The 72,089-nt window shown below is 42.1% G+C and overlaps 1 protein-coding gene across 2 annotated transcripts; it reads left to right on the top strand.

Moving 5' to 3' along the window:
* The first annotated feature begins 21,583 nt into the window (after positions 1-21,583).
* Positions 21,584-39,043, top strand: HAS2 (hyaluronan synthase 2). Of its 2 annotated transcripts, XM_064703604.1 has the most exons (5): positions 21,584-21,689; positions 22,096-22,169; positions 30,760-31,386; positions 35,850-35,951; positions 37,955-39,043. In XM_064703604.1, exons 3-5 carry the CDS (start codon positions 30,760-30,762, stop codon positions 38,885-38,887), a joined length of 1,662 nt encoding a protein of 553 aa, XP_064559674.1. In that variant the 5' UTR covers positions 21,584-21,689; positions 22,096-22,169; the 3' UTR covers positions 38,888-39,043. The 2 variants fall into 2 exon arrangements, with proteins under 2 accessions (XP_064559674.1, XP_064559675.1); XM_064703605.1 differs by lacking the exon at positions 21,584-21,689 and having other exon boundaries at positions 22,036-22,169.
* The last annotated feature ends 33,046 nt before the right edge of the window (positions 39,044-72,089 follow it).

Raw genomic sequence — 72,089 nt, 5'->3', positions numbered from 1 at the left:
TCATTTAACCCTGCTCTCTCTAAGTTTGAAATAATTGCCCCTTGTCCTGCCATTGAATTCCCACAAAAAAAAAAAAAAAAAAAAAAAAAAAAAAAAAAAAAAAAAAAGGAAAACCAAACCTCTCCCTTCTTTTCTTATTTTTCTAAGCCCCTTTTAGGTCCTGCAATGAGGTGTCCCCCAAAGCCTTCTTCTCTTCAGGCTGAAAAATCCCAGCCCCCTCAGCCCATCTCTGTAGGAGAGGAGCTCCATCCCTCCCATACTGAGCTCCTAGGAAGTGCTGGTGTTGCTTTGGGAAGAGTTTCTAAGGAGTTTGATGCAATACAAAGCCAGAAAGGTGTAAATATTGATGTAGACATTTTCCTGTGCAACATTCAATATTTAATTCGATTTAATTTCAATATTTGGCTTGAATTTTAAATATTTAAATGAAGCAATTAAATAGTCACTCTAGATTTCAAGTATTGCAGCCTTGACTTAGTGACTTTTATGGGAAAAATCAGCATGAAAATGATTTACAGCTTTTTACAAAGTTACAGAAAGAAAGAGTGATAGAGACAATATTAGAAACTTTGTTATGTACAATCCCAAAAGATTTTGACTGAAAATCTGGGCAGTGCAGATCATAGTTCCTGCCAATAAAATTATTTGCCTTTTCTCCCCAGGATATGATAACATTCTTAAAACCAAATAAGAAACTGCATAATGGAGCAGGAGTTAATTGTGTTCCTATACAAATTTAGAAAATAAATATATTGTCTCCTTATACCATTTTGGGAGGGAGGGGCATTTGTTGTTTGTTTCGGTTTCTTTTCCTCAGGGCTCTTCAGTTACTGGATGTCTTCTGCTCAGTTCCCATTTCTGTCTTGGGAATTCCCAGAAAGGCCAAAAGAGATACTGGTATATTCAGGAAGACCACAGCCATTGCAGGTGAGCAGTAAGTGCAGGAAGCTGAGGTGTCTTTTCCAAGGGCAAAACAGAATTCAGCTCTTGTCTGTTGTATGGTTGTGATCACCAAAGATACTTTACCCATCAAGCAAAAATGAGATGTACTGGACAGATAGTGGTGGATCACTGATATTATCCATTAAAATGGAAGGTCTATGGATAATATAGTATAAATCAAATAAATTCCTTACAACATATAGGAACATAAACAAAGTTTCCTTACAGCCAACTATTTTTTCCTTCCCGGATATGATGCTGATGCTGCTATTATGAACAATTAATATAAGAGATTTGAAAAACAAAGATTTATTAAAATGTGGTAGGATTGGGAAACCTAAAAGCCCTTATAGTGCATGTGATTTGATGTCTGAGTAGTGAGTATGTATTTCTAGTCCTAGAGGATTATCGAGGGAAAATAGCCTGGCTTGTTAACACCTGATCAGAGGGATTCACATCAGACTGATAAAATAAAAAAGGGGGATCTTGTTAAAGTGCTGGAAGTTGAGGGAGTGTTTTGTTACTGATAGTCTCATTCTCAGCAATTCTAACAGTGTTTGTGCATCCAATTATAGGGGAAATTGGATACAAAATGTTATCATATCTTTAATGGGGGGACTCAGGATGAGTTAGTGGAAGTTTAAGCAGGCAGGGCAGGAAAATGTTGATTAGTAGCACACATGACTTGGAAGGTTTGAGTCCTTACATTCAGGAAATAAAAGCTTTAAAAATAGTTTTACAAATGTATTGGGCTCACTGGAGCTGTTATTGCTCCCTTTTCTTACAGAAAGTACTTAGAGGAGCACTGAGCAAGAGTGGGCAGAGGAAGAGGAGTGAGCAGACCCAGGGAGCAGCCCAAAGCACTGCCAGCTCTGCTTCCCACCCAGCCCTTGGGAAGACACCGTGCTTGCCTTGCTCTTGAAGCCTCACTGGGACCCAGGAACCATCCTGGAGGTCAGAGCTGGGAAGCTCAGTGGTGACAATGATCACTCCCATAGTGAACACCCAGCTAAAGAGCAGCGCCCACAGAAACCCAGACACTTGGGGATACCTCAGCCACCTGGGCAGCTCAAGGTTTTAGGTGATACTTCACTCAGAGGAAGGGAAAACCAGACAAAAAACCTGCTCAAACTCCAAGTGGTACTTGCCTTATTTATAGCACTGTGTCCTTTCTGGGAGCTTCTGTGTCCCATCCAGCTGGAGCGCAATGAACACCTGCACAGTGCATGCTGGTTGAGCTGTGGGAGCTGGGAGAAGGATGGAGTGCCATATTGATGCCAGGGGGAGTGAGCCCTCCGTGCAGGGAGAGCTGCCTGCATGGAGCCCAGCCCTGACCTGGTCACAAACTTCAGAGATTTCCCACAGTCAAGCAGAGCAGTCCTTGTAATCTGGGACAGTAGAAATCTGGGAGCTGTGAGGAAGAACAGAAGATCCAGCACTGGGCTGGGAAGGTAACTTTGGGGGCTCCACATCCTCCTAGAAAATGTTGTCTCTGCACCAGAGAGGGGCAGGTCTGTCTCCTCTTGTCTCTGGTGGCATGGTTCATGAATTCCACTCAGCTGGACCCATCTCATGAGCTCCATGCAGCCAGGGGAAGCCTTTCAATGTTCCAGTGCAGCAGACTTCTAGGTCAGGCCAGTCTGCTTGACATCTGGATCCATGGCAATGGACTCTGCAGGTTTCACTGGGCAAACTCTCCTCTGGGAGTGTTTAATCAGCTCCTCAGTCATCCTGCAGCAGTGATGATAATGTTATTGTTGACTCACCACAGGAACTGTAATTGCTCTGTCAATCTAACACTTTGTAGATAAGATCAAGATAAGATCAAGATAAGATATTAAAATCACTCGAGGTTGTGTAAGGATATAGATATATATCTATATATCTATATCCTTCCATAAATATACATATATTTATACGTATATATACATATATATATATAGAGAGAGAGAGAGAGGGATGTATGTTGATTTCAAAGACAATCTAAATTAGTGAGGAGTTTCCTATTTATCACCATTAGTTTTAGCTTAAACCCTGTGGGACTGACATTTAAGGGAGCAAGCAACTGGGCAGGGACTCCAGACACCCATTGACCAGTTTGCACAACAGTTTTTCCATTTGCTTCTTAATGACCTCAGACACCTCTCCCTATGACTCAGTTTCCCCATCTGCAAAGGGGGTAAACCTGACTTTCCTGGGAGAAGAATGAAAATCTACAAGGAGAAAAGGCGACATGAGCTGGGTATTCTCATTTTGCACATAATAATAAGAGAAGGAATTAAAAGATGAGAAACTTAATCCATTTAAATAAATGTGTTTCCTTTTGGTGAGGAAGCTGACCAGAAAATTTTTCAGCAGCAGCTGCAGAGATTAGTAATCTGCAGCTACCCAGAACTCAAATCTATACTGTCCGTATTCAGTGTGCCACTATCAAATTCCTGTGAATCACACAGTTAGTACAATGGTGGTAGCTAAGGCTGATTCCCAGCCTCAGACCCTGCCCTTGGTGAACATAAAAAGCAAAACTCTCCTCGCCACTCCTTCAGGAAACAGATTGAGACAGGGCTCAGCTAGAAATCAAGCTGGAAAAAGAAGTCTGGGCTCTAATCTAATCAATGGAAACTCTCCTCACCTCTACAAAGCCAGGGTTTAGCCCTGTATCCAAAAATAAATATCAAGGATTTTCCAGTGGATATCTGTGACTTTTTAGGAAGGAGCCTGGACGGGCTCTCTCCAAGCAGCCTCAGCAGCAGCGGCGTTTCTGAGCCTTGCAGGAAATGTGCTCACCCAGGCCTGCAGCAATTGCACTCCCCCGTCCTAAGAGTATTTTAGAACATTGTTCAGCTATGGCCAAGCTAAGGGTTGCTTGGCTGGAGGGTGTTTTGGAAGATAGTGCAGCCACATGCTTTGAATAACTGAATTAACTGAATCTCACATGTTCAATTATATTTCCATTGCTTTCTGCAGCTACTGGGACAGAGCAGGGGAGGACATGAACTCCAGTCACATAGCTGGAAATGCAGAGGAGGACACAGGATTCAATAATACCTCAGCTCTGCACTGTCCAGTTACAGGAGCCCTTTGGCACATGAATCTTCCATTAAGCACATTTTTGGAATCAGGCTGATGGTTAGGGAGGGGTTTGTGTTTGCTTGACAGATTTACAATAGGATCTCATTGGCCTTCTGCTCTGTGTTTATCTGGCTCTTGCCTCTAGTTAAGCATTCAAGGCAATACCCCTGGGCTTTGACTGCATGAGAACCAAACCTGCTAAAGTCAAGTGGGTAAAATTTGAACATCTTCCCTAGGAGCCTATGAATCCTTGGAGATAAGGAATTCTTGTCACTGAGATAACATGGACACTCAGGCTGGCCAAAGCATTAAAGTGAGTCTCCGTGTGCTGCCACTAAATGCTGGAATTCGGGGTGATTTTTTTCTGTTGAAAGAGATGCAAAACACAGCTGTTTGTGTAAATCAGGACACACCTTAAATTCCCACAGCCCTCTGTTACCAGCAGAGACAAGGTCCACTGAAGGACACCTGTCACTAAAGGTCAGTGGGCAGAAAAATGCAAATGGAAATTAAAAGCATCAGAAGGAAGGTGACAGCAGGGTTCAGGGAATTTCAGAGGAAGGGTGGGCATCCACAGGGCAAGTCACCAAGGCTGACCTCAGTCCATGAAAGGAAAGATCATCACAGATGCCAGTAATGAAAGCAGATGGGGATGTGACATAACACTGGCCTCCCAATACATCATAGACTAATTAAATGACCAATACCATAAAGATGATTTTTACCACAAAAATCTACAAGAGTCTAAAGACTTCAAAGGCAGTAAACTCATTTTGTAGATGACAAATATTAATGAATAACTCAATTAAGAGCCCCATAAGCCTCCACTCAAATTTAAAGCTGCTTGCACCAAGTTACACAATGAATTGCCATGGTGTGTTGTGAAACTTTCTCCTTATTTCAATCAGGAGATATTTTCTTCTCCAGTTTCAGTAGTAATAATCATGGCTTTGCTCTCTTTATGGCAGTGTAATCACAAACAGTGGAGCACAAAGGAAACATACCCAACATATGTCAGCAAAAATAATGGTAAGATCCAGCCATCTTGTATTTGTTCTTGAAACAAATAAACACAGTTGTAAAGATAAGTGGTTTGGGGTCTTTTTTTTTTTTGTTTGAGGCTGTTACATTGCTTTTTATCTTAAAAAAAAAAAGCAATGACTATTAAATTAGTCTTTCCTGCCTTCTAGCCACAGATATAAACCACATTACACATTGCAAAATTGTCTAATGTTGATGCAATTGCTGATCATAGCTGTGTTGGTCATTTTAAGGAACCAGACTCATAACTTTGATTAGGAGTCACTGATTCTGTCAATTCTAAACACAAATTCAGCCTTTGTCATGTTATGCTGGAAGTGTGTCTCAGGAAGCCACATCAATAACCTGGCATATTCATTCACTTGACTTTTATGAAAGGAAACCAGAATTCTGGGGTAGGGGTTATAGTGGGGTGGTTTGGTTGTGGTTTGGTTTTATTCTAAACAGAATACTTCTTTCTCTGCTGTGGATATTGATGTGATTTTATATAGCCTGAGTTCATTTGGATTAGGTCAGGGCATCCTGAATTTTCTGTAAGCTGATCAATAGAAAATTACAGAGATAATCAAGAATTACACTTCGGTATCCTTCTATGTGTATTTTGTGCTGATAAACATCACCTAAGAGAAGGAACCAGCTTCCACAGAATTGCAATATCTGTTACTAAATGCAGAATTTGTGATTCTAACAGCCTGGCTTAATTTACAGAAAATTATTAATTTCCATGTTATTGTTCAGTTATTTATTTTCCCGTTGTCAAACATTTTATTTTTTTATTGTTGACATCTGAAATTGAACCCACATCTGTTTAGCAAAAGACAGCTTCTTTCTTTCAACTGTCTGTTTATGAGACTTTCACCCCATTGTGCAAGTTATGGTGTATTTCACACAAAAAGACAAGCTTTATCCACTTGCCAGAAAAAAGAGCTATTCAGCTATATGAAGGGGCTTATCTGAAAAATACAAATACTAATCCCTAACTAGACTGCTGCAAAATCTGCTCTCCTTCATATTATCTTCTTGTTTATTTGAATACACATTTGCACAGAGGGAGGCATCTCTCAGGTGATCTTCTCTTCCCTCTTTGCTGCTCTGATTCAAAACCAGCCAGTGTTCAGCCTGGCCATTTTCACAGGGGAAGCAGGAAACAAGGCAGAGTTCTATCAGCTGTGCCCCACTGGCATTTGGGAATATCAGACAGTTTATGCAATAATTATGCAGCATTTTAGCTAAACATCAGTTCTTAATGAAGCAGATTTGGTTGCTGTGAAAGCCAATGCTGAGGGTATGAAGGATAAGCTTCTTCTCATTTAGCTGCTTAAGAATTAGGCACTTTAAAAGTTATCACTCCAGATTCCTCATGAAATAGTTATCCAAGCAACCTCAGGAAAGGATGAACAGCCATTGTCAGTGCCTATGTTTCTCTGTCCAAAAGTGAGAGAACCTAAGTGACCACCTTGAGCTCAATATCTAGTACTTAGATACACAAAGTTAGCAGAGATGAACTCAAACACAAGAAGTATGTGCAAAAACTACTTAGCCACCTTTAAAATTACAATTATATAAGCAGCACAAAAGAGATTTGACCAGATATAGATTGAAAGAAATTATCACTCTTCTTTAAATCTGTATATAAAAATTGTTAGAACCAAAAATATAAGACAAGATGTTAAAAATAAGTGTGACAGGCGTATATTTAGATATCTAAAGAAAGGGTAAGGATTTTTCAAGTGTGTCTGCTGAGCAGAGCCATATGGGCTTAAGGGGACCTACTAGCATTTGGTGTTTTTGAAATGACACCATGCGTTGAAAGCCTTAAATTCACAAGGAAATCTACTTTATGTCATTACTTTTCTTGTTATTGATTTTTTTCTGAAGTTTTTTATTATCCACAACAAAAGTGCCCTTTTTATTTTTTAAAACATTTTTATAATAGAATTAAAGGTCAGTGTTCAGATGTCCTGACATCGCGTCTCAGACAAGACACACAGGGCAGGTGTTCACACTTACAATTGGACAGGCAATTCCTCAGCATCACTACACTGCCAAGGAGCCAAAATTCACCATGCAAGCACTTGCATGTGCTCAGCAACACCCCAGCCTGCAATGACCACAACTTATTTCTGCCTTTATTTATCTGCAGACTGAACTTTGCAAGAATCTGCAGGAGCACCTTGAACAAGTATGTGTGCCCTGAACAGACCTAATAAATTCTGACAGCAAGGGTGGAGGAACATTACTGGTGTTCAGGGAGTAGGCCCTATCTCACCAACCCCTTGAGTAATACTGGACATTTCACTTGAAAATCTCAGAAACCATAATGGATGATCTTTATCTCCTTCAAGTGGCTAATGCAGAAGAGCCCTCACAAGGGAGAACACAAAACATGTTAAATGTGTGTATCAAAGAATCATATAATGAATAACCTTGAAAAGGAAAAGACTGCTGAGATCATTGTGTCCTACTTTCTATGTGTGGGCACATACCTGTGTCAGTGGTCTGTGTGGAAATGGAGTGATGTTTAGAGATGTTTTGCTGGGCTTCTTTAGAGCAAAGAGGGCAAGAAGAGGATGAAGAAACACAGTCAGTGCTCTTTATCTGCCAAGAGATTAAAAATGGTAGATCTGTCCCAGTGGATGGTAGATGCCTGTCCCAAGAAGCAGCACTCATACCAGAGCTGCTTCTGAAAGCATGAATCTGGAAATCCCTTGGAAGATGGAGGCTCTTGGGGAACCTTTTGGTCTTATCCTGCATACAGAGAATTGTCTGCAATTACAGAGAGGAAAATGTGTCTGTTCTTGATACTGCTAAAGGCTTAGATCTCTTAAACCACAGTCAGTGACAGAAACCAGCCTAACTTGGGTGATAAAACTCTGCACTACAAGAAAAGCACCAAAACAGCAAGAACCACCTTCTTAAAACGAAAAATTAAAAATAAAATATAAAAGAGTAGACAGGGAGAGATATTTGCCACCTCCTAAGAAGATTTTTAAATCAAAGGGGGACACCGTGATTAGATTATGGCCCCAGAATGACAACAACTCAACTTTCTCTTTGAACTCAGAGAGGCTCCCAGGATGAAGTGGTGTTCAAAGACAATTCCTTTGCATGAATAATATGGGGGAGGGTTTAATTACCACCTCCTCTCATTCTTCATCTTCTCTAGCCAGAAAGCTCAGGTTTCAGCAGTTTTGTTTCTCACTGACACTGTGGCAGACTGGGGGAAGGGAGAGGAGGGTGGAAATACTACAAGGCTGGGAAAAAAGGGAAGCAGCCAGTGAGCTGTAGCAAAAAGAACAGAAAATAAAAGAAAAGGGCACTGCCTCATTCATATATAAATCAGTTTAAAAAAAGAAAGAAAAAAAAGTAAAAGAAAAGAAAGGAACACCATCCCACTGATATTATAAATCTCTGGAAAGGGTAGTGTCAGAAATTACAACTCTGGTGCAAAAAAAATCCTGTATCTCAAAACTCATCTCACTCAAAACTGTTACATTAAAGCTGTAAGGCAACCATGGTGCACTGAAACCTGGTTTCACTCTGGCTGTCAGCTTAAGCAGGCTACAACAAATGCAGACCAAGAATGAGTAAATCCTAATAATCCTAATGTTTGCCTGTGTAAATAAAGACTGAATTCATGTTGTTCTTGCCTTTATGTTGTCACTTATCCCCTTTTTAAAGGATACAATATTAAGCACTAATAATGTTATTGGCCAGTAGCACCAGACAAAGAGACAAGTGTGAGTCTGTTTTTAACAGATTTCAAATATTCTTAAATACAGTTGATTTGAGCTGATATAATATTCACAGCTTAGATCAAAAGCAAGAAACGCTCTTAGTTAATATTAGTAATAGTTTACAATCAGCCATGCTATCACTTGCGTCTGCAGATCTCTAAAAATACCTGCACTCAGAGTGCCCTCTCTGGCCAGAGGAGCGAGCCCTCCACACACACACAGAGCTCACAGAGAAAGGGATCTGCCGTGTTTCCCTCTCAGAACAGTGGTTTCTGTCTGTGTTTCTCACTCGAGCAGGATCCCCTCTCACGGATCTCTGCCCAGCTCCTTTGCCATCTCTGATGTCGTGTCCCCGACGAGGAGCCGCACGCCCTTCCTGACGTGCGCTTTCCTCACCAGCTCTGCTCTGAGTCACTTGGAAGCAATTCCTGAGTTGTGCAAAGCTCACGTTGGGCAATAGCAGCTGTGTGAGGAGCAGATTCCTCCCAGGCTGCTCCGTTTCCAGTGGTTTCTGACTAACTATCCCTGGCCATGCCAGGTGTGGATGGGACACCCCACCACAGGGAACGGCTTCTCTTGCTCCCCTCCAGCCTGTCTTGGGTGGAGGTGAAAGGGAGCAGAGCAGGCTGTGAAGAGTGCACTTGGCTGGGTGCACCCAACACAAGGGCACCCAAGGACACCTGGGACCAGGAGGAAAGGATCATCCCATGCCTGATGTCTGAATTACCAAATAGATTCAGCCCAGAGTGTGAAAACCACTCTCAGAACCTTGGTCTGAGCTCAGGTTTTCACATTCCTTCTTCTCCTGTGCTGAAAAGCAATGGGCTTTCCTAGAAAAGAGCTCCAGCAGCTTGGCCTGCTGAGCAGAGAAGACTCATATGACCTGAGCCTATGGACAGCCTATGGAAATAGAAAGTTTTGGCCAGGCATAAGTGCTGGAGCCCCTCCAGCCCCTCCTGGAGGTCTGGGGGAAGTGCTCCCCCAGACCTCCAGGATTTACCTGGAAACCTACATGGGCCAAGTCAGAGGCAGCCCCACAGGTGCTCATATGGTCAAGAAACACGAGCAGAAAGAGAACTGACACTTAAGCATGGCCTCAGGGCTATTTATACCCTGTAGAGATGCCTGCCACATCCCTTCTGTGGCATGTACAGTGAGAAAAGCTTAACCCTGCACCACACAAGGGGCTGCTTGGGTGATTATCCCCCATCAAGAAGGTGGGAGGGAAATGGGGAAATAAATATCAGTGGGGCTCCTGGCTTCTGTAGGAACAGAGGAAGACAGAAAGTAAGAAGAAGAAGAATTTAAAAAACCTTTTAGATTTTGCTTCAATGAGCTGCTCCTCTCTGTTTCTGAGAAAGAGCTAAAGATGAGCAAGTGTAACATGTCACCACGAACGAGCTCTGCGTACCTCCACACCTTGGGGAATTTGGTTCCTGACTTAATTTACCGAAACAATGCCCAGCTGGGGAGGGGTTTGATCAGCCACCCAGAAGATGACGAAACAAATGACACCAGATGAGATGGGGGTTCCCTGCAGCAGACACATGATAAAGATTCAGAACACTGAGCAGCCCTGCCTTCCCTGCTGCAGCCAGCTCAAGCAGCCCACACAACTGCTGAGCTGCTTTGGGGAAGACCAGCTCCTGGAAGAGAGAAGATAAAGAAAGAGATGTGGACAGATCATCCAAGATTAATGATGGAAAAAAGTGAAAATACTTGTAAGAGGAAGCTTTCACTATGCCAGAATCATTATTAATCGCCTGCAACTCCCTGTGACTAAGAGTTGTTAAACTTCATTGGCATTTAAAAATGTAGATATTCCATTACACAGGCAAAAACCAGCTAAGATATTGGAATATGAAAGGGGGATTAACTGCAATGGGCACTTCTAATTAATTTTTTAAGAGTATTTTTTCTTAAGTGTTTTTTAGCTTGTCTGTTTAACTTCTGGCAAGTTGTTTTCACCTCCTCTATTTTAACTTTTCCTTCTGATTTGTCAGTGTTTTTTAACTCCCATGCCAGTTTCTATGAAATTAATAAGAGTGATAGAGAAATTTCCAAAATATTAAGGTATTTCAAGCACTGGCTGAAATGGTGTCCAAAAGATGACTGAGCTTCCTAACTGAGATCAACAGAGCCACAACCCTTAGTAGACAACACAGAAGCAAAATTTGACAGGAAGCAAGTCTAGATGGTCAGAGCATCATTTGCTTTGATACAAAATTGTTTTTATAGAATTATCTTTTTCAATTTCTGTGATCTTTTCTCTTCAGGGTCTTCTTCACAAGTAAATCTAATGTAGCACCTTTGTCTTTCATTGCTTTGCACAGAACACCATCTTTTGAATGAGACTGAAATATTTGTGAAAAGAAAGTCTGGCATTCAAGTTTCCCACCTGTTCAGATATAAATGGAGACCATGGAGACAAGTCTTTTGCCTAGGAGGGATGATATCACAATAGGCACTCCCAGACTGCTAACACATCCCATATTCAAAACTCAGGTATTCCAACAGATCTCTGCTGGAGGACCACTCTGCTTTTGAGGGCAGAACTGGCACTGGAGCTGTACAGGGCTGACAAGGCACCAGCACACGGAAAACCATTTGCAACCCTTTGTTGGGCTGGCAATGGACAAAAAGGTGAGAGGGGAAAAGGGCTGGAAGCTCCCTCTGAGGCCACAAACACCCACACAGGAGTCACCATCACTCTGAGCCTCCTCAGTTGTCATGTGCACCTGTAAACTCCCTGTGAACATGCAGCTGGGGGTTTCTGATGTCTTTGGTAGCTCCAATAGGGAACATGTGATTCTGCCTCCTGAATCTTCAAGCTCGCCTTAGCAAGCACTGTTGGTCTGAAGTTGAGTAAAGGGGCATAAATTCACCTCTTGCAAGGCAAACAGTGACAGTTCATTGAAACACATGGCCTTGTACTTCCTCTGGAAGAGAAAGGCTGGAGCAGCTCAGCAAATTCAAAGGCAGGATGCAAGATAAAGGCAGCTTTGAGAAGGAGTTGAGGTTTTGGTTTTCCATTGCTCCATTCTAAAAATAACAACCAAACCTCAGGAAGGGGTGAGGTGGTGGGTACCCTGTTTTTACAGACTGTGAGTGTTGGTGCACAGATGCTATGGAAGTATCCCTAGCTGAGGCCTGGACTTGAGCTTGAATCCCATGGAAATGGCTTTGTAGTTCAGAGGAAGCAGTAAAAATGTTACAGGTCTCTTCAATGACTGGATTTCACCTGCCTTCACAAACCACCTCAATACTTTCTACATTTATTGAATAGAAGAAACTATTAATATCCTCATCTTTTCCTTTGTTATGAGGAATTGTAGCTAAAGCATAGATACAAATTCCTGCTGTGCTAGGTACCGGGAGAGAGAAAGCCTTGGTACATCCATCAGCATCAGCTGGGGACACCAGAGGGTGAATCTAGGGGAAAGCCACTGATCTAGGGGAAAGCTGATCTAGGGGAAAGCTGCTGATCCAGAGCACTATGAGGAGGCAGACTGTAGGTTCAAAGGACCCAGCAGATGTGTCTAGAAGGGAAGTGGGGAAAGAAGTGTCTGTTAGCTGCCACCACCGTTGGACCAGAATGCAAAGGGCATTGGCAAAATTTTATCTTGTTCTTTAGAGGACAGAGATTTATGAGAAGGTGTTCCCTAATTTAGTTCTGCTTTCCCCAAGACTTCTCTGTCTCCACCCTGGATGGGTCTCCTTCCAGCAAGGAGTACAACTTACAACAATGAAGAAAACCACTGATCTTCAAAGGGCTGCAGCACATTGCCATAATGCTGTCATAGCAAGGACATAGCCCCATCTATACAGGCAAGATCAAACAGCATCCTGCAGAGTCAGGATGCTATTGCATTACAACATGATTCTTCCCCATGACAGATTTGGCCAAAAGCCAGGCAATGAATTGGGTCTGCTAGAGTGAATGGACTTGGGGTCTCAGACAGCAGTTGGAGATTTATGCTGCTGCTGGTGCAGAAATCAAATCAAGGCGCTGCTCCCCAGCAGTACAGGCTCACCCACCATCTGCAGACCAATGGTGTGAGAACTGTGCCTTGTGCCATTGCTGTAGCCAAACATCTCGTGCTTTTCTTTCAAAAAGTGTGTTCATTGAGTTCATCGTTAATAATCATTGATATCAGTTGATACTAACCTTCAGAAAATGTGGGAAGGAAAATCCTTTGAGAATATCCCTAGGTGAGCCCATCAAGGGATCATGCTGTGCTCTCATTTTCCAATGTAACTGCCCATTCAATGATAGCTTGATAGGAAGTGGCATAGTTCTTTTAAGTGGCACTTTGCTGCCAGGGTGTTTTAATGAAAGACAATCAGGACATAGCAACCTGAAGAACTGAGCAATCTACAAAATCCAGAGATTTTTGTGAAAAGATTTTATCTGTCTTTCTTCATACATCTATACCTTTGATTTTAGTCTTGAAGTTCATGGATATACTTAAATATTTCTTGCAATATGCAGAACAAATCCATCAGTACTGTGGATTAGAGAGCAGAGAGTGAGAGAAATGAGCCTGTTAAGGCTTGGTGACTTGCAGGACTAGCAGAGGGACTGAGACCTTACTGCATCTACATTAAAGGGGCTCGTGTCTGCTGTATCTGTTTGCTTCAAGCATGTAGGATTGTGCATGCTGGAATTTATGGTGCATACTCATCTGAGTCACAGAATATGATAAGCTCAAACCCATTGCAAAAAAAAAACCAAAAAAAAACACACACCAAAATTGCTAAGGCATTTGCACAAAAATAGATTAGCATGGCCTGAATAAATGTGTTTGATAGGGTCAAGTGATAAGTTGCAAGATCTTAAGCTGCTGTAACATAATTCCCAGCAATCATATGCCTAATATGTTATCATGTCTGTGTTTATTCTAGTAAATGAAATTAATTAGAGTCTATCCACTGGTTCTGAAGGGTCATGTTAAGGTTTGTGTTCTCATGACCAGACTAGAGCCTTAAGCTCATCCTCCCTGGCTTGGGACAGTCTGACCTGCTGTCAGATGAGCATATTAAAAGAAGAAAAACAAAACAAACAAAACAAAACAACAAAACAATGACAACAAAAATCTTTCTTGACCTCAGAAAGCTAAAACCCCTGCAGGTGACATTAAATGTTATGGGAGGACATGGGCCTCTCCAGAAGGTACTTTCACACAAGAGACTTTTTAAGTATCAAGTCCAGAAGGACCCAGAGTTTCAGACAGATAGCTGAAAGACAATGGCATCTTTTACCACTGGTCACAGAATATGAGGGTTTGCAAAATCACTGTTTAAATAATGATTTAATGGTGGACTTGGCAGTGCTGGGTTAACAGTTGGGCTTAGAGATCTTTTCCAACCTAAATGATTCTATTTCTTTATTATGCTAAATTGTGTGTTTTCTGGCACAATCCATTACTACAAAATCAGTAGTGTAAGCTGTGTTTAACATCTAGAAAGAGGCACATGACAGAAGCACCAGAGTCACTTGAATAGCCAGATCACTGTGTGTCCTCAAGCCACAGTGAGGAAAATCCACTCACAGGAAGATGTAATGGGAGGACGTCTCTTCAGCCTCTCAACTCCTTTAAGAGTCATTCCACATCATAACACAACAGCTCTCAATTACTTGAGGAAGGTGCAGACTTTCTAGAAAGATCTTGGAAAAACCATTCAGTCCTTACACCACTCTCCTCCTGCCGGGGGGCTGTTCCCTGCCTGGGGTCAGAGGCACAGTGGCTGCCTGCAGGCTGCACTGGGGACAGTGGGTAGCAAGGGTCACAGCTCTCCCTGGCAGATGCAGATGGAAGTTCATGTCTTCTCATGGCATTGCTTCCACCCTGGTATCCACCTGGACAATTCCCACTTCCCAGCAGCAGAAAGACTTCACCCCACAAAGGCCAGAGAGCTGATGTCACTTCAGAGCACAGCAAGCAGCAGCAGGAAAAGCTGAACTCTACATCAGGGCACATTAATACTCCCAGATAGGTCTCTGTCACTGGTAGCTCTGATGTGTCACCTAGTCCTGTGGCTTTGGTCAGGGAAAGACCTCATCATCAAGGCTTCAGTCTGACAACAGGCATAAGGCTGTGTCTTTGAAATCTGCCCTCATAATCAGAAGAGAAAAACATTTTCAGCGAAAGATCAGAAGAGCCAGGAATCAGCAGGGTCTGCAGACTGTCACTACTCACACGTTTGCTTTGTTATCAGCACATACATTCAAAAGTAGCTTTGTCAAAGGGCTGTTGCCTGTGCAAATCAAATTGTAGTGGAAAGCAAGAAAAGTGTTTGCCTGTGACGAGATCTCACCTGCTTTGTGTGCAAGCTGCTGGAGATCATTAGTACTCTCTGATACTTGTTATTTGTAAGCAGCCCTGCTCTTTTCAGGTTCATTTCCTGCTCCACAAAGCAGCACTGCCAGGCATTTTCACACATTCTGGATGCTTTGGGTAACATGGAGCAAAAATCTTCAGCTACTGACTGCCTGACCATCTAATAACCCAAACAGCTCAGCTGTTGTATGCTGCAAGCCAATATTCAACCCAGACCACATGCCAAGAAAATCCATGAAGGACAGAGAACTCTACAAAATAGCACCTGCACCCTTCCTAAAGCCCAAGTGTATATGCCAGGCAAGAAAGAATTTGGACTGGAAAAAAATCCGGATTCCTGGGGCAGGAATTGATTGCTAGTGTCATAAAATTGCTGGGTCCCATCTTGAGATCCTTGCTAAACTGTACGTCACAGCCAAATTTCCACACAGCCATGCTGCTCAGCCAGCTTGGAGGTGCACAGCACCAAACAAGTGTTGGTTTCACTCTTGATTTTTAGCTAATTTTGAAGAAAAATGTGTCATTAGCTGAGAGTTGATGCTCTGATGTGGGATTTCCAGAAAAAGGAATAAGAGATACATATGTCCTCTAATTTCTGGTGAATTGTCATACAACATGGAAAAAATTGAAATCCTCACTTGTGTGAGTGCAGCTGCATTCCTTGAGGTCTCCTGGGGCAGTTGTACTCAGATGCCTGCAGGATGTGACCCATCTCTATTGGAGCTGGTGATGGTAGGGTGGGCCTATCAATTTAGTCATATTCACCTTCCTAACACTGATCTGCAATATGTGTTTGTGGGAAGTAACCAAGAGACCATGTAATTATTTAGGTTAAGTGGCAACTTTGATTGAACTGTTTGGTAAGCACCAGCAACAGATAAAAGAGCATCCTAAAAATGAACAAAAGGGGTGTCCTACCAACATGCCTAAATCTCACACACTCTAGGAAAGCCTCACTCACTCTTTTTTTATTTGAGTTAATGAAAATTTCTTTCCAAAGGAAATTTAAAGTCAATTAACATTTGTATTTAATGTCAGTTATATTAAATTTTATTATTGTTGTTGTTGTTGTCATTATAAAAACCACGCCCTTTAGAGGTCCCTGTGTCTTTGTTCCCATGTGAAGGCTGGGAATTGCACTGTCTCTATTGGCATCACTCCTGGGAGTACAACTGCACCCACCAGGGTGTCAGAGACCAGGGCAAAGCTGCCAGCAGGCTGTGACTGGCTGCACCACGCCAGTGCTCTGCCCAGGAAGAAGGGAGATTCATAAAGGCAGCTACATCCAACCAGTCGTGGAAGCTTCTAAACACTACTATGCTGGCATGTGTAAACTCATTCCAGTTTCTCCATCTGAAGGTGTCTGGGAATGCAGAGGAATATTTCCCCATCCTGTGAGAAGCTCGCTGGAGATGAGAGCCCAGCCATTCTTCCAGGGGGGACCTGGTCCCCTTCAGGGATAGTCAGAGTCTCCAGACTGGTCAGGGTCAGCCCTGCCAGGAGCTTGGCAGCAGTGAAATTGTGTGGATGAACATGTGCCAAGCTAGAGCTGCCTGGCTCTGGTCAGTCCAATTCACCAGCAGAGCCATTGTGTATAGATCTGCCTTTATCTGCATGTGCCCTTTGTTTCATGTGGTGTTATCTGTGCATCCTGCAGAATATAATGTTTCTACTTTAACATTGAGACACTCTAAATTGGACTCTCACTACTGTCATGTTAGACTATAGGCATGTGATTAAGTCATTTCTCTTAAATTAGACTTCACAAAAGAAACCTCTAACTGACCTGCTTTTCCTTCTGCTCCATGCTGGTTGCACATTAAAACCCATTACTTCAAACCATCCTGACAGGCATTTTTGCTAACAGTCACAGTGCATTCTAGCAAAGAGTTCTGGACACATCCAAATGTGCATGACTTGTTTCTAGTCTGAACCTGCCTGCTATTAACTTCTAACTTGCTTCAAGTCATGGTTTTCCCTGTTATATTAAAAAGAAATTGTTGGAAAGTTTCAATTTTCTGAGAGCTATTTCATTTTAAAGACTAATGGTTTTTGCTGGACCCTGTAAATCTTTGCATATAAATAACCCTGGATTTAAATTCCCAGAACACTGAAAGCCTCTAAAATGGCTCTATATATGGTGAAAACAACCACAGAATGTTTGGTCTGTCTACACCCAGTCTTCATACGCCTTAAAGTGCCCATGATATTTATATTAAAATCTGCAAGTGGACTCTCAGTTACCATAAAATGATAATTCAGGGCATGATTCTGCTTTCACTTACACCCATGTGGGAGGTGGCTTTCTATAACTCTCTCACTTCCAGCAGAATTTGCTACATGTGAAAAGAGATGTGGAACACACCTGATGTGTCAGACTGGTTGTTGATAGCTGCATGGAGTTTAGAGGTGGAAGGAACTGCTAGATCACTTTGTCTGAGCCGCCTGTTATGGAAATCCATTCAGTTATTCTTGTACTGGGCCCAATAATTTTCACTGAACTAAAATGTAGCTTCCAAAAAAGCATCCAGAGGATTTTAAAACACAGGAATCCACCACTCCCCTTCATCGTTCAGATAACTTTAAAGAAAGATTGCTGTAAAATGTGCCTTCTGTCTAGCATGAATACATCTACCTTCCAGTTTTAGCTTTTCACTGTTACATGACAAAGATCCTTATTTTCTCTAATTTTCTTACTTGAAGACAACTATGCATTGCAAAGAGTCTGCTTCTTGCTTCTCTTTTGATAAGCCCTACACAATAGCTGATCTGCAGTAAAAGGGTGTGTGTAAATCCTTACCTTAGAGACAATGCAAGATAAGAGCCTTCAGCCCAGTGGGCTCAGCCCTCAGCAGCCACTGCTGGGGGACCACACCTGTCCTGTGTTCCTGGCAGCTCCTGAAGAGGCTGCTGAGGGCAGTCCTGCTGGCTGCCAGCACTGCCTGCTCGTTCCCACTGCAGAGCAGCCCCGTTCTCTCCGTGGCCAGCTCACACAGGCACGTAGGAAATGTAGGAAATGGCCATTGTGCTCTGCAGCTGCCTGCAGCACAGGTCACTGCAGCGGTGAGAGATGCACTGCAAACTCTGCTGGCCCAAGCACGTGTGTGCTGGGGATGAGTATTCACATATTTAAAGGAAAGAAGAGAGAGGAAAAATGCACATGGAGCCATTCCCTCAGGGTAAAAGTGAGTACTCAATAGCTCCTGAAGAGTGGCTTACATGCCATCAATTCATCCACTAATTTACTCTGTAGTAACCAGTTTATTCAACCACGGTCTGTGTTAATCTCCCCCAAAACATATTTTGTCTGACCTCTCTCTAACAAACCCATTGCCTCATTAGAAGATTAAGTCAGGTTAGTTCATTATTATTATTCTTTATGGTTGGTGACAGTCTATGCCTGTGGACAGTGACAGCCAAGAACTCCCTTCTCCTCACTGCTTGAGCCACTCCTCACAATTAGGAGCCAGGATTGTTTGATAATGGTAACCATGTAGACATAACACAACATATATACATAGATGTGATATACTTCTAATGAAACACATCTACATCTGGTTTCTATAGCACTGTGTGGATTGGCATTAATCATATCCTCCTACTTTTAATTCCTTCCTGGTAGGCAAAGCTAACTTCCCGACCTACGTTATCCCACTTGCCCTGACAGTGTGATCACACAACATGAGCTATGGCTGAGAAGGAAACAGCTATAGACATGACAGACTCACCATTCCCATTATGTCATTTTCTAAATCAAAGTTTTGGTGTGATTTAAGTGCTGCCTATTGCTGCACCAAGATTTGTGCCTCAACTGCTGCCTCTTGATCCCTGTTCAAACCTAAGGAGCGTGGGATTAAGCCAGTGGGATATTGTGTACTTCCAGAGTAATGTGCATTCTAACTATTAAAAGGTGAAATATAAAAAAACCCAACAAAACCCACAAAAACAAAACAAAAAAACCCAAAAAACCCAACCAACCAACCAACCAAAAAAGCTATTTCATTAATAACAAAAGCTCACTTGAAAAAATTAATCTGCAACATTTAGTTATTAACCAAACCAAACAAACTCATCCTCCCCCTGAAACCTCATTTCAGAAATTATCCTAGACATGAAGTCCCCTGTTCAGGACATCCATATCCCTGAATCATGACAAGGCCACCAAGTGCCCATGGAACACAAACTGGCAGCACCAGTTCCCCAAGGCACAGTGTTGAGAGTAGCCATGGATGGACCAGAGATACCTGTGCTAATCCTCTCTCACCTCTGACAGTGCCAGGGAAAGTCTGATGCCAGGTAATCACACCTTAGGACTCACACAGACATCAAGGACTTGGTTATGTGTACAACAGTAGCAGAGCTTGCTGAAGTAGCCCCTTGCCTAAATGACATTCATCATTCATTGGGAACTGCAGTGATAGGACAGGGAGCAATGGGTACAAATTGAAAGAGGGGAAATTTAGGTTACATATTAGGAAGAAATTTTTCACTGTGAGGGTGGTGAGGCACTGGAACAGGTTGCTCATGGAGATTGTGGATGCCACAACCCTGTCAGTGTTCAGAGCCAGGCTGGATGGGGCTCTGAGCAACCTGGTCTCGTGGTAGGTGTCCCTGCCCATGGTAGGGCAGGCTGGGACCAGATGATCTTTAAGGTCCATTCCAGCCCTGAACATTCTGTGATGCTGTGATTCTGTGATAAGCCTGGCTTACACCAGATCCTTGGCTATTAGGGTGGCTCCTGTGGAGAGGGGATCAAGCAGCCTTCTTGACACCTTTCTGCCCTCTGCCCCTGTTTGCAGCAGACAGTGCCATATGTCCCTTGCCTGATGACAGAGGTGTGCAGGGCTCTGTATCTGAAGGGTTTGTGACACAGATTTGGAGGTGGTTACTGTATGGGAATGAAGCTGCCATGGGAGGAAGGTCTGAGAGGAAGGAATACCTGAAAGCCCCGATAGAGTCCATGCTTGTTAAGTTGTGCTGTACTTTCAAGGACACTGTAAACCACCAAAAGCCAGATTGTTGCCAAAGCAGTTGTTTTGTCTTCATCCAGCCCAAATTATTTCTTACTTTATTGCTGCTCCGTCTCCCCAAACAAACTTCTAACCTAGGACAGTTCTCCTGACATAAAAATAGGGACAGTGAGGAGGAGGGTGAAAGAGTTGCTTTCCCTGGCAATGTCAGGTTAAAACTGCCCACAAAACTTTGGCTTAAACTAGCATTAGATTTGTTATTTGAGACAGATTGATGGTTCAAGGAGCTCGGCTTCAATGCACATCCTAAAGCCACTCCCCCGTGGCAGTGACTGAACACACCTGTAAATGTAAGCACTTCCCCGAAGCAGGTACTCAAAAAATCTCCAGCCGAGGTAACCACCGACTTTAAACCATTTACGGCACACGAGAAGCCCCCAGAGCGCTCCGGAGTTCTCCCACACCAGAAGGTACCGAGGGGCGATAACTCGGCGAAGAGTCATCTCCGGATTTCCCAACGGTGTCTGGATACGGTTCCCTTTGTGGGCTGGACGCCCCAGAGCGGCGAGCTCTGCGGTCCCTGAGCACACAGCGCGGGGGCAGGGGAAGCCCCCGCCGCCGCCGTGGGTCCCGGCCGGGGCACGGCCAGCGCGGCCCCGCCGCTCCGCCGCCCCAACAGCGCCACCCAGCGCCGCGCCCGGGGCACTGCCCGGGAAGGGCGGCTGAAAGCGGGAAAGCCGCCCTGGAAGCAGAGCGGAGCCGCAGGGAGCGAGTGAGAGCGGCCGGCAAGCGGCAATGGGGTGAGCTGTGAGCCGCTGGTGCCCCTGGCTAACCGGGAACCATCGACAGAATTAACACTTCTGATTTATAACGAAACAAGACCAAAAAGTCACCCCAAAACTAAAAGCAAACCAATCCAAAACAAAGCCCACGCCACAGTTTTCCAGTTTTTAAATGGCCTAACACGTTTCCCAGCTTGTTTTAACACAAGAGGCATGGGTATGAATATCAGTGGGAGCTTCCTTGGGTATTTACTACAACAAATCTTCCCGAGAGTGAACGGGTAAAGCAGGATATAAAGCTGTGAAGTTCATCCATTCATAGACGCAATTCCTTTATTAATAAAAACCAGCAGCAGTAAAAACTGTCCCAGCCGAATAGTGGCTGTGGGAGGGACGAATCCCACACCCCAAGCCCAAGGATGCAGGGAGTGGGGAAGGTGGGGGGTTCCCCCAAATGCGGGGCACGAAGAGGAAACCAGTTGGTGGCAACATATGTGTATTGTATTTCTCTGAAAAAATTTGCAACTTGGCTAATTAAATTCCTGGCGCTGAACTGGTCCTTGGCTGAGATCATGGCAATTGGGAGGGTTGGGTTTTTTTTTTTCCTCCTTACAGGAGTTCCCTCCTTCTTCCCATCCTCCGCCTATTAAGTCAAGTCTCCCTTGTTAAAAGACCCCATAACGTGGAAGAGGCAGAAAAGCAGCAGCAGCAGCAGGAAAGAAAAAGACGTCTGGAAAATATTACCCGTTTGCTGCTGCTGCTGCTGAGAAACCTCATTGAAACAGTTACTCGGGCAGCAGCAAGGTATCACCAAAGAGACTTTATCTGATGCTGATCTCTCAAACTTTCAGACACTGCCTTGCAACTTCTCCTGGCTCCTGGCTAGCCGGGTTTGAAATAAGATCTTCAGCTTCGACCACGAGAAACTAACTCCTAATTTATTATTTCTAACTCTTTTTTTAATTATTATTATTATTATTACTATTATTTGGGGAAAAATCCCACAACTTTTGAGCTAGAAACTGAAGCAGAGAAAGACAAATACACGATAATTGTGAAAACACGTGGGAGAAAATGAGTAGGACTGAATAGCCTTACACGATTTTTTATTATTATTTTCATTTTTAATTATTTTTTTATTTCTGAGCGTCTTATTAAGTCCCTGAAAAGTGCGATTTGTTCTTTTACCTCAAACTTGGAAACTATTCAGCGGGAGCAACGGTACGTGAGACCACACAGTTGGCTGGAGCCCCTCTATGACCAAAGGACAGAAGGACAAACAAGGTAGGTGATTTATGATTATGCTTCTGTCAGCTCAAGAGCAGAAGACCCCCTCCTCCCATCCCCACTATTCCAGGGAGGAAAGCTGGAACGGATCCCCAAAATACGAGTGGGGCTGGGGGAGGATCTTACCGGCTCCTACGCTACACCTATTTCAGCAATGAATAGAACCGCCGTGAGGATGAATGAAGTTTTCAGCTTCAACCCCTCCTCCGTGTAATCCGTTTAAGACATTGCTGAGCTTCAGGATCTGGGGGGAAAAAATCCCGACCTCAAAAAGCCAAAAAAAGCCAACCGCCTCATAAACCCTCTGAAATTGGAATAAAATCGAGCACAGGCTGGGCAGCCGCTCCGCTGATGGCAGCGGGGAAGGCGAGACCTGCTCAGAGCCCGATCCGGCTTCCCTCCCCTCGCCTTTGCATCCAGGGCCGGGCGGGGAGGGCTGGCCCTGAGGGGAGGCAGGCGAGGCGGCGGGCGTGGGGCTGACGGCCCGCCTCGGCCAGCGCTGCCGAGCCGCCCGGGCGCCGCGCAGCGCGGGGAGGGAGGGCAGGGAAGGAGGGAGGGAGGGCGGCTTCCCGCGGGAGGGCCGGGAGCCGAGGGCTGCGGGCGGGGGCTGCCCGGAGCTCCCCGCGCCGGGCCCGCCCCGGCCGAGGGAGGGCCGCCTCGGGGCCGCGGCAGCGGGGGGCGACGGCAGCGCCAGCACGGCCGGGCCCGGTCGCTCCTGCGGGCGGGGCCCGTGACGCGGCCGCGCGGGGATCCCCGGCCCCGCCCGGTGACGCCGCCGCTCCGCCCCGTTGGATCGCGGCCGCGGCGCCGGGCCGGGGTTCCCCCGCTCCGTGTGCAGCCCGCTGCCAGCGCAGGGCCCGGCGCCTCCGGCTGCTGCAGAGCCCTCAGTCCCCGGCAGCCCTGCTCGGCTCCTCTGGGAGCCGCGGTGCGTGTCTCGGACACAGAGAGAGCCTGCTGGTCACAGCCTCGCCACACAGCATCCGTAGCGATGCTGGCAGAAAGGGGCATTGGCCCTTGGGAGAGAATTTACCCCATTTCCTTGCCCCGAGAGGATCCCTTTGTAGTACAACACTCCTGATGGGCGTTGTCTTAGTCTAGAGAAGACGGAGAGGGGATCTCATTAATGCATGTAAATATCTCAAAGGCGGGTGCCAAGAGGATCGGTGCCACACTCTTTTCGGTGGTGCCCAGCGGCAGGACGAAGAGCAGTGCCCTTAAACTAGAGCACAAAAGTTTCAAGGCAACAGGAGGAATAACTTCTTCACGTTGAGAACGGCAGGGCATCAAACGGGCTGCCCAGGGAGGTCGTGGAGTGTCCCTCTCTGGAGACATTCCAAACCCACCTGGCCATGTTCCTGTGTCACCTGCTGTAGGTGACCATACCTGGCCAGGGGGGTTGGACTCCGCGATCTTCACAGATCCCTTCTAACTCCAAGGGTTCTGTGATTCTGCAGGGCTGCAGTGACCCCACATCTCTTAGGGCACAGCTGCTTCTCCATGTGTTGCTCTGCTTCAGAGTCTTCTGCCTTTGGGATCATTTTTCCATTGACACCCATGCACTTTTTCGAAAGCACATATTTTGTGTAACATGGGTGCCTTGAGGGTTCTTCTGAGGACTAGATAAGGGCAATAAATCTTTCTTACCCTGCATCCAAGCATAGAAAAACTCGGATCAAGGTTTTCCCAGTAGGAAGAGCTGCTCTACTGGATTCAGTGGAGTTTTTCAGGCAAGGTCACTAGGAAAAACTCAAGTCTTTATATTTGTGACATGGAAGGGTATTTGTTCCATTTTTTTGCTATTCAAGATTAGTGTATAGAGCAGCAAAGTATTCTAACCAGCAACCAGAAAACATTTCTAAACTAGATTTTTCTTTAACCACAGTCCAAAATATCTGAGTAGAAGTATGATTTACTTCTTGTTTCGTTTCTTGGAGCATTTGTCTGGGAATTTTTTTTGTAAGTTTTCTTTCTTAACAACTAGTGTATTATTGTGTACATGAGGGTCAAATCCAACCTGCAGCCATAGAATTCTTTCCACATTGGTTATTTAAACCTGTAAGAGATTAAATTTGAGCAGTTTAGTGGGAAACATACACTGAACAAATAGGAGATTGTTGATTTGCTGATCAAAGCCTGTGCATACAGATAGAGTTTGCCATCATCAGTAATCCTGTTCTTTACTTTTAATTTAACCTCAGAGTTAACTTTAGTTTTATGTGAGCCCTTTCCAGATCAATAGCATAACAAAATCTGGAAGTTATAAATAACCAAAAGTTCCAGATATGGTAATTGTGTTGTAATAAAGGTGTACAGATGGAGCATAACTTTTCACTTTCCTCTCTTCAGGCTGTAGAATAGAAGAGGGAGTCTGGACAACTATCTTATGCTTGTGATTAATATCTAACTAGAATCATTTGTACTCCAATGATATATGATTTGATTTACCACCAAAATAATCCTAATAATGAGTCTAAATATTGTCTGAGAAACTGTAAGCCTCAAACACCATGTACTCCCAGAGAGTGTACACAGGCCCAGATCCATGTGTGCAGGCACTCACATGTGCACTCTGGCACACTCACGTCATTGAAGCAGCTGCTCTGTGGCAGCCAGCGCTGTCATTCTCCTTAGTAAGGAAGTGGGTATTAAGGATTATAAAGATTTCATTCTTCCTTTGGTTGTGTGCAAAACAGCCCTTGGTGGCTGTATGCGCCTAAAGCTGTATGTGCTGGCTTTTATGGTGCCCACCTCACTGCTCTCAGGCCTCCTGCTGAGTTAGACTTGCATGTTTGTTACAGACAGATCCCCACAGGCTATGCCTTCAGGGGAATGCAGGCAAGGAAAATAGCAAGGGGGGATGTTGGTTTTTGTTGGAGTTTTTTGACTAAAACCAGCTATATGGAACTAGAGAACAGGTGGATCTCATATAGCGCTAAAAAGAGTAACCTAAGCCTTATGGAGCCCTCCAAAAATTTCGTGCATGATCATGATCCCCATTTTACAGGTGAGGAAGCTGGGACAGAGAAAGGTGAATTCACTTATTTAAGGTTACCCAACAGGTGAATGACAACACTCGGAAGGAAATTGAAATTTTCAAGGCCCTGATCCACTCTTAGATTCCCAATGTAAGAAATGCAGTGGTTAAGCATTGACATATCAAACAACCTGCATAAGGGAGGGTAATCTCTGCAGTAAATTTGTCAAAAATATACTTGCATTTTTACCTTGAGTGTCCCAGAAATAGCATATTTTCAGAGAAAGATTTTTTATGCCTTATTATCTTGCAGTTACTACAGAACTGCAAGATAAATTATCCACTGATTTCCCTCTTCAGCAAAATACCTAAGTGCTCACTTATCTTTAATGACACACTTACATGCTTTGCTGAATTCAAAGAAGCCTCAGCACTAAGGTTGAATAGATATTTAAGAATGCAGCTTCCATACAGGCAAAATGAGATGTTTTCAAAGGTTTTCTGTGCTCAGCACTTCTGGTTTCCACAAAGGTTCCAGACAAATCTGATCTGCAGATCTCATATGTGAGGTTGATTTGTCTTATCAATTTGTTTTCAATGAGGAGGTGCTATCGAAGCTGCTGCTACAAGTGTCCCTCCTTCAACAAAATTGCTTGAGTTTGTATTGCATAGCAGTAACTGGACACCCAAATTGGATTCTTCTTGAATGAAACTAATTGCAAGGTGTACCTCTGGAGGACACTTATCAGGTTTTTATTCCATTGTGTCTGACTATACTTAGTTCAGAGTAAAGCACAGAAATGTATGGAGGGTGGAGTTAGGTCCTCAGCACCAGGTTCTCCTCTTTGCAGATCTGTTGCTGTGGTATTGCACTGTTTGCTGATGCGACCACAGCCCTCGATGTGTAGAGAAAGCCACAGCTCTTTGTAACCTTTAAAAGTGAAGGGGACTGTGGTGGGTTGACCCTGGCCTGCTGCATGGTGCCCTCCCAACTGCTCTATCACTGTCCTCCTCAGCAGGATGTAGATGCAGAAAATAAGAGGGCAAAACTCCAGGTATGTTGAGATAAAGGCAACTTGATAAAGCAAAGGCTGTGCATGACACAAAGAAAAACAAAAGATTTATCTTCTGATTATCAGCACATGATGTTCAGTCACTTCCCAGGAAGTGGGGCTTCAGTACCGAAAAACAAATATAACAAATGCCTCCCCCTCCTCCTTTTAGCTTTTTTATCTGAGCAGATGTCAGATGGTATGGAATATCCCTTTGGTCAGTTTAGATCAGCTGGCCTGTTTATGTTCCCTCCTAGGACCTTGCCCACCCATAGCATATTGGTGTGGGAGAGAATGTTGGAGAGACATCCTGGATGCTGGGAGCACTGCTCAGCAGTAGCCAAAACACTGCTGCATTAGTAACACCTTCCCAGCCACCAGCACAAAGCAGAGCACTTGGAGGGCTATGGGGAAAAAAATCCATCTCAGCCAGGCCCAGTACAGGGACACAATGAGCACATTTGTGATCAAACCTTTATTACTGCCTCCTGGGTAGATATTGGCTTTTGTAACTTATGGTTAGGGTTTTTCTAAATGTCTTCAGATGTTTGGAATTACTAAGTGATAATTCTGTCAACCTTCCAAATCATTCAATCATGTTAGGTGCAAACTTTCTGTGTCTCCCTCTCTTGCTTTTTAATCTTCTGAGGAAAAGCTACCCAGAAATATTATGTGCCAATGTTTGAATGTTGTATGAAAGGGGATTTCTGAGAGAGATGATGTAGTGAGATGCATCCCACAACAGAGGGTGCAGAATTGAACAGGCTGCAGATAATATTGATATCTTCTGGCACCAGTGCACATTGGTTTTCTGGATATCTATTTGCCCCTATTCAGAATTAGTAACAAAATAAGCTTTTTCTGTCTCTTTGCCTCCTGACTTCATAAAGGGATAAATTATCTTCAGGCCCTGTTACTCTCAGAGATGCATGAAAGCTGATTAATAGCCACGTGGAGGAACTTTGCCACAGGATTTTGGAGGAAGAAAAATTGGTACTTTACCGTGGAAGTCACCAGTGTTCTTTGCTGAGTAAAGACTCAGTTCAAAACAAAACATAAGAACCTGCTGACTTTCAGTCAAGGGTCTAGATCTTAGATCTTAAACTTAGATCTTAAAAGTTAGATCTAGGTACCATAACTACAGTAAATGCTAGTCTAAATATTTTTCAGAATAGAGAAAACTGAAGCATATTATGCTGTGTTCTTCTAATTTGAGATCTAAGGCATTATTCAGTCTGACAAAGGAGTGTGATCTCTAGTGCTACAGTTAATACCCTAATTATTAGATGTACTGTGTATCAGTCATTTGTTAACCTGATGTTTTTCATGAAAGCATTGTTAGAATACTACAGTTTTAGTTATGCCAGTTGTTCATAATAATGAAAATTCCCCTTCATCACAAAGGGGAAATATTCTTTTTGTATATATATATTTGGCTTTATCAGGATGCCAAGAGACACAATGCCAAACAGTTCACCAGGTGGACTCTGATGTCAAGTACATGCAAGGGTTCATTTCTTGGTCATGCTTTTCCATAGCAGCCTCCAAGAAAGGCTCTCCTTGCCTGCTACTGTACAGTCACTACAAGGCACGCATATACTTGGCACTGCTTTGTGAATCAAAATGTGTCACTGAATCAGCAGCAGCCTGCACAGCATCAGGATTTAGCATATGGCTTTCACATTGCAGTTCTACAAGATGGGCTGGTGAGCACTGCTCAGCTCATCCCTGAAAGGAAAGAGCTGAAACATCACAAGGACAAATTGCTCAGTGGTGGACTTTAAAGGCTCTTTACATACACTCCCCTTGTGCATGCAAACCTTGGGTCTGCTTGCTGGAGGCTGTGTAAAACTCATACTGGGTTCAGCTCCATGGGGTTAGGTGAAGGTGCCTGTAAGGGATTTAGGTGCCCAAATTGCAGGATAGAATTATTATATTTCATTGTGTCAGGCCAGGCTAGATACTCATAGCAGCACTGTCTGATCTGAAAGTCTCTGAAGCAGCTGCTGCCTAGCCTCAGTATCAGTATTTGATTCAGCAGTTCATTTTTGGTCCCAGACTTGTACAAGCATCATTTCCTTTTTAATTTCTTGGCTTAATTCTTTGAGATGGGTGGAGAGTTTTTGGCTTCTTTGCTATTGTTTGGGCATGTTAAATTTGATAAAGATCATTTCTGCTGGGCAAGCTATCAATGCCTCGTGTTAAATCTTGAGACTATTGAGCAACTTTTCAAGTTCCCCTGAGATTCAGTCATTTAAAAGACTATACATAAAACCCTCAATTGAACATACAAAGGGGAAAATTTCTTTGATGAAAGCCAGGAATTTAGATCAAAACACTTTTTATTTTCCTAAGGTTGACAGAGAAAAGGAAAAAGAAGTGTTGTTTTATTAACACCAGAAAATAATTTCTTGATCTTAAAAGACTGGATTTTTGCAATGGAGAGGATCTGTGCTGTAATGATAAAGTCAGAGAATTTGTTTTTGTTTGTTTGTTTTCCTTTTGTGCAGAGGCGCTTCATAGGTAGAGCAAAACAATAGCAAATTAATGTAAAAGATGTCTGCTAGAGTATATGGTCATTCAAATGTAGCCACTCCAGATCTTAATGTAAATCCTGTTTATTTCAGCCATATAATTCTTCATGTAAGCAGACTTTAGGACCCCAAATGGGAAAGCAGAGTATAAGTGCACCATTAATGAGACATTTACCTTGATGTTTGTAACATTTTGCATGCTTGAGGGATTAGTAAACACATGGACTATTTTACTTCGAGGTAATCTAGAGGGGATCCATTACTTAATCTATTTTCTAAAGTAAGTCTATTTTGGGCACTGAGTTTCAATTCACCTATAGGGGTGGTAGGCATAAGCTGTCTTTTATTAGGCATCTTTATGACCCCTGCTGTGAAAGGTTTTCAGACAGGCCAGAACAGGGAGGGTCCCTTTTGCTGGTGGATGATTACAACACCTGTCAGAGCCCAGCCTTAAGTATTCAAGGAAGTCCTGGAGCCAGGGTCTGATTTCTTTAACAGTGCCTCCAAATATACATTTAGGAGGCTTCCTCCTGTCTTGAAATTTAAGACCCTAAATAGCCAATGGAAAAAGACAAAGTCTTTGTAACCTCAAACTTCATGCTTGCCTAGTTTATTTTTATGTTGTAAGTGATTCTGTGTTGAATTTTTTGTTCCGAGCCTGTAGCTTTTCAGACATATATATAGTTGATGACTATCAGCAGCTATGCTGCTGTGTCTTGGTAGTCATTTTTCAAGGAAGAGTTAAAAACATATGTGATGTAAGGAAGTCCTGTTCCAACTTCAACTTTGGCCAACAGATGGTGAAACAAACATGAGCAGCAGATGAGTGAGATGATAACAGCAGGGAAAATATGAATAATAGCAAGAAAACACAAATATTAAATCTATTACTCTGAGAGGACCTAATTCAGCAAAATATTCAAGCATGAGCTTTATTGACTTGCAACACACTTGCTGGATTAGCCTTAAACAGACATCACCTGTTTTGTGTCCTTCACATGAAATGCATCTATTGACAGAAAATATTGTCATTAACTTCTTAAATTCTGAGAAAGCTGTTGCATAAAATGGGTAATGTGATTGTCAGAAAAGGTATTTAGGTACCAATAGAGTCGACCTGCCTGCCTGCCCATACTGTTTATTTGTTTCAAGAATGCCAGAGCACCCTTCATGCCAGCCAGTTGCTCCATAGCCCAGAGTTTAGGTTAGAAACAGCCAGGTAAGCTAAATCTGTAGAAGTGATCAGAATCAGCTGATGTCCTAGAGAATTTCTGAGCCCAGGGTGGAGTGTTGGCTCTGTTAAATTTATGCATATTTTTTCCACAGACTTAATCTCAGTTAAGCTTTAGCCCCTATACACTCATGCTTACATGTGCATGTATCTATGTACACAACTATATGAATAATGCATTTTTGCAATGGTATTGAGAAGGCCTTTTAAAGCAGATGTCTGATTATATAAATATAAATTATATATATAGTCAGACATCTGTTTAAAAAAATTATAAATACATTCAGGCATCTGTTTTAAGAATGTCTTTCCAATATTTTTGCAAACATAACTAAGCGACAGAAACAATTCAGGGTGGGATACGGTTGTGACATGGATGGGGCATGAGGAGGGGCTGCCCAGACATTCAGCTGTTCCACTCCCCTGTGACCATAAAAGTGAGTGGTGGCCCAAAAGCCCCTTCTCCAACCTCCTCAGGATAATTTGACAAGAGAGTCTTATCCAACCAGCCCAGGCTGCCAAAATAAGTTCCTGACACAAATAGCACCTTCTGTGAGGGCACTGTGAGTAGCTGAAATAATCTCTGCTACATTAAGTCTGTTTGGATTGCACTTTACATGGGGGAAGTCCTGTAAAGAGATGTTCAGTTGGGCAAAGGGATGCAGTGAGTCTGTGAGCTAGAAGCTCAGGGCGTATCTGTTGATGCTGAGATCTGTGTTGCAGCCACGTGCACCCCTTATGATGTCGTATATCAGCAAGTGGTGGCTCTGCTAATGGTTTCCCTACTTCTTTGCAGATGTATTGTGAGAGGTTTATATGCATCCTGAGAATACTTGGAACCACACTCTTCGGGGTGTCCCTCCTGCTGGGAATCACCGCTGCTTACATTGTGGGCTACCAGTTCATCCAAACAGACAACTACTACTTCTCCTTTGGACTCTATGGTGCTATCCTGGCATCACATCTTATCATCCAAAGCCTGTTTGCCTACCTAGAGCACAGGAAAATGAAACGGTCGCTAGAGACTCCAATCAAACTGAACAAAACAGTTGCCCTTTGTATTGCTGCCTATCAAGAAGATCCTGACTACTTAAGAAAATGTTTACTTTCTGTAAAAAGATTGACCTACCCTGGAATTAAAGTTGTTATGGTCATTGATGGGAACTCAGAAGACGACGTTTACATGATGGACATTTTCACTGAAATCATGGGTAGGGACAGTTGTGCCACTTATATCTGGAGTAATAACTTCCACGACAAAGGTCCTGGTGAGACAGAGGAGTCTCACAGAGAGAGCATGCAACACGTATCTCAGCTGGTCCTGTCCAACAAAAGTGTTTGCATCATGCAGAAATGGGGTGGAAAAAGAGAAGTAATGTACACAGCATTCAAAGCACTGGGGAGAAGTGTGGATTATGTACAGGTAGGTATTAGAGCACCAGGTCAGTGCCAATTCAAACACACTTTGAAAGAAAGCAGCTTTTGTATATTTTGTGCAGCATGTTAGAGGCCATCCTAGTCCCTGATGAACACAGTGCTCCTTTCAGTCTGTTTGGAAACAGCTTGACCGTTAAAAGGGTATTTTGCTACCTTTTAAAATGGCCAGTCTATCTGTGACTGTTTTAAATTTGTGCACCAGCTACTGGAGAAGTCTGAAATCCTTCCCCTGCCTTCAGTACTGCCCCCTCATCCAAATGGTTTTGCTTCAGACAAAGCCAATGACCTCCTGAAAGCCCCATCTCTGCTCCTGTGGGTGAAGGTCTCGGGTGAGGCTTTATTTTGTGAGTTTGTCAGTGGCCCCATTTACAAGCAGACAGACAGGTATTTGGTCTCTCTAGGGAATATCTTGGAGAAGTGGGGAAGTCTGTAAAAAAGATGGGGATATATTTTAAAGGCTTTGAAGGCCATGTGGAGCATTCAATAAAAGGGTCAATGTGTAGATTTGAAAGAAAATTTCTTCAGCTAAAGCCTGAAGGAGCTTTTGCTTCATCACTTACAGCTGCATTACCTCACTCACTGCAACTTGGCCTTTAAGGCCCTTATGACACACTACTCACTTAAAAATGAATTAGGCTGGGTCCTCTCTCCCTGTTTCCAAAGCAGCAGAGGCACATTTCTTTCCAGCTGCCTTGGATCCCCTGAAAGATTGTCTATGTTTTTGCCTTACTTACATGGATTCCTTGCTCCTGCAAACGTCCCTGCTGACTGTGGGAAGGAGAAAGGGTCACATGTGGAGGAAGGCAGGTGGAATCAGATACTCTGGCTGGACACTGAGGACCTTTCCTTAGAATTCTAGGCCAAGAAGGCTCATTTGACTAATCCCACTGAATAGGAGATGATTTTCCTAAAGAACCACCCTCAGTTCTTCCAAACTTCTCCCACAGTCAGAGCATCCAGCAGTCTCCTGCAGTGGAGCAGCAGCTCCCCGCGAGGTGCTCTCTGCTGGCTCAGGGCAGCTGCATGGCTGAGCCATGTGTGTTTCTGGGGCCTGTGCCCAGCCTTGTGTGGGTGTGTGCATGCTCTGCACAGCACAGCATCCACGTGCAGTGTCCCAGGGACCTGGAGGGGCTGCCAGGAGCTGGGCTGAGAGCAGCGAGTCTTCAGTGCACAGGAGGGGCAGAAAGTGAAGAGTGCCAGGAGCTGCTCTGTTATTGGAACTAGGAAAGTAAAGCCAAGATTTAGAACCCATCCTCCACCACTTTCCAAACTGAAACTGATTTATTCTTTTAAAACAATGGGCTTAAGCTCTCCATTGTCTGCACTTTGGTCTTGTGCTGTGAGGAACTATGATGGGATAAAAATGCTGATTTTTCTTTATTAGCATGGGTTTATAAACACACAGACATACTGGATTGCAGAGAAAGAAGGCAGAGAGAAAGCAGATTCATTGCAAGTTTCCTCCCTCAGTTCAGCTCTTATATTTTTCAGGGAACCTGGAAAAAATGTTTCTATTTCATATGCTAGTCATAGCATAAATTCAGAAAATAGAAGAGATATTTTTGTTCAGTTAACGCTCCAGACCTGGCTTAGAAGGTCTAAGGAATTTGTCAGAGACTGTAGTGCTGCTGTGAGCACAGTATGCAGTAGTGACTGATGCCGCAGTCACATCTACAGTCACATCTGTAGTAGAAATGCAGACCCTTGGTGGCCCTGGCTACTGCAGAGTCATAAAAAAATGCAGCTAAAATGTGGCTCTGTTTTATGAATAAATAAAGGTTGAGATATTTCAAATGGTCCTTTGGGGAGACCCAGGGTAAATTACTTTAAACAAGCCCTATATTTCAAGGGCTAAGCAGTCTGCATCAATGATTAAGCACTTTTTAAAGTGGCCAGTCAGCACCACTGCCCACCCTCAAAATTATAAGCCTTACAGTTCTTAGAAGACACCCTAGAATTATGAACAGTCAATCATAAACAGTCAGACCAGTGCAGATAACGGGCTGTTACTCAGTAGTGGTGTCTCATTAAGTACTGCAAACTGCTCTGAAGGCTTGTTTAGAGAAGAGTTTATGAGTGTGTAGGTAATCAGGTGGAGGAGTTAATCTGGCAGGTATTATCAATGCAGAGTTGTGAGGTAACCAGGGTGCAATTCATCTTGGCTTGATGGAGGTGCCTGTGTGGACAGTGTAGTGCAGTCTGAACTCAGAGCAGCTGGGATAAACTGTCACTGCCTACAGCAAGTTAAAAACCAGCTCCTTTAAGGTCAGTTGTCCCTTTCATGTAACTCTGTGACCCAAAGCAGTGATGTTTGGGTCACTCAGTCCTTATGTGGAAATTGTCTCTCAGGGCTGTCCTGGGCACACCCTGGCTAGGCAGGTGTCAGTGTTTATTTGGGCTTCTGAGTGTCTGTATTTCTCTGGTGTGTCCTCTGTTCACCTGCAAAAACCTCATCCAGATGGAAAATGATGGCTTATTAGATTTTTCCCAGAAACCCAGACATACCCACTGTGCTAGCATGCGATGGTGTTTTGTTTAAAAAATCCAGTGTTTTCAGGATTCCTCATCCCTAATATATTAGTGATGTGGCTCATGGGCAGGCCTTTCTGCCACAGGTAAATACATCTAATGGGGTGGGAGCTGCTCAAGGGGCAGGTGCTGGAGGGAAAGCAGAGGGGCTGGGAGGCAGCTGATCCCAGCCCACCACTCGTGGTCACTAGAAATGACATGCCTGTCACTGCCTGAGCACCCTGGGGATTCAGCAAACTACAGATTCCCTGTGCAAAGCACTCAGCAACAGGTTTGTCCAGGAAGACCCAAGTAAAAGTATAGGCATTGTTTTCCCTCATTGTTTTGCTCCCTTTCTGTCACCCAGTGCTGCCACTGATGACAGCTTTCCACTAAAGCTGGAGTCAGGCCTTGGCCAGGATACAAAGATGCTGTGGATGGATGCATCAAGTTAGTGGGAGCTGGAGATGCTTGTGGCTCTTATCCTGACAGAGATATGAGAGCTTTCATCACCTTTCTCCTCTTGGCCCCCTCTGAGTAGGCATGGAGGGGAGCATGTTGGCAGAGTCCCAGCTCATCCCAAACTATGCAGTCCAACTATCCTGGGTAACCTCTCCTCTTGAGTCTGGTCTACAGCAAAGCCCCAGTGCTCTCCCCCTTCATAGAGCAGATGTAAAGGTTACCTCTCCCCTGGAGTGACAGGGCTTAGGTTGAATTGAAAGTTTGCATGAAAAGACACCAAAATTAGGATAGCCGTTACAAAGCCTCAGCAGAATCTGTTTTGATATGCTGTTTAGGCAGAGCCACTGACTTGCTCCTACTGACCCTGTCTGAAGTCACAGGAATGCAATGTGGGGACAAACTGGAGGCAGTATGAGAATTTTTAGGGTGGGATTCAGTCAGTCAGAGGGGTGTTTCTGGGACAGTCTCTGCTCCAGTTCCTGGGTGTCTGTGAAATGAGTTCACACACGATGTGGCCAGTTCTTTCAGCTGCAGCGATACAACAAGGAGACACCCTCTTGTTTTAAACAGGCTGCAGCCCGAGTCATTCTCCTCAGAGCAAACGAAAGCAATGCCAGCTGTCTCACAGACCAGCCAGCCTGTCTGAGCCCTCCTCCTACTCTCCAGGGGAAAGCCAATTTCCTAATGTACACAGTGTTTAGTTGACTAGGAGTGTTTGTGTAGCTGAAATGCCCTGTGTGTCATTTACTTCTGCCTTGGTCTTTTGGAGTACTGAACTTCGGGACTCACGCCTTCTGGCCTTACATATCTTTTGAAAAGAATGCCAGAGAAAAATAGCAAATAATTTCTCTACATCAAATGTCAAATCCCTGCACTAGTAGTAATACATCATGCATCTAAAATTAAAATGAGTTTTTTTCTGAAATATAAGATACATATTTTACATTAATTGCTAAACCCTTCTGTGAGTGAAAGAACGATTAGGTTTCTTCCCAGACTCCTACTTGGCTTTTTTTCTTTTTAATAACAAGTGCCTGGGATTTAACTCCTCACTCTTTCCCTCATATGGCAGTGGGAAACATTTGACCAGGGTGTTCCAACTGTGCAGCTGATGCAGAGAAATTCTATGTCAGAGTAGAACAGCAATCTGCTGCACACCCACAAACACCATCTTATTCTGCAGTGCCCCATATCTTACTCGAAGAAGCCAGTCCAGTGTGCCAGTAAAACAAATGGAGCTGATACAGAGGATTGTTTGTGTGCACAGCATTAACAAGCTCTGTGTTTTGTGCAGCACTATGCCTTGCTGCCTGGTACAAGTGACCTTTAACAGAAATATCAGTGCAGACTTCAAAGTCAGATTTAATTGCATTCAGGAGAATATGCATTTAGAGTCATTATAATCACTTGCATGATTTTTATTTTCTTCTGTAGTGAACTCCTTAACCCATTTTTGTTCTTGTTTTTTCTTACTTGTAGGTCTGTGATTCAGATACAATGCTTGATCCAGCCTCATCAGTGGAGATGGTAAAAGTTTTAGAAGAAGATCCAATGGTTGGAGGAGTTGGAGGTGATGTGCAGGTGAGTACAACAATTTTCAGATTAACAGAGGTGTTTCAGCAACTATTTGCATTGCAATAGATTCCTCTGCCTGAAATAGCATTAAATATAATTTATGTGTGTATACTATATGCATATATATAACATATGATGCCATTATAGATGCTCTTATCATACCATAACCTTTTTGTCCATTGAATGGAAACTCTTCTTGGATGTGAGCACTGTATGGTTTTAACATCCATAGCAAGCAATAAAATAATATTCTGCCCCAATATGTGAAAAGGGGGGCACTGGCATTGTCAGGATTGTTGTGGCATCTTTGAGTCTCTCGGTATAGCTGCTTGCTCAAGGTACCAAAGAAAAGCTATAGGGGGGCAGGAAATTGAGAACAGGTGTCCCATAGCCATGTCCAGCAACCTCAAGCACTTCAATTATATTACTACTGGCAGCCAAGATTGTTAGAAACAAAAAATAACTTTGAAATGCTCTGCACTGTGCACTCTGTGTGTTGCTGGGTCTTCCATCTCTGTCAAGCAGGGCAATAGAAAACTTCCAAGTCAGACCAGCTCCATGTGTGTTAGGATTTTCAGCATTACTGAGTTTGGCTGATTGCTACAGCAAAAGGCGGGTGGTACCTTTTGACACAACTCCTTCTGCTGCAATTTGTAAAGAGAAATGTGTGTGAATATTTCAGTTAGCCTTAAGATCAATCCCCTGTACTCAGTTGGACTTTTTATGTGAGACAGAGGAGAAAGAGCTGTGTAAATGAACAAGAACTTGCTAATGAATGCCCAAGTAGTCAGAAGTATTTCAGGCATGTGGCTCATAACTGCAGAAATTAGGATTCCCACAGAAACCTGAATAGCTTTGGAGCTCTAGACTGACCACAAACCAGGCGACACAGCCCATGCATGTGAAATTCCAGGCATGTGTGAGTACAAGTGAAGGGAGGCAGGACAGGTTCAGCTGTGACAGTGAAGGTTCATAAACATCTGCATTGGGAAGGATGTGTGTCCTCTTTGAGGAAAGGTGACAGAATGAAGGCTTTGGGCTTTTTTTTTTCCCCCTGTTCATTTCCCAGCATACTCCCAGCAAGCCCTGCTACTTCTAATATGTTCTGGAATTAAAACTGACAGAAATTAGGACCATCAGAGTGAAAGACAATATTTTTCTAGTTGCAGGGCAATGTTTTATAGTTGTAGAAGGTCAAAGATCCACACACTTCCTTGTCACGTCCTCTGGCACAAGGTGCATGTTGAGAACTTGGATGTGAGGCCACAGACTTGCACATCTACTTGTGCTCATGCATCTGCTGAGGGTTCAGGTTGGATGTGCAGCTGGGCTGTGCAGAAGAGAAAGACTGAGGCATTTGTGTGGGCCTGAGGAAGGCTTTACTGGAGTATCACCATATGGCTTAGGACAAGGTAACAGGCTGGTACTGCGGAGACAGGACAGGTTGCTCCTCCAAGGAATGCTAGACATGGGCATACAGTTCAAGGTTAAACCTCTAAGGCCAGACTTGTGATACCAAAAATGTAGGGCAAAGACCATAGACCATGGGCTCTGCTTTTCTTATGTTCCAACATAGTTTTGGGAGGACTGGAAGGAGTCCTGTGAGCCCCAAAGATGTGTATGGGCAGAAAAGCAGCAGGAGGCCATGAACTCCCCAGCTCTTCTTGGTAAATTCTAAATCCAGAAGGTCTAACTGGGGGCAAAAGGGAAGGAAAAATTAGACAGAAAGTAAGGAAATTTCATTGTGGAGAGTAGGACAAGTTGCAAGGAAAAAAAGAACCTCTTGGTGAAACAGACATTTGAAGGTTTCATCTCACCCTTCGTGTCAATGTCCTGGCTGAAATGTTTGTGTAGCTCCTGGGTTTGCCATGAGTTGAACACAGGAGTGAGGTTCCCATCACAATTCATCTAATGGTGCTTCAATCTCAGAAAACTCCTTAATGATCCAATGTGCATGTTTTCTGTTTTAAGAGCTCATCTAAAAGGAAAACTGTTTTTTTATTTTGCAGATTCTGAACAAATATGATTCCTGGATCTCCTTTCTGAGCAGCGTGAGATACTGGATGGCGTTTAACATTGAAAGAGCCTGTCAGTCCTACTTTGGCTGTGTACAGTGCATCAGCGGACCTCTGGGAATGTACAGAAACTCTTTACTCCATGAATTTGTGGAAGATTGGTACAATCAAGAGTTTATGGGCTCCCAGTGCAGCTTTGGAGATGACAGGCATCTAACTAACAGAGTGCTAAGTCTGGGCTATGCAACAAAATACACAGCTAGATCCAAGTGCCTTACGGAAACACCGATAGAGTATCTCAGGTGGCTGAATCAGCAGACCCGCTGGAGTAAATCCTACTTTAGAGAGTGGCTTTATAATGCCATGTGGTTCCACAAGCACCATTTGTGGATGACCTATGAAGCTGTAATCACTGGATTCTTTCCTTTCTTCCTTATTGCCACAGTCATTCAGCTGTTCTACAGGGGAAAAATCTGGAACATTCTCCTCTTCCTGTTGACAGTTCAGTTAGTTGGCCTGATAAAGTCTTCCTTTGCCAGCTTCCTTAGGGGCAACATTGTCATGGTTTTCATGTCACTCTACTCAGTGTTGTACATGTCAAGTTTACTGCCAGCAAAGATGTTTGCGATTGCCACGATAAACAAAGCAGGGTGGGGCACGTCAGGAAGGAAAACCATTGTAGTTAATTTTATAGGACTCATTCCAGTCTCCATTTGGTTTACAATCCTCCTAGGTGGCGTAATTTTCACTATTTACAAGGAATCAAAAAAGCCATTTTCTGAGTCAAAACAGACAGTTCTCATCATTGGCACAATACTCTATGCATGTTACTGGGTTTTGCTTTTGACTTTGTACATGGTTCTTATCAACAAATGTGGCAGGCGGAAGAAAGAGCAACAACATTACGACATGGTGCTAGACGTATGATGTTTCCGTGGAAGTTACCCAGAGTTGTAAAGCAACCCAACGACCTTGTAGTATCTGTGGCATCAGACATATGTTGCCAAGGGAAATGGATCACTGCTGCTGGGAATAGGACACATATTCCTCTGGGTTCATTTTCATCCTGCCAAAGTAAGGAAAGAAAAAAAAAGAAAAAAATAAGAAAAAAAAAGGGTTTTTTGTTTCCAAGGGGGGGGAAGGACGCAAACCACACAGTTACGACCTGTTCACAAGAAAAGGGGAGAACTTCTGTGTTTATGCACTTTTTTTATTGTGCATATGCCTGACAGTGTTACGTTCTATATACCTCACTGGTCATGCTTATGTGTGTGGACGGAAAGAAAGGGAGTTTGGAGAATCAAGAAAAGGACTGTACAACCCTTTGTAACTGTTGCAACCTAATTTATGAACTTCTCTTTTTTATAGTTCTGTTTATAGGAAGGGTCTTTTGTTTTAGGCTGCCAAATGTAATGCCAAAGGTAAATTTTAAGAGGCCATTGGCTGAGCTGTATTTTTATATTATTGTATTATTTGTGTGTGTGTATTTTTAAGCCAACTTTTTTTTTAAATCACATATTTTATATTTTACTATCTGCCAAAAAAAAGCTGCCTCCCCAACATTTTGTTCTTTAGCCTTTTTTAATATATTTGGGGACAAAAAAAATCATACATTCTCCTCCCAAATTTCTGCTGAAATGGTATTGTTCACAACAGAAAGAATAAAAAGTCTCTGTGCATTTTTGCAACTAATGAATGGTTGTTTCTGTGAAAAAGCATTTAAATGTGCTCTTTTAAGACATTTATTAGGAAAGGCGTGAAATTTTCAGGTTTTGCATACAAACACATTTGTGCATTAAAAAAAAAAGGCCAAAGGGGTAGATATGTGCAATTTGGGGTTTTTGTTTTGATAACATTTTAAAAGGGAAATTTGCTTCTCTTCTGAGAACTTAATATCCCTGGCATGCAAAATAAACCATAAAGCAAGGCAGGCCTCCATGCCACTGGAAAAGACATTGCTATGGAAAGCATCCCACTGATTTTATATGGGACCTGAGCAGTCAAAAACTTCTGACTTGGAAAAATCTTGGGCACATGAAACTGCTATTGAATTCACTGATGGTCCTAGCTGTCCATAATCTACTACTACCGAGCAAAGAGTTCAGGTTTTTATTAAAAAAAAAAATAAACAGGGAAGGAAAAATTTATCAACATTTTCAAAATGTGTGTGTTGTACTATGAAACTTCTGCAGAGTCCTTCATACAGTTTACAGAAAATAAACACATCCCCATCTCTGACATCCAGTGTAATACAGACCCCAGTACTGAGCCCAATAATTTGTTTTTGACTACAGCCTATCTACCAGAAAAGAAGCCAATTTTTTTATCAGAAAACATCAAGCCTTAGCAAATGCATCACTTCCTTGGTGCCTAATAATCAGTCCTGGACATTTATTTTGGACAATAGTTTTGAGAAATAATATTCAGGACTAAATTCTGCAGTCCTTCACCAGCCAAAGGAATGTGGCATTGAGCCCTAATATACTTTATAAAGAGCAACAGAAAGACCAGCTGCCCTTCTTAGATTCTGGTATTAAAAGCACTGTGGTAAAGCAGAAATCGGCATATGATGCTTAAAGAACTTAGAAGCATTTTCAGCTTCTCTTTTTTATGCAGACATGAATAGATTCTGCTGTAGGATGAACTGCACACACACTACCTTGTTGTCTGATTATCTTGAGGTACATGATTGCTTGAAAGTCATACTAATGTTATGTTAATGATTGGAGAGTTGATTCATGTTGATTACAAAATAGAACAGTATTAAAAAAAAAGCAAGAGAAACGGTAAAAATCAAAAAAACTTGACTATGCCTTTTAACTATTTATGATGTAAATTAAAGCTTGGGTTAACATTCAAATGTCAAATAAATCTTCTCATTCTATAAAAAGATTGAATTAATTGCCTGTATTTATTCTAGCAATTATTCAATGTATTTCCAATATAGGTTGTATAGTATAATTGTTACTTTCATAAATAAAATATTTTTGATAAGATTATGACTAATTCATGGTATTTCTCACCAGCACTTTTACTTTGAAGCCATAAATCTGCACAGTTTGCAGGCTGTATTTCTAATGTCACCAGCCTGATTTCCAAGCGGGAGTTTGCCGAGGAGCACCTGTGGAGTGCAGTGCGTGCCTGAGGTGGCAGGGGCTGGTCCCTGCTCTGAGAGGCAGCACAGGGCATAGGCAGCACTCAGAGTCTGTGCAGCAGCTGCTGGATCAATTCAGTCAGAACACTTCCTTCCCTTTTTCCTCAGCTTCCTGATTTACAAAACAGGAATAGCAATCCAGCTTCCTTTTGGGAAGCACTTTGAAGTTTATAGCCAAAGTACTTTAGTACGTTACATAGGAGCTGATGTTTTCCTGCCCTCCTCTCCACTGGAAATTATCACCTTCCACAGCCTGGGAAGCAGAGGAGGACAGGTCCATGGCCTTCTCCTGTTCCTCATCAGTGCTGTTTGTCAAGCCCCCTTTGCCCTGGCACAGATGAAGGGCAGCAGTATGTTTTGTGTCACTGAAGGTTGTGGGCAGCAGCCACTGCAGCAGGGACACAGAGGGCAAAGTGAAATCTCACACAGGCTTGCCACAGGTTAGTGACTTAGGAGACAGCTTTCTCAGCCCTCAGTGCTTGTTACCCTGTGTCTGTACTGTGCCCAGTATTGAGCTCCCCAGGACAGGAAAATCATTGATAAACTGCAGTAAGTTCAGTCCAGGTTGGTTTGAGCTGGAGTGGTGTCTGGGACACCTGGGCTGGTTGGGAGGGACAAGGGATGGCTTTGGCAGGAGGACCCTAAGGTCACATCCAATACCTATAGGGAGGTTTCCAAGAAAATGGTTCCAGGCTTTTTACAGTGCTGCTTGGTTTGATGATGAAAGACTCCAAGCTGAAAGGGGAGAGGTTCAAGGTTCAGGATTTGGCCTGGATATGAAGATATCTAAAAAGGTTGCCAGGACAGCGCATCCTCCCTCCATCCTGAGGGAGTTTCAAGACTAAACTGGGTGAAGTCCTGAGATGCCTGGTCTGACCTTGGAGCTGCCCTTCCTTTAAGCAAGGGTTGGGGCAGAGATATGAACTCTCCTGTCATCCTTTCTGAAGCAGGTGCTGACAGCTCCACCTGCACAGAGGCTCATTCTGTCTCTGTTCCAAACGCATCCATCCTGACCCCAGGCACAAATAGCCCAGCAGAGCTGGTACTGAGTACCCAAAATATCAGAGCCCTTCCTGTGACTGGGTCACTCTCCTCAACGTGTTTGTGGCCGCTTAGGAAAAGGTTTCAGGAGAAAAATAGAGTATGAAACAGTTCATATTGAAAGTGTTCTCAAACAAATTAAGATCTTTAATAACATTTCCTGTTTTTCATTAATAGTAAATATATTTTTGAGATCTCTGTCAAAAGAAGAAAACATGTTAAAAGAAATATTCTTGGTCTGTTTTGAACATTTTTAAAAACACAGATTTTTTTAGTCACCTTTGATAGACAGATGGTGCTGAAAAAAGTCCCCCAAATTATGAATTCTACATAAAAGTTTCAAAAAAAAATTTCAAAAAAATGCCATGAATTGGCAATATCTCAAGTTATAAATCATTTCCATAGTAGACTAATTTGGATTTGAGAGCAACTGTTTGCAGAGACTAGGTGTGATGCAAAACCTACAATAATCAGAGGTGCAGCAGGGAGGAAGGACCCCTCCTCTTCTGTCTGTTAATAAGCTTCATTTTGGCCAAGAATCAGGTTTCTTTCAATGAGAAATGCATGAATATTTAGCAGAACTTTTCTAGGAGGCAGAAAAATTCTTGTCAGACACATGCTGCCAAACATGTCCTGATGCACAAGCTGTTGTGAATCTGTCTATTAAGAAATTAGGCCTGAATATGTTTCTTAGCAAGAGTTAGGATGGTAAAGAGGAGTCAAAGCTACTGAAAGTTGTTTATGAGATTTGGTAGTACTGAGGCTTTGTTGCAAATGCCACTTTTCTCTGGAGTTAACACAATTATTTTAAATAACGTACATTTCCCCCCCCAAATTTTATTTAGCTTAAATTTGCTGCTTCAGCTTTGTGATGGATGGATGGATGGATGGATGGATGGATGGATGGATGGATGGATGGATGGATGATGTGCCACAAATTGTTTCTGCTTCTTCTAGCTATGGAAGAAGCATGTTATACTTTTTAGAATAAATATTATACTTTCTATAATATTTCTCTTGGCCAAATAAATCCAATTTACTCTCCTAAAATAGCACTAAGATTTCTATAACTTACCAAACTGCCTAGAGGAAAATAATCTTGTAGTTGCATTGTCACTAAATAAAGGAGAGATCCAGGCCATCTTTCTGTGCTTTGGTACAGAATACTCTACTGATGAAGTGTAAATACAGCCTGTGGCATGTTTTTGTCATAGGCCAGAGAGTCCTGCCCCAGAAAATGCTGGACACAGGTGGCATTGATACATGGAGCAGGAACTAGCCTGGTCTGGGAGATTGTAGAGTTTAGGTGTGATCCCCATCATCAGAAGATGACCAGATTGAAAAGAGTCCTGGCTTTTGTTTTTTACTAGTCTAAATAGAAGCTATCACTACCCCACTCAGAAGCAAAAGGCAAGTCAGCTCACGCATTTACCTGACATCATGTGGGATCTTATACTCTCAAGAGATCCTTAGATGTCATTCAGTTCTGCAGTTTTCACACCTTTCTTTTTTCCACGCGTTTTCTAAGTCCTTTGGTCATGTGCAGGAAGCAAGAAGAAACAGTACCTGGGGTCTAGGACCCATTGGTTTAATATTCCATTGCTTCTTTTACAGCATCCCTGCTGCGCTGACTGTGCTCTAGCACCTCGGTTTGTTTCAGTTGGACACACTCTGTAGAAATTATGTGGTTATGACAGGACCTTCTTTTGGCTACTTCTCACAAATATCAGTGAGAACAGGAAGCATTAAGAGCTTGCTCATTATCAGTGCTGCTTTATATAACCCAAGGGAGTGAAGTCTGGAATCTGACATTATCAGATGCATGATTAGAAATTACAAAACCCACAGAAAGAGCATGTGAAAGAGTGACTGCTAGCAAATGAACAGGAAATTGTATTTTATAAGTTCCTCTGCCCAAATAATTATTTATTTCATAGTCTTTATGAGTAAAAGTAGCACTTTTTTCTATGTCTTGACCCTACAGCACTTTGGGGACATACTGCTACATGGAACACTTAGTCATGAAGAAATGAGATGAATGTGGCTAAAAACAGATCAAGTGGGCAGCTTGCTCTAAATTAGTTATGAGATTGTGGCCTGTATCTGCTCCCCAAAATTGTTCTAAAGTTTTCCATACTGATTCTTTCTAATGAATGTAGCTTATAGGCTGAACCCATCCAGAACTGATGCTGCAGATACCAGTGAATTCTGTCTGTGCTCAGTCTTCACTGCCTTCCTAAGAGCTGCTCCTGACCTGGATTCTGCCACCATCTATAATACCTGGATAATCATGACAGCACTGTGAGATGTATTAGGAGAGAGCTCAGCATTGAAAGAGAAAGTCTGTGAAGATCATGGAAGAGGGCTCCTTCTTCAGGAAAGGAAACATTTGATAACAGAGCTATAAAAGAATTGCACAGTACACAGAATGCTTCTTTCATGCTTATACTGTAGGAGAAATAGACCTTTTTCCCTAAAAATGACTGCTGCTGTTCACTGCCTATGGAGGGAGGCTCAGTGGACAGCTCAGATCATGGTTCATAGTTCAGTTCAGGTTGGACAGCTCTCAGGAGTTCATCTAGTCCAACATTTTGCTCAAAGTAGAGACAGCTCTGAAATAAAAGCAACCGAACAGAAGAGTCTATACCACAGTTAGCACAGCCCTTCCCTAAATGGTGACTTTTGTAGATGCTCAGATTTGGTCAAATGTGTAAAAACATATGCACTCTGAAAGCCTTGTCTACACAAGAAAGTGTGATGCAACCAAAATCTTTGTGATTTTACTTGTTGTAATCTAAGTGTCATTATATTTTGTTTGGTTTGATTTATGTTTGGGAAATTATGCTAACAACTGTAAAACTGAAACTTCTGTTTACTAGCCTGTACAAAGAAAATTTTACCTAAATTGTGGTAATAAATTGATTAAATCAAACTGGCAGAAAAACATGACACTTTTATGTCAGCCTATGCCAGATCAGTCTCACATGATTTAACATAAGAGAAGCCAAGTGAATTTACAGCACTTTTTTTCTATGAGCTCTGCCCTGGGCAAATCCTTGCTTTGCAGTAAGCTTGAGGTAGCTTAAGCCTGCAGTGTCAGAGTCATTAGTTATATTGCATTGGCCACAGGGCATGAGAGGAAACTGGACGGATAATGTATGATAATTAAGGCAGTGTAAACTCATGCCCTAGGCTATTCAAAGCTTTTAGATGTATATGTACCTTAAACTGCTCAGGGCTGCTTTCTAGGTGAGCCAGGGGCCTGTGCCCTGTGCACACAAAGACACCTGAGACTTGTGAAGAGATTTGTGAAGTGATTGACCAAAATTTCAGCCTGGTTATTTAAGCTGTTGGAAAACTCCATTAAGAATGTGTTTTCTGAATAAGGGCAATTCCAATTTGATTTAGTAACACCTCCTCTTCTCCATATTTTATTTTTTTTTAGGTAGGACTTTAAGACAGTTTACCTTTTGCACACTGGAAGTGCAACCAAAATGTGCTCACATGATCCCAAGTGTAGGATATGGGGTTACCCTCTTGCAGGCACTGGAGAAGATGCTGATGATACCACCTGCTGCAAAGCAAATGAAGCTGAGGTAGTGCAGGCGTGCCTCAGGACATGCACTGTCTCTGCACAGGCCAGAGCTGAAATACCTGCCTCCCACTGCCAGCACCCACTTAGCTCAGGCTGAGCAAGCAGCAGGCTGCTGACTGCATTATGCCCCTCTGAGGCACCTCTAGCCTGACAGATGCATAGGCTGCATGTGTGTTGTACCCATGGTAGAACAGAACATGCTGAATGTGCAGCAAACCCATCTTAGCCAGGAACTACAGAAGTCAGGTGTACACGTAAGACATCTGGTCCTGGCAGCAGAGGAGGGAGAAGAGGGATTTCATCATGGAAAGAAGCATAAATAAGCTGTAAATAAGCTAACTCACTGCACAGCACATCCCTTTGTGGCCACATGAGCATTACTGAGGCTGCTCTGCCACAGTGCTCTGGCACTGGCATATAAGTGTGTTACCAAAGGGGGAAAAGAGTGTGAACCTACAGTGCCTTGTGCTGTGTGCAGCTGTCACAGTTCATGGTCCTCTTGGCCCACTGGAAGCAGTTTACTCTTTTTCTGACAGACTGTTTTATACATACTGCAAGATGACAGCATGATCACAGGCAGCTGCCAGATCCATTAATTTCAATTTTTATAATTATTAGTCTTTAATTCTAGTAATTAATTATTTGATGGTCATTTGGCTTAACACAATTCCAGTTCTAAAATACATGCTGTTACCAATTGGATTCATCCCATGGAGAGTGAATCACGTGCCCACCCCCAGCAGGGTGTACTCCCCTGGCAGCCTGACAGATCTCACATGGGTGACATTACCTGTTGGGGAGCCTGTGTTGTCCTCAGCTGCCAGCTTGGTCCCTCTCTTGCTTTGTCACTGCTCTGATTGCCACTTATGTTCTTAATTAAATTAAAGGAGTGTGAGGTTCTGGCCAAATTAATCATGGCTGGGAATCAACACTCACATTTCTCTTGCAGCTTTGAAGTCTGTCTAATCTCTCCCGTTCTCACTATAATATCTGAGATGTGATGAGGGCTTTGTAAGTACACAGACAGATTGCAAAGTTAATGGGCACATATGGGTGTTTTTTCTCAGCCATTATTCTCTCTGTAATTGTGGTGGAAAGAATCTGTCAGCAGAAATGCACTCCTCAGTAATACATTGCTGTAGCATGTTGGTAAATGTTGGGGAGAGTGCTGGTCTTTGCAAGAGTGTTCTGCACACGTGATAGATCACTCCATACCCTTTGTTTTTTAAAACAACTAACCAGTGAAACAGTAATTTGGAAATATATCTGGCATTGACTTCAGCTTGCCAAGAACTGTGGAAAGTCTTCTGAGCAACCCAGTGTTAAAACAAAACAAAAAGCTTATTATCCTTGTGGGTTTCTTCCTGTGAATTTTGGGTCATACCCTATGCACTAACAAGGAAAGCCCTGGGAAACTCAGCATCATTGCATGGGACACCTGTATCCCTTTGTTTTCCAGCCACTTCCTCAAATCTAATTTGTTACTGCTCTATTTCAATCAGCACAGCCAGGCAGGTATAAAGCTAAAGTCTTAACCACCCATAGCAATTACACGTTTCATAAGATTAGGCAGGAAACACTTCATAAATTCCAGTAGTTAACACTTGTTTTAATTGAATTGCTCCTGAAGCTTGAATGGAACTGGTATATCTCTGCTCTGAAGGTTCCTTTTCCCAAAACACAGCTGCATAACAACAAACAGATGCTTTCCAAGGGAGATAAGGCCACATTTCCAGTATTGGTTAAGTGACGCCTTTTTTTTGTACATTTATCATGTACTTCTGCATGTATCTAAAATTGTTGGAAAAAACCTTTGGTTTGATTCACCTACATTGAATTCCTTGGCATTAACAGAAGTTTATAAAGATAATGCAATTAGCTCAAGTTTAATGCATTTGAAATAATTTGCTCTTGGTTTGTCATCTTGACCACAGGCAGAACAAGTCATCTATGCAGGGACACATGTTTTTCTAAGAAAGCAGAAAAGAAGCAAATGGATCATTCCTTAGATCCATTTAGGCTACAAAGCATGCTATGCTGGAGGACTGTATCCTGTTTGTATGAGACAAACTAATAAAGTAACTTGCCCAGGAATACTGTGCTTTAAAAGACTTGCATCTAGACTGATGATAAATAGTTCATTTTGATTTAGAAATAGGTGAGGCATTGCAAGATGCTCCCATCTTTATACTTGTTGCCATAGAGATTTTATGCTTTGCTTTCTCACCCGATTCAGCATCAGGTCAGCCAGGTTAATGCAAACCATGCTCATCAATGCTTATTCAGGTAAAATACTTGAATAGCATTATCCAGGCAAATATCAATCTCAGTCCCTTTTATGATCCCAGCTGTGGAGGCAAAAGCAGCAGCCAACAGCCAGGGTTATTTACTTCTTTGAGAGTTACAGCTCCATCAGAAAGCACTGTCTGTCTTTGCCCTGATACAAGCAGACTGTAATCCAGCTGGCATCATCCTGTGCTGCTGCTGCCAAACTTCTGAGAGGGAGGGGCTGCATATTTTAAAAACCTTGTCTGCACATGTCAGTTTATTTAGTATATGTTAAGTCATTTATTTTAATCAAATAGATCAATGAAACTCTTGAGAGTTTATTCAGGCACACCTGTTTTGTTTTTCTTTTAAGCCTCTGTTATTTGGAATCAAAGCCAAAAAAGCCATTCTTACACCACAGTAAGTCTGTTCAAGAGTAGAATAGAAGAGGCCTCCTCCACAGATTGTCCTATTATTATATTCATGCAGTAAAATTCAGACAGTAAAATTCAGACAAGCCACAACTCATTGCAAACAGGAACATACAAATGCTAAAAGGCTAGAAGGAGCAGTCTTATGTTACTTACATAGGAGCAGAATACTCTGAAAAAGTATGTTCCAAACCCACAACTCTGATAGTCCTCAAAAACTGGTTGTTTTCAGAGGAGACGGATTAAAATAAGAGACCAGCAGCAGAGGTGAGCTTGTGACATCTGCAGGTTTTTTTTCTAACTTTCACCCATGAGTTAATTGAAAACTGAAGAGAACTGAAGAGAGTTTTTTTCCCAACGCTAATGGCTATAAGGTCACTGTTGAATTTCTTCGTGTTAAATTCAACACTAATTTTGCTTTAGTATTTAGCAGACAGGTAAGAAATTCTCCATTTGAGGAACTCTGAAGCCCAGTGAAATGCATTCTCATTTAAAATACCTCTGTTAAAAATGTGAGTCCTCAGCAACTGTTTTCCACTTAAAGTTCTGAGTATGTTTGTTAACTCTATATGTATTCTGTACATATAAATGCTCAGTTAAACCAGATTTCCTCCAATGGAACTCTAAGATTTCAAGAACCTTTTATAAACCTGTGTGAAATGTTTCAAGGATGCATCAACTGGCATCATTCAATGCTGACTAATGGCCAGTTAGGTTAGGTTGTGGCACCATTACCACTTCCTAGAGTTTGAATAAAATTTCAGTCACCATTTGACTGATCCCCAAATGCCACAAATATAATATGGATTCTAGGCAGATCTTGATGGTACCCCTGCTGAAACATCCTCTTTGAAATGCTATCTCTTTTTTCAACCAGGTGTCATATATTGGTTATCTATATATTTTCACCAACCATGTAACTTATAGTGGTTTCTTTGGATCATAGGTCCTTGCTCAAGACATGTCCTGTGAAATGTCTTGAAAGCTTCATCTAAATGAGAAATTGATGCGTACAGCTTCCCTCTCTTATGCTCTCTCTGCTGTTGCAGTTGACTGTATTTGTTCCCAAAAAAGGACATATTAGCTAACTTTATTACTTACTGTTTTCTATCCTCCTTGCTTTTCTCCTGCCTTCCTTTTCCTGATGCCAGCCTCCAATCCACCACCATGTCCAAGAGAGTTCCTGCTGGTCCATAAAAGGTTTTGTGTTAACTCAGTGAATGCTCAAGGCCTTGCTCACTTGCATAAATAGCTTTTTCAGCACAGTCTTTCCTTTCAGGCCAGACTGTAGATATTGAGTAGGAGTCAACAGAAGGCACATGAAACTGGATTACCTCCAGTCCTATCAACTATGCCTTCTGCTCCTTGCTCTGAGGTAGTTTCCAAACTATGGTCCAGAGCCACCACCAATATTCAGGCAAACACAAGCACCACAACCTTGTCAAAAAATATGGAGGTGAATAATGAGTTTAAGGCTTTCTCCATCTGTTCTCTCAAACCCCAACAAAACTTAATCTTCTCTTCCACATTTAAGGTGGCAATCAAATCTTTAATTTCACTTCTTCTCCCTGACAAGTCTATCTTACTTCACTTGCTTGAGCTACCAGAACTGAAAGCAGGTGGTTGCTACAACATGTTTTGGAGTGGTTCAGAGCACTTTACATCCTCTATCTAAATGTACTGTGCAATGATGAAAATTTGAGTCTGTGCTGTTCTTAAACCTTTAATCAGTTCTATCTGTAAGCTAAAGGAGGATTCCCTTTCTTTTTCTTTCCTAGACCAACACAGGACTTAATGAATTCAAGATGTGTATATTCTAAGTCACTAGGGACACTAGGATAATGGGAATTACCTAATTGACACATACCACCACCCACACACTTCATAAAATCCAGTCTCAAATTTACTGGTATTCAATTCAGAAGAAGGCTTTTCCCAGTGTAGCTGCATGTAAAACTGCTACACGTTTCTGGTCCAGTATTGCATAGCTACGGGTCCAGTCTTGCGAGGTACTAAGCCCATACATATAGTGGAGAAGGCAGTGATTTCTGCCTGCATCTACAGGTCTAAATTCAATGTGCATTCTGCCTGAGGAAAGACTATTATATTTTATTTTACTTGTCTTAATAAAAATTCTTTGAAGTGCTAATTATCCTTCTGCTGCCACTTGTTGGTATATGCAGCATGTACTGCTCTGTGATATTTCTATCTTATCTGTTTACTATTTTCTAGTGAGTGCCTTACTATGAGCAATTCATTCCTTCATTTGCTCTTTTACCTCCTTGTAACAACATTTGAGTTCAGGGTGGAAACTTCCACTTCTCTGCTGGAAGAGATCAGACAGTTGACAGAATTTTTGCCAAAGTATACGGAATTTCTACACAGGCCTTTTCTACCTACTTGGCTATTTGTAGCCCATTTGGTCCTCTCATACTTTTGTCAAGGTACGATTGGTGCCTTCAGAAATGTTGCTTTTTTTTAGATTTGGGGTTGAGACCAGGTTTCAAATCCCCTCTCAAATTCTGTTAGCTGAGCTACATGCCAGAGTGCAGCATATTTTAGCAACTGTCTTTTATGCGCTTCATTAAGTGTAAATGTAACAAGCATCTCAGTGTTCTCCATAATGAAAGGATTCTTTGAGTGTTAAATACTCCTTTGGTTGTTTTTAATCAAGCTTAATATGTGTGAAATTTGTGGGAAGGACAGTCCCATAGACTAACAGCAACAACAGGTACAGCCAGAAATCCCAACATGCATAACATATGCATAACATAGCACCACCTTCCTTACCCCTTGGCCTACTCAGAAAACCTTGTTGATCAATTTTGTTCTCATGGACATTCAATTGCCATACTCCCTGATGTCTTTCAGCAATGATATCCACAGGTGGCTTTTTGACATCAGAACTTAAGGACAATGTGCAAATACCACTTGGTTCCTTATGAAATTTAATCCACTGTGGAACTTTATGCAATTTAATCCACTGTGCCTTCACAGCTGGAAAAATGGGCAAGACCTTTTCACAGTCGGACAGCACCAGGTTAGCCATCTGCAAGTATTGTGGGGGGCTAACTTGTCACTTAGATAATCAGATTTTAGTAAAAATCTCCCAGCTAGGGTTATCTTGAAGCAAAGACCCAGAGCAAGTGGGACAGGTTTATAGGTTTGTTTCAACTTCATTTAAAACAATAGGCTTGAGGTGTTATTTGCCTGTTCATTTCAAAGGGTTGTTAACTAGATGGCCAGTGCTGATAAATGTCATCACATTATGTCCTTTTTACAGTATGTTCCAGATCAAAAACCTGGACTGAGCACATGTACCCTTCTTGTGTTGCCTGCTTACAGAGCAATTATGTCCTGGGCACATTTTAGCCACTGCAGAGCGAGGCAAACCCATCTTAAGTTTCCTGTCCCAGAGGAATTTTTTTCAGGTTGACTTGGGAGCACTCAAAAAGCATGGTAAAGGTGAAGAAAAGGAGAGATGAGGAATCCTAGGGAACTCCAGCAGAGAGGAATGCTGGCAGGAACATCCAGCAGTGGATGTCACAGTTTCCTATGACGTGACCCAGGTTGAGTGTTCACCTCCCCAAGGGCTGCACTCAGCTGCACAGTAGCAAAAGTGTTAAGCAAGTTTATTTACAGCCTATTCAATGCTGTTGTTGGTCTTATAAAACTTCTTACAGACATTATGGGCTGACAAATATATTTCAAAGACTGTACAACAACATAGCTTAAAATGAATCATGACTGCCATGTAAATCAAATGCAAAATTCATTTTAATGCTCTGAACTGCATTTCCCCCCCCTTCTTTTTCTTAATTCTTTCTCATTTCTTCTTCACTTTTTACTCTTTTCACATCTTGCCAGAACAGTCTCCTAGACACAGGTACATCTCTGGTTGTTTACTCACTCAGTAGCAGTGAAACATTTTCATGTATCTCCTTCCCTGATGACGTATCTATATATCTATATATTTCCATATCTTTACATCTATATATGTATTTAGATATAGATATATGTAGATAGATAGATAGATAGATAGATAGATAGATAGATAGATAGATAGATAAATATATTTTGTATAGAGTTTGTATATACATTTGAATTGAGGAGGAAGAAAAGGTATCGCTTTTCCAGACATAATTCAATAATGAACTAAACATCAGCAGCTTTCAAAACTTGAAATTAATTAAAATCCACAAATTTCATTTTTTCTGGTCATGCCCTATCTCATCCATCCCAGTGGTTTCCAGTCTTTCCCATCTCTGCTCTCCCTCCCCTGACAGCTCCAAGTCTGTCCATTGCCCCTCTCACCACACAGATGCTTTAGTAAAACTCATGTTTTTTCCACACACCTGGCAAACTTTTGCTTAGGTTTTAAAAACAGGAGGGAAAAAAAGCTCAGGAGGTTGTTTACACTACCAAATTCTCTGAATTCAAGGAGTGGGAAAGAGATATGGTCTTTGAACAAAACACTCATCCTGATGGACAAGGCCTGGACCCCTGAAATAGCTTTTTTTGCACTGAGAAGATGGAGCTACTCTTCCTTGTCTACTGCGCTGTGAAAGAGAAGTTGAAGTGAATTTGCCCTGTGTCAGGGTAAAAGCAAAGTGAAGCAGCAATGCCCCACATATTCTGATTTCCAACCTATTTGAGCAAAATCTACATCGAGCCTCACTAAGTCAGAGCCCTTCTCTTTTGTTCCTCAGCTCCAGCTTGAACAATCCCAGATTTTCCCCAGATCCTCACACACATCCCTGAAAATCCCTGGCCTTCCCAGAGAAGGGAAAGCTGTAACTTGAAGAGCGGCGGTGGCTGCTCCGCGCTCGGAGACCGCGGCACGGCCCGACTTTGATGTGGCTGAGCTCGGGAGCCTGAGCGGCCTGCAGCTCCTGGCCTGGTGTTCCCGGGGCCATGGGTGATCCCGGCTCCTGGGCTGGCCTTCCCGGGGCCATGGATGATCCCAGCTCCTGGGCTGGCATTCCTGGGGCCATGGATGATCCCGGCTCCTGGGCTGGCCTTCCCGAGGCCATGGGTGATCCTGGCTCCTGGGCTGGCATTCCCGGGGTCATGGATGATGCCGGCTGCTGGGCTCGCATCCCCAGCGCCACGGATGATCCTGGCTCCTGGGCTGGCCTTCCCGAGGCCATGGATGATACCGACACCTGACTCTGACAGCGACACCTCCCCGAGGGCTCTGTCCTGCTTGGGAACCGGCCCGGCAGGCAGCCTTCAGTGACAGCCCGGCTGGAAGTGGGGCACTTGTGCTGAATGAATGTTTCCATTTTGTGAGGGACAGCCTGGAGCCTGAGGGCCTGAGAGGGAGCCTGAAAGATTGAAAGCGTTTTGATGTGGGGATTCAGCTGGTCCCAGGACAAAACAGAAGCCAATTGTGAAATCTGGAGACATTTCCAGATTTCCCCAGTTTGTAAATGGGCATTAAGATCCATTCAGTGTATAACTTCCACAGGAAGCCGCCATGGGTCATTGGTTTGTGACTTCCTTTACTTCTTCTTTTGTGACATCCTTCCCCTGCACTTATCCACCTTCCAATTTAAAGAAATAAGAATTTATGAAATTATTTTTCTTTGTTACCAGGCTCTGTCCACAAAAAAATTGCAGAAATGAAAAGTGTAAACAAACAGTGGCCATAATTATTTATAAAAAACTTTTTTAATAACTATATTTTTGTCCTGAGGGGGAAAAAAAAAATCAAACTGCATAATTAGAATTGGAATTTATTTTTTTTTTTAATTGACATGCTAAATCCACTCACATTCTGTCCCAGCTGCAAACTTACACATGAGCAACACTGTAACACATTCAAAAGATCATTCATAATATGTGATTTAGGGCTGGGCCATTCTATAAATTAGGGTTTTAGGTAAAGAGCCTTTTATTTTTCTGTTCTGATGTATTATACTAGGAAACATACAACTGATGAAACACACTTGGATTATTAATCATAGCCTTTAATCATAAGTAAATCTGTCTGGTGCAGGTGACTTGACAGATGAACCAACCCACCCCAGCCTTGAATAGTTCCTCTAGAAAGCAAAGGAGAATAAAAAGACATCACTGGTGTCCTGTATTAGTTTGGTTAAAAGCACGAGGTGTTCTTTAAAATTTGAGCACCAATACATGAAACCAAAATATCCCCTTATTTGCCAGCATGGCCTGGGACATGCTCCTGCTAGCCTGGACCCAGTAGCAAGTCTTATCTTGAGCAGGTGAACTACAGCAAAAGACCTGAGAGTAGAAATATTTTGGAGAGCCTTTGGGAGCAGCCTATCTATCAGGGACTAATTCTGGGACTAATTCTCCAACCTCAGACATTTTTTCATCAAGAAATGTAAAGAAACATTAAATGCAACGTATCAAAATCTACTTTCTCAGTTGGAATAAATCAGCCTTAATTGGCAGATTTATGCTGACTTAACACCAGTTAAACTTATAATGAGTTTTGGATTGCATTCTACACAGTACTCACATAAATTAGGATATTTTATTACATTTTTATCAACACTTTTTCCAGCAAACTGAAATGGACTTAAGCTGTCCTTTTAAAACAATATAAATACTTCTGCATGTCTCAACTGTGAGAGTGTCCTCTTCTTCACTGCTGCTGCTGGGTAGCAAGTAATTTCTGCTGATAGTTATCTGCTTGCCAGAGGATATGAATGTGCTAATCTTACTTCCAATATAAACAACACTTGGGGCAACTTTTTGCAATGTAAATGGTTTGTTGGGCGAATTTTATGACACAACTTATGTCATCACAAGCACTGGTCATTGTTTGCTTTTCTTTAAAATTAAGTCAAAGTATTTCACAGCATTGTTTGCCACCAAAATAAATTAGGTCCATTTGTGTATGGTTGAGGTGCAATTGTGCACGTAGGTATTTGTACTCAGTTTTTAAAAGGGATCAAGAATTCAGAAGACCTGAACTGCATGTAAGGACTTAAAGAGTTTTGTCAACAATGAAGAGTATTAAATACAGGGAAAAAAATACATAGGGCTTGTGCTTTTCCTCCCGGGTTACTGAGATGTGCACTAACATTGTATTTTCGAGCAATTGTTCATGTCAATAAAAGATGGACATTTACCCTGGTTGGTACTGTTTGGTTAAAAATTACATTTCATTTTTTTTCATATGAATTTGAGACCTATGAAGCTGCCCAAAACCTACAAGTCAGAAAAACTGAGTTTGAATCTTTCTGTTTGTTTCTCCAGAGTAATTTTAAAAGACATTTAAAAAACTGCTATTAACTAAAGTGAACTTCACATTTCCAGTCACTGAGCTCACTGGGAGATGAAAGGATCCTCCTGGCCATTGCTCAGCACTTTCCTTTCACACTGCCCTGTCCCACCATGGAGGTTATTAACTTTTTACAAGCACTGCTCACATCCTCTCTTTGATGGATGGTGCTAAGCTTGTACTTAGATTACAGGATTTCCTAGCATGGCCATTTCGCTATTTAGGGGGAGAAAATTTTAACACAAGGTGATTTTTCATATCGACATCTCCATTCTCCCCATGTAAACTTGCATGGGGAAATTGTTTTAAGGAGTTTCCCACCAGACCAGCCTGAGGCCTCAATGGATGGTCATGGTTGTCCCAAGCACAGGGTGCAGTGACAGGTTTTGGGCAAGTCCTCCTCTGCTTTTCATGTCCAACTGCAAGTTACAAGGAGGCTTTGCCCTGGGACTTCAATGCTGCTCTCTTGCAGTTCCCACTGGGACACAGGAAACCTGGGGTGACCCGTGGGAAGACTGGATGAGAATAGAGAGGAAAGGTGGCAGAAAGAGGGGAAAGAAAGTACCCTTTTTCTTTTCTGAAATCGTTCCATTTCAAAGTGGAAAAAAAAAAAAAAAAGAGAGAAGGTGGAAAGGGAGGCCATAGGGGAAGAAATTTTCCTGCTACTTCATTACTCTCCACTCTCTGTAAACGCCCATCTGGGCCAGTTTAGATCCTGCCCTTCTCGCCCCTCTGGCCTCTGCACCTAAATTTCTCACAACCTTCTTCCCAGCTGGAAATGTAAAATCAAGACACATTCAGAATTTTAAAACAAACCAAAAAACAAAAAACCAAAAAACCAAAACCAAAAATGAAACAAACATGAGTAAGAAAGCCCCATTCTTCTTTATGATTATGTAAAAATAAATATATCTGGTTTTCACCATCTCTAACTTTCTGTGATTTCTAACTGAAGTTTCATGACTCATGAACTTACTTTTCTATCTAAAAAGCTTACTAGCTTTATTTTTTTTCCTTAGTGGAAAAAAAAAGCTGACACCAGATGTTCCTTTAGACCCTTCCCTGTCCTGACTGAGTAAACACCAGAGACAAACAGGCTGTTCTGTCATCTTGCTCCTCTCCAGAACACCAACAGTTTTAACACTTAGTTAAGAAAAAGAAATTTAAACTGCTACCAACTGTATTTCCAGCTAAAGATATGTAAGTCTTCACTCTTAAAATTAAATAAAAGTTTTTGCTCATGAATAATCTGACTGTTTATAAGCAGTGTGGTATGATGCACAGATACAATAAAGCCCTTGTGCTGTCCGAGACCTTGGCTCAAATGAGTGTGTCTCCTGGCCCAGGAAAGCAAGAGCCTTTTCTAACAGCTGCCTGTCAGTATTTTTAAACCTTCTCTCCTAAAATAACATGCCAATGTTTGCCTACCTGAACTTACAGGAAGACTGAATGAAAATTTGTGGGCACAGCACTGTAAATTGATTTTGTCACGGTTTTTATGATGTCATCAGATTATTTATCCTGCTGTGCTGAGAAACTGACAATTGCATTTCCCATTTCAGCCCCCTCATCTCTGAAGGCATTTTTGAACTCTTTTTTTTTAACACCTCTGAAAGTAAGGGGTTGAAATTGTGGAGAGCAAACTACCCCTCCTGAGGTGAAGGTGAATGCATGGGATCCATTCTGCCAGCTGGCATTCAAGCTTGCCATGTTGCTTACGAATATATCCCAAAGCAAACCTCAAAAAACTCCACCACACAGACAATTTTAATTCCTTCCATGTTGGTAACACCACTACATTTGTTTAGCAGCTAGGCATGGGATTATGGCACTAGTTAATATTTTATCTTCTACTTATTTTATACCAAGACATTTGAGAGAGATGAAAGAGTAAACAAGCTCTCAGGTCCCAAGATATTTTTGTACTGAGACCACTACATCTGCAAATTACAGGTATTTTAAACTTTTTTTCAATTACACACACATAAAATATTAGATCACTGCATGGTTAGCTAATATTATTTTAATATCACCTTTCATGTAGAAAAATGTTACTTCTACCTCAGTCTTTGCTTAACAAGTAATTCAAAGAACAAATCTTGGGTGTAGGTGTTTTCTCAGCTTACCAAAATTAGTTAAAATTAAGTTTCACTGTATACTTCTTCAGTAGTCAGAAGATAGAGTTATGTATCTTCTGGGATCCTCTCATCCATTCAAAAATAGATGCCTTCTTTCACATGGACACAAGTAGAGTTTTTCCACTGGGATCCTGGTGTGCCCCAGGGCAAGACCTAATCTGTGTAAGCCATTGTTTTCCCTATAGGCAGTAAAACACATTTATGCATATGTGCATTTTGCAGCACGAATTGTACCCGGTGATTTGCATCATAATTCCCGGAGCAGCTCTTCTGCACAACCCCAGGGGTTTGGGTTGCAGCACTGGGATGGGTGGAATGTGTTTGTGGATGGTGCTGAGGGATTTCAGACTGCAAAAGCTGTCCCATACAGGTCTGGGGGACATCTGGCAGTGAGGAAAGTACTGACTCCTACTGCCAGTGGGAAGCAGAGCCTGGAGCAAGCCCTCTGTAGCTGGGAAGCCAGTTGCTTCATTCTGGGAAAGGTCCTGAGTGGGAACTAAAGCACAAAAACTGTGGGTGATGTGGAGAGGGGAAGCTGGGACAAGGGAGGGAGCGGGGTCACTAAAATAGTCAGGAAGTCTGTCTGGAATCTGCTGTTTCAGTAGTGCCAATGTCTTCAACTTAATCTAAAATCAGATTTCTCCTTTGGTTCCCAGCAGTCTGCAATGCAGCCCTTCCTGTGGAAACCATGTGCCTGAGGTTGTACTTAACTTGTGGAACTGAGGGGCAGCCATGGGGAAGACTCCTTCTTAGAAAATTATATTTTTGAAACATTAAGATAGAACATGGTAATTTTTGGGGCTGCATCAGAGCTGGGGATTTGTGGCAGGGTGTCAAAAGCTTTTCCTTGTATTGTTTTGGTTTCTTCTGAACTTGCAGAGTAGTCCCACTTCCTTCAGTATTACAGCCATCCAAATGGATCAGGGTGATAAAAGGTGAGAAATCGCTCTGCAATTTAGCTACATATGGAAAACATGCTTTGAAAAATGTGTTGTTGTCTTTTTAGAGGTGAATGTGGAGATTTTCTAATCTTAGACATATTTTTGGGTCTTTAGTTCAGTTTCCAAGTGTACATTTATGTCTTGATTCCACCAGAGTTAAATTTAAGATTGTATTAGTTTTTGCAGCCAGGAAGAAAATTATTTATCCTTGCTTGTTTCACATTTCTGCACCATTAATTCATGGTAAGATGAATTTTTAAGACATAAGGTGCTTTTTTGTTCCTCTCCCAGGTAGGACTTTATGACGATGGCAGACTGAGAAATGAAGACCAATTCCTGTCCACTTAGACAGAATTACACTCATCTGTGCTTCAATTTACACATCCAGACCACATTACTGCAGCTGGCACTGAATCACCTGTGGCTCCTACTTTACTGCTGAAGGAACCAGGGTCAGGCAGACCGGCAAACTCCACAATCTGAAATGGTCTTTTAACTTTTGAAGGATGACAATACTGATATGGATGATCTGGATGTAGCCTACTTCTCTGACAATATAATTACTCTCTAAATAGAAAGCCATTAACACTAGTTTAACTTTGGATAGAGATACAAGTTCTTTGAATTTTAGTTCCTTGAGTGTTTAGAAAGAGCATATCAGCACTTAAGAACATAATTTGATGTCATAAAAATTTGTGGCAACCAAGTTCATAGGCAACATGAATTAGGATAAATGAATGGAGAGACTTTTGTGCTATGCAGCAAAACACTGAGTCAGATGCCAGCCATTCACTTTCTCCAGTATCAACAAAATGCCTCTGCACTGAGCAATGTCATACAATATGAGAAACCTGCTGCTGCTTTCTTGTATCGTGGTGTACTAGCAAAAAAAAAAAGAAAAAAAATTTGACAAAATTCTGGGATGAGTTTCAGAGTGCCAGAGAAATGGCAATACTCTCTCATGAAGTGTAAACAAGGTTGAAGTGTTGTCCAGGTACAGTTGCTGTGGAAACTCATGCTGTTGCTTCATTCTTTGCTCAAAAAGATCATGCAGCCTTCAACAAGAAAGAAACTCCCTCTCCCCACATAGTAAGAATCAGCATCCCCTGAAATGACAGTCTTGGATGTCCACTCTAGCATTCAACACAATATCACATGTAATTAATGCATCCATGCAAAACAGGGCCACAGGCCATAAAGAAGTGGTGGGAATACCCAGCCATGGGCTGTAGGAACCCTATTTTGCATTGGCAAACCTTATAACCTGAGGATAGTCTCTAAGGCATTTTGTGGGGTGTTCTATATGGAAACAGGGTGTCTCAGGACGTGAATACACTGAAAAGCATTCTGAATAAATTTACTTGTCTCTGGCATTATCAGTCTAATGTTGGTAGTTTCTAGAGAAGATTTTGTTTAAATATAAAAGAGACAAATAAGAGACTATAAATCAGCATTATGATGATTATATGTGTGCTGGTTTGACTAGCTAAACCATGACAATATGTTTTTCTTTGTGAGATTGATAAATTTTGTTTGTTTCTTGCTTCATCTTATCTTCTTTTAGTTACTCTTAATTTTCGAGATGCAGTTGATCCCCATTTAATTAAAACATTTCAGATTCTTGTTATGAAGACATTACCTTGCAGAACTTCTAACTGCAGAGCTGACTAATTTCAAGGTTTCATATTTAGAGGGTTATGAGAAATATGGTCCCCACATGCAATATCTTCCTTCAGGATGCCTGAGGTTACATTAATTATCAAGCTTCCAGGAGAGGAAGCATTAATCATTTGTCTCTGTACATTGCTGGGATTATTCCAAAACCTCCTTCCTTTTCTCTGTCAATATAAATCCAGTAAGGAGAGAAGAAGAAGGTTTAACATATGGTCAGAGATAGAGAGCATGTCCTTTTCTCCAGAAGCATACATCAAAGATTTGCAGAGATCAGGCTGATTCATCAGCAATGCTCTTAGGCCAATATAGGGCAAAGGATGTGAGTTAGTCACAAGAAATGTGACTTCTAACTTCCATAAACAATTTTTACAGATGATACAATAAATTTATATTTTCCTTGCTCTGCTCCCCCATTCAATAGTCTGCTATACTCCCTTTATAGCATTTCCTTTCGCCCTTATCTCTAAGACAGTAGAAAGAGCCATGGAAGTAATACCTGAAAATCTCCATTCTTGAGCAGAGTCCAGGAATCAAACTCAAAAAGCCATATCATGAACCAGGAGGCAAGCAAATGTTTTGTCAAATCAGCTTTGTCCTTAGGATTCAATGTTCATGGTATTGATAACATGAGGGAACTGATAACATTACGATGTTCTTGAGGCACATTGTCTGTTCATGTCAGACACAGATGAAGTTTTCCAGAAGAAACACAGCTAGCTAAGAATAAGGTTGGCAGTTCATAGAAAGATCAAGCTGAATGCCATCTGCATGGAGAATTTTTCATCTAGAACTAACTGTGATACTTTGTTCTCAGCTACATGAGAGAAGCCCAGGTTACTACAGCTAAGCCAGTGGAGCTGCTCAAAATAGACAGTGGTGTAGATGTACTTGATTTTCAGAAAAGTGCTGGGAGCCTTGTTATTCCTTCCCTTTTATTCTCTTGATATGTTCAATTTCCAACTAATTCTTCTTTGTACACCTTTTCAAACTATAGGCAGTAATCCAGACTTTCCATGCCTTAGGGAATTACAATACCATTAGAATCTAAGCCATCTGATCTCCTTTTCTGAAATCTGAGTAACACCATCCATGTGAGTTTGTTTTCTACTACACTGTTCCAAAAGCTAAGGTATCCTGAAATTATCTTGGTGTCTAGAATTGCAGGGTCTAAGTAAGACATAGGCCAAAAAGATCTAAGTCACACTGGAGACATTCAATGTGTCACATTTCCATAGCTTTCTTACATTAGGCTCCTTTCCCAGAAATGCAAAGAAAGGAGGGTAACAGAAACCTGGGGACAAAAGATTTTCTCCTGCTCTCTGTGGAACTACAATGAATTAGAAGAATAAATATTATATAATTAAAAGGAACAACAGGCTTTGAAGGAACGATGTCCTTATGATCAAAAGGCTGCATCATACCTTAAGCTAAAGAGTTTTTCTATTTATACTGTTTAACCACTTGGATTTGCTTTAAAAAAAAGAAAAACAACTCTATGACCCTGAAGGGTAAAACCATGTGGGAAAAGAGCAACTGCCTGAGATTTTTGTCCTGCTCTGGAACTGCTGCAGCCTTGTGCAAGAGAATGAACCTTTCCTGGAACATGTTCCATAATCACTGGGCCATTCTCTTGGTTTCAGTCATTCCCTGAGGCATCCATTCCACATCAGCAGTCAGTGTGCTTTTGCAAAGGAAAAAAAGGTGATTCTATTAGTCAAGACCCCAAGTCCACACTGAAGCAGCAGCATGCCAAAGTGCACAGATGCTAGTAAATGCATGCATAGTTTGAGTAGTGCTTCAGAAAAATGTAGTGTAACTCACTACCTTCCCACAAAAGAAACTGCTTTGAAAAATAGGAAACAAACACATGGCTTTAAATGGAACTGCTGATTTTGATGTTACTTATAAGGGAAAAGTCAGATCACACTGGAAACAACATGGATTTTTTCCTCATTTGATCCACAGAAGAAAGGAATTTTTTCCCCTAAAAAATTGGAGCTTTTAAAATAAAATAAAAATCTCCATTTAAATTTTTTTGTGTTAGTGAATTCTTTTCAGTATGACATACAGATAGAGAGGACTCTTTAGTTAGTATTGTTTTGGAACAAAAAAATTAGTTATTTTTAAAATAAGTAATTTTGGAATTAGCCCCACTTTTGCATAAGTCTCTGTCCTGCCTCATCCTGTTTTAGAGTTCCCTTTCTGTGCAGACTCTGGCAGAAGTCAGCTTGCTAATTCCCAAAGACTTGAATTAGCCACATGATGGTTTTCATAGAGCTGCTAAAACATTTGACTCCATTAATTGGCCAATAATATGTTTACATTTACAAATGGCTTGCTTAGAAAATTCCCACGGAATAACCAATGCATTGAAATAATTTTTTCAATAGATTCAGGCTCTTTTGCTTCAGTTTTGGGAAGCTTCATGTAAGGGCAGTGCCTACATGCATGTGCTTGCATGCTTAGATGTAGGGGACCACACCAACAGATGCTTTCAGGGAGCAGGAGGCAGAATTGAAATGTTTATGTCTAAAACTACAATCCACAAAAACTTGCCTAGCCTTGCAGAGGATAAAAAGAGCCACAACATGTGATCATTTCCCCTGTGAAATTCACTGGATACTTCCAGTGCTTGACAGCCTGGTTTGCTGCTATCCCTCCAGAGCTGAACATTTTGGTACCTTTGTTATGACTGCTGTCCTTTGAGACTTGCAAACTGGCCAGTCCCACTCATATCCCCAGAGGTCTGATCCAGCCAGTGTTTCCTGGAAAAGTTGGATGTGTACTCACTTCTGCACACAGCACAGCCAGCCTTGGATGAATCTTGCATCTGGAAGGGAAGCAGAACTGTTGCTTTTATCTGACAATTTAGAGGTTTAAAGCATTTACCCAGGAAGCTGAAGCTCAAGGCTTTACTCCTCCTCAGCCAAAGGCAGTTCCAGCTCAGATCTGCAAGGTCCCTCAGGAGCACTGGGAGGGAACATCCTCCTCTAAGTATGTCAGAACTGAAACGTGTGCCTGAAAAACACCGAGTCAAAGGGGCAGGAATAGAGTAAGCCACAAACGGGTGGTGTTGCCCTTGTGTCTAGGAAGCACAGACTTCAGGCTGCACAGCACAGTAAAGATCTTAAAGAATATTAATATTTTTAGGCTAGAAGCCCGGGGAGGGAAGTTACCCCCAACACATAACTGCTGTCCTTCTGCTGTCTCAGCTGCTGAGCAACACCCTTCATTTTAAATGCAAGTCTTTCTCAGTTTTCAGGACACTTGCTAGAATTTCAGTCAAAAAATTAAAAACAAATTCTTGGAAATAACTTTTCTCATAAGCTCTAAGAACAAAAGTGAAATAACAGAGCATGTAACCCAACATTTTCTCATCTTTAAAGCAGAACCATATAACCTACATTTTCTTGTTGTTAAACTCAGATATGTATTAATTCTTTCCTTATTTATTCAAAATTTATTAAAACAACAGGTGCACTAGAACATCTTAAAGAGTGCAGTGACTTCATTCTTCCATATGAGGGACAGAAATTAATTATTTTTATATACAAGAGAAAGCAAATATGTGTAACCACAAATTGTTTTTCATCATAAGGGCTTCACTGATGGCTTCAAAATCACTAATTGTACTTGCAAATGAATTTCCTTCCACTACAATGGAAAGAGATTAGTTATGAAAATTTGGCATAATAATATAAATTACATCTGTGGTGCTTTCTAAAGTAAATTGAATATACTTTTGATGTTGTATGTAGAGGTGGAAGAGTGTTTCAACCTGCCCATTTCTCTAATAGAGTGAGAAAGACATAAAATATCTGTATAGTCATGAAGCTAAGGGAATAGTGATAGGCACTAGGGAAGATTCTATAAAAACTGATGTTTCTGATCTACACCTCTTTTTAGTCAATGGAATAATTATGTAAAAGCCAATTCGTCTTTTAAAATTAACCAAACTACGTTTGTATGAAGACTTTTTGTCAGCTCAGCTCATTTTGAAAGTTAATTTTGTAAAATCATAGAATTGTTTAAATCGGAAAAGTCCCTTAATATCGTCAAGTCCAACCCTTAACCCAGCACTGACTAATCCAAGCACTAAACCATGTCCCTAAGTGCCACAAGTACACATCTTTTAAATACCTCCAAGGATGGTGACTCCACCACTTCCCTGGGCAGCCTGCCCCAGAGTTTGATAAACCTTTCCATGAACAATCTTTTCCTAAGATCCAATCTAAACCTCCTGTGGTGCAACTGGAGGCTGTTCCTTCCTGTCTTATCACTGTGACCTGGCAGAAGAGCCAGACCCCACTCAGCTACAGCCTCCTTTCAGGGACTGCTTGAGAGTGATAAGATGCTCCTGGAGCCTCCTTTTCTCCAGGCTGAGCTCCCCAGCTCCCTCAGCTGCTCTTCACAGGACTTGTTCTCCAGACCCATCACCAGCTCTATTTCTCTCCTTTGTGGGTACATTTGCAATTTTTTGTTTTCTACCCATCTGTTTCAGTTAAATCATTAACTTCCCCAGAAGAAGTACCTTTTCTGTGAGATCTCATTCTGTATCCAGAAGAAGTTAGAGCAGTGTTTTTCCTCACAAAAAAATATATATTTTTACTTCACAGGGAAATAAGTTTGTGCTAATGAGCTTTATGAGGTAAAACATGACTCCAAAATACCTAAAAACCTTATTGCATGTTGGAATACTTTGAAGGAGGAAGTTCATAAATCATACTGCCATATTGTATGTCTATAATACGTCTAATACATGTGGATTTAATTGGCAAGTATGTAAAACTTACTTTGAATACTGTAGTACTTAGCCCTACAACAATCAGCCTGAAAAGCTATTTTTAAATTCAATACTTAGAAAGTGTATAATCTGGGTTTTCATCTCTAAAATATAATTTCTACATGAACATCACAGGTAATCTGTGGAAAGAATAGCAATATTCAGAAATGAGTAATGTTGTAGCAGATCCAATTTCAAATTAAATTTTCCTAGAAACTAAAAGATGTTAACTATGCATTTGATAAAAACTTAAATCATATTTTCCAGAGAGGGAAACAGAGGGAAAAGAAGCATATGGAGGTCACTGTGGGTGTGACGTCCATTACCACATAGATTTAAGTCCCATTAGTCATTTCAGTGTATATTTTTTCTACTTCTAACATGTTGACACTTTGAGTGCTTGTGTACATTGTGGGAAAAGAAAGAGAAGATAAAAAGGAAGAGGAAAAGGATGGGAATAGGAAAGAGGAAAGGGAAGAGAAAAGGGAAGGAAAGGGAAGAGGAGGCACTGCAGGAATACACACTGTTTCTGGGAAGATGGCAAGATAGATGAACAGGATACAGTATGCAAATAAATTTACAGTTCATGGGCCTCAGAGGCACAGTTCTTAACTGGGCAGGTGTTCTAACTCCTTGTTAGTTGCTCTCAGCTTATACAGCATTGTTGGCTACTTTTGAAATGTGTTCTTTGTAGTACTAATGTGATAACTAAGTGATGGCCATCTCTCATTCCCAATTTTCCCCATTTTCCCAGTAGAGAGGTGGAGCTCATTCCCAATCTGGGCAGAGAAATGATGCCTTCACTGAAAGATTTTATAAGTATCCATGAAGAGAAGGTATCTGCTTTGCAGGACAGCTCACAGAAGTTGCTCAAGGAATAAGAAAAGTGGCAGAAAGCACAGTGATGTGGCAGTGATGCTGTCACTGAAATGGGTGATGATATGGGAAAGAGCAGACTCACCAGAATCCCCAGCAGGAGTGCGCAAACTGTGATAAAAAGAACTGTGGGAGAATTTAAATAACCTTGTCAAAGTGCATGTGTGCACCCCTGCCTTCACCTCTAGATCTGTTGAGAAAAAACAAAAATAATTTTAAATCATATCCCACAAAAACATCACAAGTCTATAGGGTGCTGTAGACAGACTAGACTTCGTCACCCCAGTGTGAGAGCTCTGGGCCTGGTCAGCACATCCAGAGAGGGCCTGGAAGGAAAGTCCTGCAGTTCCTCCTGCTTTGGTCCTGTTCATGGGGAGGAGGATACAGCCATGGGACTTAGCACTGGCACAAGCCACCCCAGGAATGTCCTTGTTCCTCACTTTAGTTTCAAATGAGGGAGTGCATTTGACACATGGAGGCTGATCACAACACTGATCTGAAATAATGCTTTTGACTTTGAGCTTCCCTCTCCTGAATTCACTTTACCTGTCTGTTGTCCTTTATCACTGATCTACAGCAAGAACCTTTTCCAGCAGAACACCATCCTCTTCCTGTACCTTTGTGCACCACTGAGCAACTGTAATATTTTTAATATCAGATTTTGGGTGGCCTGAGCACTCTTTTGATTTTCATAAAAGGGATAATTAAGCAATTTTTATAGAATCAAAACTTGGGCACAACTAAAGTCACTGCCCAAGGCAAGTGGGCCAATCATCAGGAGCAGTGTATTAACTATGCTTCCCTACAGGAAAGCAGCAGAGTATGAGTATGGGTTTTCAGGGATCACAGAGCCATGAGAAGCAGCTGCAGGATATAGTCTGGCCAACAGGATAGGCAGAGATTTGCTTCTGCCTACTCACTGGAAGTAAACTAGATGACAGAAAAGATGATGCCTCATTCATGATACCAAAGTTTCCTCCTAAAGAGGGAAAAAACCCCCAAAATAGCCCTGAAAGTTTCTGAAAATTCTTGTAAAACGTTCATGGCACAAGGGGTGGAAAGGCTCTGAGAGGGTCAGTAAGAGTTAGTGTATTAATTTGTAAATGTTTTGAGATCTTGCCCTAATGTACAAAGGAAAGCTCGGAACACTTGCTCTGCAAGTATTTGCAACTCCGTAAATAAAGACCACAGTGCCAGGTCTTGATTTTCACACATTAATCCTTTCACACAGGGACCTGCAACTCAGACAGATGGCTCTGAGGCAGCAAGGAAAATAGTTCTTCCTGGTTTTCAACTCTATTTGATTAGGTGGATTTCCACACTATGAGCAACCTTACAACAAAAGAAGAGGCACTTCTTCAGACAACAGCTACAAGCAAAACTTAGATACACTCTCTGAGGAAAAAGGTACTGTCTGTCTGCAACCACTAGGAGGACTAAATCTGGGCTGATTTGGGATCTGTTTCCAACAGTGAAAGAGTGGGAAAATGATCTTCCCTTGCTCTTGGGATAGAAATGGTATTGGATGAATCAGCCTGAATCAGCCTGTTACAAGAACGTTTTGGACAGAATACAGGAAAATCTTCATGTGATTTGAATTTGGTTAACTCACAAGCGTTATTGTTTTACATTGTTGGCAAACACAGTATCATTAATAACAGGATCTGCCAAATGCTACTACTTTATGGGACCTATGACAGTTGAATCTATGCCTCAGTAGCTTAGAGAATCCCACACCTGTTAACAGGACTCATCCTGCCCTGCAGCAGGGACCTTGCCCATGGGTGCAGAACATCTTCAACTTCCACAACAGCCAGGCCAGCCAGGGCTCTCAGTATTTTGCAGGACTGATTTTTATATTTCTGTCCTTTCCAGCAGACCCCTGGGGTATTGAAAAGAGCCAATAGAGAAAACAAAACAATACAAAAGCCAGCAAGCAAAAAAGACCAGCATTTTCAGCAAATGCTGATCAACATTTGCACTGATTCTGTTAGTGTGCCCCTGAAATTTCCTGTATGTCCTGCTGTGTAAATGCAAAAAAGAAAAAAAAAAAAAGCTTTATTTCTCCAAATATTAGGGAATATTTGCTTTGGCTTTACTCTATACACATCATCGTTCCTCACACCCTACATTTCAGAGCAGGGTTTGAAAAGGACTTGCCTGGGGAATATTTCACTTACTTACTCTGAGATTTGAGTTTTTATCAGAGAGAATTATTTAGGTTGGAAAAATTCTCTAGGATTGTTGAGTCCAACCATCAACATAATACTGCCTAGATGCTAAGGATCAGGTGAATTTAGCAGGGTGTTTCAGTTCTCTCTGTGGACATGGTGTGCAACATGGCTTATTGATCATTACCTGCTGCCAGCATCCTTGCTCTTATCTGCTGAGTCTGACAAAGAATCATGTGAAATTGTTTTTCCCAGTCTGTGGCAGGCTTTGAGGTTATGACAGAGTAGCTTGAATTTCAAACTATGGATTGAAATCACTGCATCAGGCAGGGCTGAGAGCTTCTGGGCTCAGTAAGCTGTGATCCACCCCAACTGCAGGCCCTCTCACCATCAAGGCATTGGACGCTCAGATCCCATTTGTGGACAGTAACTGAAGCCATTCCAGTGCTTAAATTGGAAAACCAACTCATTACCATGCAGCCTGTGCCATGCATGCTGCTGCTGTCATAAGCCTTATTTTAAATTTGTCATTCTTGGCTATCAGCAAAAGAACAGAAGTGCAGCACGCAGAGCAGAGTAAATTCTGTACTCCAAGTTCTGGGCAAAGCTGCTCCAGTATGTTAAAAAAATGTAAGTACCATAGCCAGTCTAATCAAAAGCTTGTCTAGCCAAGTATCCTGTCTCTGACAGTGATTATTAGCAGATACTGAGACAAAAGTATGAGAATTCGGGTATATAGAGTCCTTTTACTGCCTTCCAGCCTCTAAAAATCAACTGTGTAGAGATTTCCTGAGTCTGAAATTACATCCAGGGCATAGTATCTAATAGTCAACAAAGCAGTCATCCTCCATCAATGTGTCAATCCCTTCTGGCATTTATTTGTTTAATGTATTTTGCCACAATGTAACGACAGGCCACACAAAGAGTTTTTCTTTTTTGCCTATTTTTAGTTGTGCCTGACAATTTTATTGGGTGCCCCCAAAGATTTTATATTCTGAAAGACTGTGAACGATCAGTCCCATCAGTCCCTGTTTGTTTTCCTTGCACTAGCCAGGGTTTATGGAACTGTGTTCTCCTCTGCCTCCATTATAATTTTTCCAAACTGAGAAACCCTATAATTTAGAAGAACAGGGATATGCCAAAAAGGAAAAGAGATTTGTGGTAGGAGCAGTCGTGGAGGAGTTTCTGGAGGCAGGACTTGCTCCAGACATCTCAGCCACACTGTAGACCTGTGAAGGTGAAGAACAGATATTGTGTCCTAACAGCAAGGAAGCATCAGGCCCAAGTGTCACAGTAAGAAAAGCCAAGGACTATCCCTGCTCTGCAGCTGTGACATTTCTCCCCAGAGCCACTAAGATATGGAGGTGGATGGCAATTTTCCACCTAAGAGTGGCATGACAACCCATCTGCCACAAGGCAGTAAGAAAAGAAAAGGAGATGTCACCATCTTCTCTGATGGATGTGACTGCCTGTGTTGGAGGTCTTGAGGAAGCTGGGCAGCTGAGTGGCTGAGGATGGGAGGAAATTTTCTGTGTGATTTCACAGGGAAGTCTTAAAACCCACCTGAGCAGGAATATCAGGTTGATGATACTTTCTATGAGCAAAGAGGATATTGATACTAAACACAGTATTTACAGTCAGGGTGAAGATTTTAATTGCTGGGCAGGAAAGTAAGTAGACCTTGGGTTGTGTGCAAATTTGGAGAAGGGGGTGCAATGGGAGTAAAACCCAATGGGAGTACACGATAGGAGTAAAAATTCAGCTTGGTCTAATTGTAAGGCAAGAGAAAATAGAGGATGGGTCTCTGAAAAGAGAGAGTTCACAACTCTTTAAAAATGAGGACAAAAATAGAAAATACCAAGTTTCAAAAAGAAAGTCCAGGAAACTGAGTCCTGGCTGAAATTTAATGGTGCTACAGCCAGAGCAAAAGACAACAGGGAAAGGAGGGATGTAGAAAGCTCCTGCATGCAAGCTGGGAGTTGTTCCCAGGAACAATAGTAATAATATGAGCACAGCCTGTCCCAAAGCAGAGAAAGGGTAGGAAAGCAAGCATGAGATCAGCTTTCCTGACCCTTACCTTTACTGTCCTTAACAGATTGTATTACTGCTACAGATAAAATTAGGTCTTTATAAGAAAATATCTTTTCTCTTCTCAGTTCAAGACTGGTTCTGAGTTATAAACTCATAAACTTACAATTTCAGCTTCAGTCCCTTTCACAAAGATCCATGTGATAATATAAGCCTGTAAGGTTATTAAACCCAAGGGTACTGGAGGAGATAAACAGCAACCAGCACATTGCCAGAAATAAAAGCCTGTACAGATACCTATAATCTTATTCTTTGCAGAAAAGTAAGGTGCAAAAGGAAAAGATGTCCAAATGTAATTATTTAACACTTTGTATACAAGATGAGAGATGGGTCTTTTTGACCTCATGGATAGGACAGGCCATGGGAGGGGTGATGCCAGAGTGACATGTGCACATAAAAAATCCAAGGAAACGAGCCAGAGTGTGAGGCAGCCACCCTGGTGCCCTTCCCGCTGCTGTCAGAGCTGCCTCCAGAATGAGCAGAGCCAGGGCATAACGCCCCAGGTCTGCTGGCTGGGAACAGCCTGTTCTGCAGTGTCACACTAAACACCCTGCCTGCACCACAATCCATCACTGAGGGTTTTCTGACTGCTCGTGGAAATGTCTCCCTCACTCACAGATTTCAAACAAAAACCATCATCAATGAAGACTGGAGGCCAGAGCATGTTTTCGTTAATCAAGATGTTAATCATGGAATCACCAAGAGTTCTGCCAGACAAATAAACATACTCAAGACATCCAGGACTAGTAAACTTTGCCCTTTTTATGATTACTTTTTCCATGATTCTTTGTCTAATTGGGTTCAACAGAAAGCCTCCCTATGATAATTTGCATCACTGTTTTTTTTTAACATAGAGAATAGTGTCTAGAGAGATGCTTGGCTTAACTTTAGGATAATGCCTGCTAAGAATTGGGCGTTCAATTTGACAAAAAATAATAGATGATATCCTAATCTGGAAATAGCATTGCAAAAGGAGCTGCAGCATTGTGACCTCTAGCCCTAAATCCTGTAAGTTTGGCTAGGATGTCTTGTTAACAGAAGGAGAGTGAAAGCTGCTTTCTCACTCACCAGTTTTCTCACTGCTCCTCTACCCTGCTCCTAGCCTGTGAACTCATTCCTATAAAAAAAACCCCTATCTTCTTCATTCAGTGCCACTCCTTGATCTGTGATTGGAAATGGCTTAAATAGAATTCCCAGTCTGGGTATTCCTCTTCTCAGTACTATTGCAAGTGGCCCTGTCTACCTCTGCATGAGCAATGAGGACCTGTACAGCAATGCTAGCAGCTTTGAGATACGCTCTGTAAAACAGTAAGGTTTGTAGAACATCTGTTCTCCTGCTACGAGTAACTTGTGATATGTATTCTTGATTTTTTGGAATAAGCTTTTAGCATTTACCTCAAGGTCATGGTGCCTGAGACTGCTGGATGCTGCAATGTAGGTAGCCATTGTATTTACAGAGGTTATGGTCTCTTTGCTTTAGCCATTTTCTCTGCTAAAACCATCCTCTCTACAATTTTTATACCAGAATATTTGACTCCACTTTGCTATAGCAAGGAGAAGACAGAAGATCTGATCTCTTCTTTTATTGTTGCCCTCTGTTCAATACAGCTACTCAGCAAACATCTCTTGGCCTAGAGAATTGCGGCTCTGATTTGCTCTCCTCTCCCAGAAAAGCAGCAGGGAGAGGAGAGCAAGACTTGGTCAGGGGCTG

This window comes from Zonotrichia leucophrys, chromosome 2, assembly GCF_028769735.1.
Source record: "Zonotrichia leucophrys gambelii isolate GWCS_2022_RI chromosome 2, RI_Zleu_2.0, whole genome shotgun sequence".
Taxonomy (NCBI): Eukaryota; Metazoa; Chordata; class Aves; order Passeriformes; family Passerellidae; genus Zonotrichia; species Zonotrichia leucophrys.
This window is presented reverse-complemented; position numbering and strand designations above follow the sequence as displayed.

Excerpts from the sequence above, each read along its gene's own strand:
- HAS2 (XM_064703604.1), top strand. The coding sequence starts at position 30,760 with ATGTATTGTGAGAGGTTTATATGCATCCTGAGAATACTTGGAACCACA. Across the intron at positions 31,387-35,849 it reads GAAGTGTGGATTATGTACAG|GTCTGTGATTCAGATACAAT; the intron begins GTAGGTATTAGA and ends TCTTACTTGTAG. Across the intron at positions 35,952-37,954 it reads GAGTTGGAGGTGATGTGCAG|ATTCTGAACAAATATGATTC; the intron begins GTGAGTACAACA and ends TTTATTTTGCAG.